Source organism: Mirounga angustirostris, unplaced genomic scaffold (genome assembly GCF_029215605.1).
Source record: "Mirounga angustirostris isolate CCGP_5_RB_7025 unplaced genomic scaffold, mMirAng1.0.hap1 SCAF_8, whole genome shotgun sequence".
Classification (NCBI taxonomy): domain Eukaryota; kingdom Metazoa; phylum Chordata; class Mammalia; order Carnivora; family Phocidae; genus Mirounga; species Mirounga angustirostris.
The window spans coordinates 30,013,833-30,069,909 of record NW_026991716.1 but is presented as its reverse complement, the minus strand read 5'-3'; the positions used below and the strand labels follow the sequence as shown (position 1 = coordinate 30,069,909).

Below are 56,077 nucleotides of genomic sequence, written 5' to 3'. Positions count from 1 at the left end.
CTGGGGGTGAGCTCCAGGCCGCCAGGTCTGTGGGACTTGCCTGGGTGGGAAGGTGCCCCTGAAGTCGGTATTGAAGGTACTAGGGATCAGGGGAAAAATCGAGAAATACCAAGCGTGGGGTGGGGTGCCCTCGGGTCTGTGGGTCACACCAAGAGGCTGACTCCTCTGCCAGCGGGGCAGAGAACTGAGCAAGCCGCAGGAATTTGGGGCGGATCGGGGTGGGGGCGCGAAGGGCAACGGAAACAGGAAGTGAGGGGCAGAGAGGCTGAAGAGGGCGGGTAGAGGGAGCATCAGTTACTCCGGGTGAGGCGAGTCCTCCTCCCCGACCCCGGCACTGCACGGGACGCGGCGCGCAGCCGGGCACCCCTGGACCCTGGACCGGGCTTGGGGCCCAGCCCCGCCCGCGCAACTCGAGGCCGGGGGCCAGCGACCGCTTCACTTGAGGCCCTCACCCCTCTGCTCTCGGCCGCAGCCCGACCAGGAACGGAACTACAGCTCCCGTGCGGCCCTCCCTCCACTCAGCCCGCGGCTCGGCGGGCACCGGCTCGCGCACTCCTGGGAACTGTAGTCCCTGGCCCTCCCCGCCTTCTCTGGGAGGCGGCCGGGATGTCCAGCCTGGAGGTGCTCGCAGCCCTCTCCACGTCCCTCCCTCTTGTGTTTCCAGCTATGGAAACCAGCTTCTTGCAGTGATGAGGAATTATTCTGCTGCCAAACATCACGGTCCCGTTGGCATCTACAAACGTGCCTTACTCTCTCGAGTCACTTTCCTACTTTCCCTTTGATATTGAAACCCTGGATTTCAGGCTGGGCGATTCAGGTTTTAGGGGGCAGGTTTGAGATCTGACTTGACATGCTGCGCAGCTCTTCACTCTGTCTCTTCCAGTTTCACAGATCGTTCCCCACTATTTTCATACATATTTGTTGACTTGGGGTTCAGAAAATTGGAATTCACACACCGTGAATAACCTTTGACATCCCCCCCCATTTCCAAGGCTGATTTCCACATGGTTTCCAGGCTTGTCTCCCCAATCTTTTTGTTTGTTTTGTTTTTCCCCTTCTAGCACACCCCTGATAAACAGACACACAGAACTGCAGGTTTCAAAGAAGAAAAGAAGCAAATTTGTTGTTGTTGGTAGGAGGGCATGAAGGAGAGGGTTCTTCACCTTCCCCAACATCTTGTACAGACGAGAGGTTGGGGGGGGCAATAGAAAAGGCAGTAGATGGGGGCGCATGCCCCGCTCTGTACAATATAGAAGAATCTGATATAGATACTTTGTATAAAAGCCACTTGTCCTCATTTGTGTCCGCTGGCTAGCTGGCTGGGTTGGGGGGGGGGCACTGGGGGACAAAGAAGCTGGGGGTGGTGGACCAGGACACAGAGACACCCCATGGTCCCCATCCTCTGGCTGTCCCCTTGTGGGGTCACTTTGGATCCTTGGTGGGGGCATAGCAGAGCTCCAGTGGCCGGGATACCTTCCAGAACTTCTCATTCACCAGTTCCAGGGTCAGCGAGCCATTCAGTGTCTACAGACGGGGTGGAAGAGAGAGAGGCAGGGTAAGAAAAAAGAAAGTTGGAGAAGGTGGTAAAGGATTTGAATAAGGCTGAAAGTGACCAAGGGAGGAAGAAAGAAAAAAGAGTTAATAAAAGAGATGGGGCAAGGCAAAGCAGGGGCATAGGGAGTGATGGGGGAGGAGACAGAGATGGGAGATGCAGCGGGAGAAAGGAAGGTGGGCCAGTTAGAAGGTCAGGATCCCGGGTTCTGTGTGGCCCCAGGCCACCCTCCCCTCTCACAGCCCTGCCCTCAGAGGCGCTCACCGTGAAAGCTCCGCCCCCAGGGGCGATGTAGATGGTGTACTGCTTTTCGCTGACACCTTCCAGACTGGGCAAGGCAGGCTCCTCAGGGCCGTCACCTCCTCCGGTACCCCCACCCTCCCCACCACCCCCATCAGGTCCCCCGGCATCAGAGGCGCCCCCTCCAGGCCCTCCTGGCTCCCCAGCCTCCTGCTGCTGCCTCCGCTCAAGGGCAATGCGCAGGGCCAAGTACTTGGAAAGATGGTCCACTGTGGCATTCCCAGTTGTCTTCACATACCTGAAGTGGGAAAGAGGGCAGGTTTAGGGCACAGAAAGCCTTAAATGGCCAAGGGAAGTAGGGGACTTTCCAACAGGGCCTCTGGGTTGGGGTTTCTTGCTAGGTTTGGGTGCAGCCCACTTCTGATGGAAGTCTATGTGATCTCTGGTTTCTCAGAGGTCAGGGGAAAGACAGGGCTCTCACCTAGTCTGGCAGTATTCTCCCTTCTCCACGAGCAGGGGGTGGGGCCGGAACACGAGCTCAATTTCTCCACCTGGCTCCGGGGGACTGGGGGCCCCAGGAGGGCTTGGGGGGCCTAGGGTTCCCCCTCCCAAGGTCCCTCCCCGGTCACCAGAGTCTTCAGAACCGGCGCCCCCACCCACCCCACCAGTGCCACCTCCCCCTGTCCCTACACTGCTCCCCCCTGCGCCCCCACCACGGGGTCGCTTGGGAGCAGGGCCTGGGGCAGAGTCAGGGGCGGAGTCTGAGCTCACATCCTCTCCATCCCCCTCTCCCTCCCCAGGCTCTCCTTCCCCCCCACTCATCGTGGTGGTCTGATCTGACCCGGGCATCGGTCGCCTCACACGCTGGGCCCTGTAGAAGCAAGTGGTTGAGGTTAGAAAGCACCAAGGATAAAGGGTTTAGACTTTAAACTTATGAGAGAACAAGAGATCAGGGAAATCTTACTGATGACACCTAATATTTGTTAAATACTAACTACATGCTAAGCACACTGGCTAAGTATTTTGCACTGCTGGCCTCTCATAGTACAAATCCTAGAAGCAGGTGATTATATTCTATTTATGGTTGAGGAAACTGAGGCTTAGAGAGGTTAAATAACTTGTTTGCGATCACAGCCCCTTGCCTCTCTCCTCATGGACTCCAAGAACCAGTAGCATAGGTTTGTAGAAATGCGGAATTTCAGGCCCAACTCCAGACCTACTGAAATAGAATTTGCATTTTTAACAAGACCCTCAGGTAATCTAGATTCCTATTAAAGCCGGAGCAATGCTGGCCTGGGAGGTCATTTAATTCTCAGCGGTGTGAATCCAGAGTTTATGCTCACAAGCACTCCGCTGCTCTAACTTCTAGAAAGTTAGAGGGCGAGCCATTTTCTTCTTAAGAATAGTAGTGCCAAGTGCTAACTAAGAAGTTGCAATTTATGTCCCTGACTTCCGGGCTTCAACAATCAGGCTGTGGTTAGCTATTAGGGTGCTAAGGCTTAGAAGCTGGCAGGCAGCGAAGACGGCACCAGGAGTCTGACCCACGCATCTGTCCCACCAGCCCTGCTACCGCCTCTCTCTAGGCCCGAACCTGTGCATGGCCTGCATGCGCAGCCCCTCCTCAATGCTGGAGCTCAGTGCCTGCTGGTTGTGCAGGCGACTGAGGCGGATGAGCACCCGGTCTTGGTGGGCCTCGTATTCCTCCCGGCTGGGATAGATCTTAGAGATCAGGGCATCAAAGTTGGGGTCTGGCCGCAGAGACCGCTTGGATACCAGCTTCTTGCGGCAGGTAGGGCACTCCTTGTTCCTGGGGTGGGAGAGAGGAGGCCGTGAACAGTCAGTTGCCAGGGTATTGAGGCCCCAACTCTGTACCCTTCACCCCATCTCAAACACATCCCTCCTGTTACCCGCTCCGCAGGGCCGTGACAATACAGTCCGAGCAGAATCGGTGGAGGCACTCCTTGGTGGTCATTGTATTCTTCAGCATGTCCAGGCAGATGGGACACATGAGTTCTGAATGCAGTGACCGAGGGGAAACCGCAATCTCTGTGCCATCCATGATGGCTTCCTGGAGGCATCAGTGAGTGGAAACGTGATAGTGGGTTGGGGGGAAAGGGGTTTTAGAAATAAGTAGTCCATGGAATGGGAATTTTGAGAAATACAGTGAAATAGCAGAATCTGGGTACCCCATGTTGGCCACTTGAGGAAGATGGTAATTCTGAGAGAGAGGAGCTTTGACTTGGAGAGAATGGAAAACAAAAAGGATTAGGGTCCATTAACTAAAAGTAGGAGCTTTGCAACAGGAGGATTTGAGGTTTGGCGAGAGGTCTGGGAGTGGGGGTGGCACAGATTTGGAGTTTGGGGAGGACTTTTTCAAGAGAATTTCTTAAAGTGTGGCCCAGGTTCGACCTATATCAGAATCTCCTAGGGTACTTGCTTAAGCCGCAGATTCTGGGGCCCCATCTCATTATTGTATCAAAATGTTGGGGGGTGGGGGAAGGCCGAGAGGCTCCATTTTTAATAAACTTGGGAGGAGAGTCTCATATGCACTGACTTATGACACTGAGCTGAGGAACAGTGAAGGTAATTGCTGTCTGTTTACTATCTTTCAGATGAAGGCAGTCATACTTGCCCGTCTGTGGCACTAGCTGATGTGAGGATTAAATGAGATAAATGTGAAGTGCTTGGAAAAGATTAAGATGATTCAAAGGTAGGACCAAGGGAGTCTGACATCGGGCAGGGTCCGCAGAACAGGGCAAAAAATGGCAAAGAGGCTGGCGGATGGGGTCATTGGATTGAAAGGTTTGGGGAAAGGGAGTAAGCTGTGAAGGGAGAGTCCCTGTCACCTGCGGGGTCCGGTGGAGCTCATACAGACTCAGTTCCCACGTTTTGCTTGCATTCTGGGCATTCGCCGGCGTCGTCATGGTGACCGAGGACAGACCCCCCACTAGGGTTCCGCAGCGGTGGAGGAGGAGGAGAGGTAGGCTGGGGAGAGGGGGGAGGGGGAAGGGGTGTTAGGGGGGCCGCCCTCGCGCAGACCCCGCCCCTCCGGTGGCTCCCCCCACCCCCCTCCGCCCCGCGCCGCGCTGCCCCTCACCCGGCTCCAGCCGTCCGCGCCCCAGTTGCCGCAGCGCCTCTCGCTGGGCCCGGGCTCCCAGCCCCAGTTCGCTCGGCCCGCAGCCGCTGCTCAGACAGCAGCTCCCGCCGCCGCCGCCGCCATGGCCCGGGCGCTGGGGCCCTACGTCACTTCCGCCTGTCCCTCCACTACACCCCCCCACCCCCGCCAGCGGAGACGTCACCCGCCACTCGGGGCTCGGGTGGGACGCGACGTGGGCGCCCGGGTACCCCGCCCTCGGGACGCGCCCGCTTCGCGTGTAGAACCGGCGTCCCCGGAGTCCCGAGCTACTTGGGGACCCCGGTCTCAGTCCCCGGGCCGGCACCGTCGCGCTGCCAACCTTAGCCACCTTCCCGAGGTCCCCACCCGGGGCCTCCGCTCCGGAGGGCGGGGCCTGGGATCTCTTGGACCCCGGGAGGGGACAGAAGGGTTGGAAAAGGGGCCACCTCCCCCACTCCGCGTCCCCTAGAGGCTCTGGGGAACAGCTGCCCCCCTCCCCACAACTTCTTCTCCGTAACCTCAGCCCGGCATTCCGGGGAGGGGAGGGGGGAAGGTTGCAAAGGATCCTCGGCCGCTTCAGTCCTCCAGTCCTGTGAATGCAACTAAATCCGGATGAGCCCGGGATTCCCCTTACCACCCTGGGGACTTGCTCCACCCTCCGCTTTGGCTCTCCCTAGACCCTCCGACCTGGTCTCCCCTCGAGGTTTGGGGGCGGCGGCTCGGGACGTCCAGACTCAACTCTCGGCCAGAGCCATAGACTCGAGAATTGCGTTTGGACAATCAGGAGCCGCGGCCCGGGGCGGGGGAGGGAGGCGCACGGGAGGAACGGGGGAATGGAGACACCACGCGGAAGCAGGGACACACACACAAGATGGGGCCCCTATAGGGGAGGGGGTGTGCGTGTGTGTGGGGGTGGGGGCACAAGGGGCAGAATGTCTGGAGTGGGAAGCGGGCAGGAGCCTCCTCCAGGACTTCCCAGTAAAGGAAGGGGACGGGGAGGAAAGAGAAGAGGAAGGGGCAGAGCGATCCCCATTGAGGGCAGGGGATGAGATTCAGGGCGGGGGGTGGGGGGTGGGTGGAAAGAGACCATGGTGGGCGTCCTGTCTCCTCCAGCCTGAGCTGGGGTTCCCGGACTTGGGCTGCAGCTGCCAGGGGGTAGCCTGTTTCTGGGACAAGGCAGCAGTGGGTCCCCTTGCCCCCTCCCCCAGTTCCCCCCTACTTCCCTGTCCTCTCCTTCAGTCCGTGGCCAGTCCTTATGTGGGCTCCAGAGTCGATTAGCGTGGACCCCCTCCCCTTCCTCCTCCTCCTCCCAGCCCCCTCCCTTCTGCTCTCCTCCAGCCCCTTTCATCGGCTGGTCCATTCCCCTAATCCTGGCCCCCTCCCCTAGTCCCCCCCCACCCCCCCGACCCCAGGCCGGCTGCAGCTATTGTAAGGTGGAGAGGAAGGGGGGGGGGGACTCAGAGAAGGGAGGGGTGGGGGAAGGCCACCTGTTCCAAGACCCCCTCCCAAGGCCAGACTGGACACCAGGATGGGGCCATGAACAAACCACCCTTGGGGACCATAAGGACCCAGGGAATTGGGGGGGAGGGGATTGGGGCTGCAGGACCAGGGGAAGGGGGTGGGGCAAAGACCCCCTCCCTCTAAAAAGACCCAGAATGTCACGCATACACAGTGACACACACTCTCTCCTCTCATACACGGCGGCGGCGGGGGTTGCCCTGGGAGACCAGGCAGTGAAAGGGAACAATCCTTCGGGAAAGGGAAAGGAGGGGGAGGTGGGGAAGGGTCTGAGGGCTTAGACACAAGAAGAACCGGAGGTGGCAGGGAAGAGGATTTGGAATTTATTAGGGTCACAAGCACCCCTGCCTCCCATATTCAGCATTCCAGAGCCATACACTGCCACCCCTTTTGTAGCCTGGGAACTCAGAGTCCTCATCAGCAGGAGGCCGGGTGGAGTGGTGGGGGAGTGAGCAGAGTCCAGGGTCCGTGAGGCAGTTACATGAAAAGACCTCCTGGGAGGGGCAGAAACATTTGGATAGATGCATAGGTGGAGACAAATGGGCTGGGGGGCACCCACTTCGGTCCCTCGCCTATGGGAACTTCTGCTCTTCCCTCAGTGGCTCCAGACTCCCTTCACTTGCTTTCTCTTATCATCTGGGTTCCACTTCTCTGCCCTCTCCCTCCCCATGATGGCCTCATACCAGTGACTTCCACTGAGGCCCCTGTGATGTATCCACTGTCTTCAGATGCCAAGAATGCAACCACATCTGCCACATCTATGGGAATGGCGGGGAGAAGGCAGAATCCTACTCACTCTCATGGACCCAAAGTCATCACCTCCCACCAGAACCCCTCCCCACCAACACACACACTCCAACCACCAATCCTAGTGAAATCCTCTCAGATACGACAAACATTGGGATCTCTTCCTTCAGGCCCCCTCCCTAGGGCCTCCTCCTCATTCAGTGCTCACCCTCAGGATCCCCCATATGTCCCATTGGGATCATTCCAATCACCTGTAAGAAAATATAAGTGGGTGAAAGTTTCTTTTATGGATTTTTTTTTTTTTTTTTGTAGGTTGAGTCTGTGACCCTTTTGTCTTCATTCCTTGTACACTTACTGAATATCTACTATTTGCCAGGCCCTGTGCCCAGATTCTCTCTGAAGCCCAGAGAGATTGGGTATCTGAACGATTCTGCCCTCTGCCCTCTACCCACAGCCTCCTACCTTGTCCAGCACTTTCTGTGGCACTTTCTGTGTCATGGGTGTTGTAATGAACCCTGGGAGGACAGAGTTACAGCGGATCCCATGTCTGTGGAAGGGAATGTGGCTGCTGACTCTGGAGAGGACTGAGCACTGACCTGCCCCCCAGACCTCCCGCATGCCTCAGCAAATCCCTCTGTACTCCCAGGGGTGTCTGACCAACCGTCCAAGCTCCCGAGCTGCCGTCTGGGTCAGCCCAATCACTCCAGCCTTGGATGCTGCATAGTTTGTCTGTCCCATGTTCCCCACCTATAGGTGGGTCAGAGATTTGGGATGAGTCAGGAGTCCCAAGGAGGGGCTCTCTGATCTATGCCCAACTAGCTGGCTGACCTCATCCCAACTCAGTCTGACCTTTCCTATGATGCTACTGATGTTGATGATGGACCCACGGCAACCACTGGACACCAGGGCTTGGGCTGCAGCCTGAGTGACTAGAAAGATGCCCTAGTGAGGAAAGAGCAACAAGGCAGAAAGGATCAGCTGGGGTGACAGTCTTCTTCCAGCTCCCTCCCCCAGGCTGGAGGAACCAGAAGTCACAGGTTCAGGGGTCACCACCTTGAGATTGACAGCTATGACTTTGTCCCAGTCATCCTCAGACATGCGGAGCAGAACCTCATCCCTGGTGATCCCCGCACAAGACACAACGACAGATGGCGGGCGAGAAAAGCAGGCCTATGGAAGTGGGCGGTTACACACCAAAACCCAAGTAGAGCCCGGGCAATGGAGGCAATGTCGGCTCTTTAAAGAGGGCGAGGTCCTGTCGCGTTCACCTGTACTTGTTCCAGCAGGCGCCTGACCGACCCGGACTCAGACACGTTAGCCTGGAAGGCGGCGTGGGCCCCGCCGGGCGCCACCTCCTCGCTCCCCTGCCCGCCCAGCAGCCACACCGTCTTGCATGCCGCTGCCTTGTCCAGGTCGCAAGCGGCCACGGTGGCCCCCTCTCTGGCTAGGCGCACACTGACGGCCCGGCCGATGCCGCCACCCGCGCCTGAGGTGGGAGAGAACACGCAGGAGGGGGGAAAAGGGGAGTGGGCAGGGGTCAGAGGTCAACAGGGCGCAAAGTTAGTAAAATTTGGACCGGGGGCCAGAGGTCACAGCGCCTGTAGACGCCGAAAGCGCGCCCCCGACAACACTCCGGCACCCCAACCCGCCTGGGGAGGGCATCCCCTCAACCTGTGACCAGGGCCAGCGCGGAGCGGAGCCTGAGCTGAGACGCCATGTCCGGCCGCGGGTGGGCGGGCACCCAGCACTGAGCCAATCCCAGCGCAGAGGGGGCGTGGCAAGAGCAAAGCCGCGCCAATCTAAGCCAGGCCAGCGTTGGGCCATCTGCGGCCACCAGCGCAGGCTGACCTCCCACTGTGGGGGCGTGGCCAGTCACCACCACTTGGGGGCCTGGGGAGTGGGGAGATGAGGGGCCCCCATTCCTCCAGAAAAAGACAAAGACCGCGTGTGGGGCGGAAGATCCGAGGACTTTATTTCCGGTCACCACCCCTACCCCTCGATTCAAACAGTGATATAAAAAGAATAGAAAAAAAATCAGGCCAGGAGATTAGCAACCCACCTCCTCCCTCAATCACTCCCAAATCAGGACACACGATTGATGTTTAATTGACGTACATCCCCAGCTCTTCCTGCTACCCCCCCCCCCCCCCACCGCGTCCAGGGCTCTGGTCTTCCCTGAAGCTTCCACCAACAGGTGGGAAGGGGAGGCAGACCTTGGAAGAAACCTGTGTGTGGTAGCTTGGTCCTCTGAAAACAGGTTGGGTACGGTACACGGCATAGGCTGTCATCAACCCCTCTCTTTTCCAGCCTTCTTCATGGCCCCGTTTAGCCCCCAAACCCAACAACATGGTCAGCACATGACTAACACTATGGTCCCTCTGACTTCTCACTCTCACTTCTGCAGCTCCTGTAAGACTGCAAAGTCTTGATGGCCCTAATGCCAAAGTCACCACTTCCCTAGGATACAACTTCCTTTGGCAGATGTCTCTGGCCAGGGCCCCCAACCTCCACAGATCCCTGACCTGGAGGACTTAAGAGGCTAGAGGTTTGGGGCTGGGGTGGGGGCGGTTTACCCCACCTCTCACTCGAGGTGGGCTATCAGCACCATCATGACAACTCCCCCCAGCAGCCCCAGCACCTCCAGAAGTGACTGCAATGGTGATGCCTCCCTCAACAGCTCAGGCAACACGGACACCGTTGCTACGTAGATAAAGCCACCTGCAGTGAATGGCAGAATCCAGCCAGGACCTGTACCACCTGCAACTTCACTGCCCACTGCCCCTCCTTCAGTTAGGAGGGCACAGGCTGTGCCTGCCAGTGCCCCTATTGCTGTCAGTAGTTGTAGACGCATCGCCTGGTGGGCAGAAAAGACAGAAAGGTACTCAGCAACATCTAAAGATGATCAGCTGTTAGGCACGTCTGGTGGGGTATAGGTATATATGGGCAGAGTGCATGTCTTTGGGAACTAAAGACTAAGTCAAAAAGAGGAGGATCTAGAATAGACACTGTCTGGAAAATCTTAAAATATCAAAGAGGTCCTTCCTACAGGCCTCTGATTGAGTAGGTCAGGGTGAAAGACCCTCATAAACCATTCAGATGGTTTGTGGACCATAGTTGAAGAAATACTCAGCCACAGGACAAAGAAACAGAATTTCTTCCCCCTCATTTCTGGAGAACTTGTTGTTCGTAACATTACAGCCTGTTTGGAACTAATGAGAGGTGATCATGGGTTTTGGGTGGGTGAACAGGAGGTAAAGAGTTTGAGGCAATCATGTCTGATGCACAGCATCACCAACCTGCTTTTTGCTGCACCCAGACTGAACCAGGATGGCAAAGTCCCCGACTTCATGGGGTACTTCGTGTAGCAGGACGGTCATTGTGGTCAGGATTCCTAGCCCCCAACCTCCTCTAAATGAAGCACCAATGGCCAGACCATCTGTGAAGTTGTGTGCCAGGTCAGCAGCCAGATTCAGGTACCCTGATACACGTAGGTCTTGTACAAGTGGAAAGGAAGACAAAATGATTATCACCCCTAATTCCAGCCCTGGTCAGCCCTTATCACATCTCTCCCCAGAGATCACTTCACACCCAGCCCCTTCATGTTTCTCAGACACCTGCCATTACCCACAGTGCACATTCCATGTGAAATATGATAACCCTTGCCCATGTTTATCAATAACTCTGGCCCTCACCTGAACCTGTTTTTTCTTCTCCAGAATTCTGAGATCTCACTGGCCCATCTTTGAGCCCTGTGCTTCCTCCTCTCCTCTTCCGAGACCCACCTGCTTCCTTTTCTTCCTCCTCTGAGCTCTGTTTCTCCTTTGAAGTATGCTCTGAGAGAAGAAGTTAGTAAAAGCGGAGAACAGAGATCTCCAAAAATGTCCTCAAAAGAGAAGTCCCCTTCCACCTAAGAGCCATAGGATGAAGGGATTCTGAGGCAGGCAAGGTGCTTCTTAAGGAAAGTTGTTCCTGGACTTACCCTGTTTTCCATGCCCATGACTTCCCTGTGTGTGACCATGAGTTTGTCCATGTCCATGACTGTGTCCATGTCCGCCTTTCACATGTCTCACAAATTTCTCCACCACAAGAAAGGCAACAATTCCACTGAGGACCCAGAGTCCCACAGACAGAATGGGGCCCTGGCCTGGAAATAGAGACATTGAGACATTGAGGGAGATGTGGATTTGAGACTCCTTTTCCCCAAGTACAGGAGGAGAATAGGGAGAGAAAGACCTTCCCCAACATCCCAACACATCTCCATCCATTCCCTCTTTACCACTGTGAGAGTGTCCATGCCCAGGCTGCTCCAGTGGGTGGTGAGAATGAGGTTCTAGAGAAAGGGAGAGAAAAGGTCAAATGAGAAACTACCCTGCCCAAGTGGCATGCATTTGGGGAGATACTGGAAAGTCAGGGATGACAAAGGGGAAAAGAACCCTTTTGCCCAAAGAATAAAATATATTAAGATTTGCAGTAGTGGCCAAAGATCACTTACCCAGGGCGTGAGGGATGAGGTGCAGAAAGGCATCTCCCAAGAGCCCACCCGAAGCAAAACTGAGCAAGATCTGGAGCAGAGAGCGGTGCCGGGGGGAGTTTGATTCCACAGGGATAAGGAAGAGGACAAAAAATGGAGCTGCAGAGATCAGAACGGTGGCCCCCAGTGCCTGGTGAGGAGAGAGTCAGGGGTCAAGTGGTGCGGGGTTTCCCAAAAATCCAGAACCGGCCCCTCTCTCCCCCATCCCTTGGGGACTCACATAAGCCCAGAGAGTGACAGTGTCCAGGTCCTGCTTGATGCCTGGAGCCCCAGACTCCCCATAGCCTCCATGGCTGTGCTCATGGTCATGTCCATGTCCTCTGTGGTAGAGGCTCTCATGTGATTGGCCATGGCTATGGCCATGGTGCAAATCCTCATGTGAATGTCCATGTTCGTGACCGTGGGTATGCCCGTGCCAGATGCTCTCGTGAGTGTGGCCATGGCCAGGAGCATGACTGTGTCCATGGTGGAAATCCTCATGTGAGCGCCTGTGGCTGTGGCCATGGAAGTCCTCGTGCAAGTCCTCGTGCAGGTCGCCATCACCCCCGTGTCCGGCCACTAGCAGCCCCAAGGCCGCCCAGGTCAGCAGTCCCACGGCCACCCAGTGGGGGGCCCCCAGGCCTCTGGCCATCGCGCTGACCAGAGGGACAGAGACAGTGACTCCACTTGACCCTCAACTCTACACCTATGAGGGGTCAGCTTTACTCCGTTCGTGCCCTCCGTCCACTTCTATGGGCCGCTACCCCATTCCGCTGTCCGCACCCACATTGTTCCCAAGACTCGGTCCCTTTATCTCAAACCCCCTCCCGGATATAGGGCCCCCGGGACACCGCTCTAGGCTTTGATCCTCCACTTTACGGACTCTCTGGGCCCTCGTCTCTATGATCCACTAAGTAGTGGAAAGGGCCTGGAAAGGACGGTAGGGTAAAGCAGGGAATTCTCACCGGCTTCGGGATCCTCTCCTTTCCCGGTTTGCTCGGACGTGGCAGTCCCGCCTCTGGCTCCCGCGAGAGCAGGAAGTTCCGTTCCAGCTCGGTCCCGATACCTTTACCAATATGGTGGCACTCTGGTGGCGGCCCAGACGCCGTACTCTGGCGCGCATGCGCGGGTGTGGAGGTTATTTGAGGGGAGGCTGGGCGAGGCCGGCTAACAGGGCCGAGGAGACCGCCTCCTCCGTTTCCAACTAGACGAGGGGGCGGGAACTAGCGCGGAGACTTCCCGTCTATACCAAGATGGCTGCCATATCGGCGCTGTCATTTTGGTACAGAGCAGAGCGAGGCGCTTAATTCGACCCGGTTCAGGCCAGAGTCTTTTTCTCTGGGGCTTCCTCGTGCTCAGCTAGCCCCCTGGTCAATATTTGGAAATCCCTGATACCTCTTCGGTATCCTTGCACTCAGCCAAGACTCATGTCTTGGGCTGCTCGCCCGCCCTTCCTCCCCCAGCGGCATGCCGCAGGGCAGTGTGGGCCGGTGGGGGTGCGAAAAGAAATGCATTGTGGGGTCGCCTCCCGGTGGCGGCGGCGACGGCCCTGGCTGGATCCCGCAGCGGCGGCGGCAGCGGCAGCAGCCGGAGAACAACAAACCCCGGAGCCGGAGCCGGGGGAGGCTGGACGGGACGGGATGGGCGACAGCGGGCGGGGTGAGTGTCCTAGCGGACGGACGGGCGAACCAGTGACCGCGTTATCTGCGACCCCTCCCCCGCGTCCCCTGGCGCTCTTTCCCTGGCGCTCCCGCCCCCTTGTTTGTAAACATGCGTCCCCTCCCTCCCTAGGGCCTTAGCGCCCTCCCCCCCCGGGGCGGGGCGGGGAGGGGGAGCTTCCGCCCTCCTAGCTTTGGCTGTTTGAGGCCCTACAATCTGGAGGTCCCGGGCGTGGGACACGAGTCCTCAAGTTTGGGGACTCTGGACGTTTGAAGGCAGATCCTGCTTCCTAGGAGGGGTTCTCTTCCGCCTCTTTTGCTTGTACAGTCGGGCTACAAGCTGGGAATGGAGGGGCCGTCAGTTGCACCCCACGTGCTGCCCCACCCACATAAGACATGACTGGCTTGGGGTGACTAAATGCATTGCTTGGAATTCTCCCTCGCCTGAACTAGCCTGTCTCTTGTCAACCCCCTCCTCTCACCACAATTAGGAGTTAAGCCCTTGTTTGACAACGGGGTGTTTCTGGACATGAGGATGAGTGGGGTGGGTTGGGGTGGGGTGCGGTGGGGGATTAGAGAGAGAATTAAAGTCTCCAGTTGGATGATCTATGACTCATTTTCTCTTTTTTGTCTTTCTGTCTGTGTGTCTCTGTGCCTGTATGTACCCCTCCCTCAGACTCCCGAAGCCCAGACAGTTCCTCCCCGAATCCCCTTCCCCAGGGGGCCCCTCCCCCTTCTCCTCCTGGGCTACCCCTACCCCCGTCAGCAGCCTCATCCCTTGGAGGTTCCGGGGCCCCACCCCCACCCCCGATGCCACCCCCCCCACTGGGCTCCCCTTTCCCGGTCATCAGCTCTTCCATGGGGTCCCCTGGTCTGCCCCCTCCAGCTCCCCCAGGATTCTCCGGGCCTGTCAGCAGTCCCCAGGTGAGAGGTCATGGCTCACTGACTGCCTCTCCACTTTCATTCCCTTGTTTTCCTTGTGACCCCAGATCCTTGTGTGAACTTCCCCATGGTCCACTGACCTTCCAGTCCTCTAATCCTGGCAGGCCTGTGGTCCTTGTGAGACCCTTTGCCCTTCCTGAGGTGACTGATCTTTCAGTGCATGCTTCCTCCCCACCCTATAAAAGAACCCTGAATATTCTGATGTCCCTTTCATCTATCTGTTATTTTTGCCCTTTTTGTCCCATCTGCCATCCTGAAATACATGCCCTTCAGGGCCCCTGTATTGCACAATTTCAGGGAGAACTGTATGTCTGATCTCTTTGCGGTTGTGCTCCAGGGGTGGCCCTTCACAGACTGCAGTGTAAATAATGTCCCCTGTAATGTGCAATGCAGGGCCCTGCCTAGGTGGTAGGGGATGATTTCCATGACCTCTGAGAGATTCTCCTTCCCAATGAGTCTCCCTGTGACTTCCCTATTTCCCCCATCCCAGATTAACTCAACAGTGTCGCTCCCTGGGGGTGGGTCTGGCCCCCCTGAAGATGTGAAGCCACCAGTCTTAGGGGTCCGGGGCCTGCACTGTCCACCCCCTCCAGGTGGCCCTGGGGCTGGCAAAAGGCTTTGTGCCATCTGCGGGGACCGAAGCTCAGGTATGGGGCTCAGAGGATCACCAGAGAGGAAGAAAGAGAGTGTCTGATATTTACCAACACCTGTGGGATTCCCAGGGGCTCACAGGGTTACATTGGAGCAAGTGGGTGGGGGGACGCCTGGTGATAGGTAAGGGACCTGGAGCTCAGATATGGGATGGGGGATGGTCAGAGGAAAGCGGTATAGGGTTTTTGAACAGTGAGGAGTGTGGGACTGGATCATCCCTTGTGTCCGGGTTCCCCATCTCTGGATTTGGCAGTGGATTTAAGCTAAGTTTGCTGGGGGGAAGCTGGCAAGAGACATAATGGCAAGGGACCTCCGTGCAGCCTTGTTGCTCTTCCCCTCGCCTTCTAGGCAAACACTATGGGGTTTACAGCTGTGAGGGCTGCAAAGGCTTCTTCAAGCGCACCATCCGTAAGGACCTGACCTACTCGTGCCGGGACAACAAGGACTGCACCGTGGACAAGCGCCAGCGCAACCGCTGTCAGTACTGCCGCTACCAGAAGTGCCTGGCCACCGGCATGAAGAGGGAGGGTAAGGGCCCGCCAGCCAGGCTTCCCTGGGCTGCCCTGCGGGAGAGGAGGGAGGAGGTGGAGGAAGACTGCAGGACAGGCCAAACGGTGCCTCTAGGGAGGACGGCACTGTTCTCTCTCCTCCTCCAGAGGGCGGTATTCGATTCCTCTCTCCCGTCAGCCGCTCTTGTCCCTGGTATGCTGCTTCGTTCTCTAGTTTCTTTCTTAATGGGGCTGCTTCTCTGTGGCCTGCCCCTAGGACCTGTCCTCCCGTCCCTAGTGCTAGGGTAGGCTAAGCTTTCCTTACCCACGAGGGCCTTCTCTGTCTCCCCTTCAGTTACCTGAATAGTCCCTCCTCTTTGACCCAGTGGTTGCTTATCTGTGGTCCGTCCTCCAAAGTCTGGGACTCTACTCATTTAGAAAGTTACAGACTTTACTGAAGACCTCAGGGATGCCTTCCCTTTTCTTTATCTTCTTAAGTCTGATTCTGGAATTCTCAGACTCTTTGGAGTGTCTTAGTCAAATCCCTCATTTTAGCGAAGATGAGCCTGAGGCCTGGTTTTCCCAAGGTCATGTAACAAAGGAGGGGCAGGGCTGGGATCAGAATCCATCCTTGAAGACTCAGGCCAGTGATCCTTTCACTGCTCTTTGTTGAATCAGAAGAGCATCAGATTTGCAGTCAGGCACCCTTGGATTTAGATGGATGACTTGCCGTGTATTACGTGAACTTGGGCAAGCTATCTAACTTCTCCAAGCCCTGCATTCTTCATCTTTTATAACAGAGAGAAGAGCTCACAAGATTCTTACAGTAATTGAGGGAACATTAAAATGTGTTTTCACATTTCTTAGCATGTAGTTGGTCCTCAGTTTAAACGTTAGCTTTCTCCGTCATCCTTTACCCTCCCTTCCCCTCCTCCTTCTTGGTTTATTTATCTGCCCTTTTGTAACCGCTGCTTCCAGACTGCCCCTAGTCCACCATTGCTGGGGACTTCCCCAATTCCTATAAATATCTCCTAAGGGCCATGAGAACCCTGATAAGACCCTAAGGACATTCCAGAACCCCTCACGGCTGACTGTTGACTTTCCCCTTTTTCTTTTCCTCCTCTTCCCACCCCCAGCGGTACAGGAGGAGCGTCAGCGGGGGAAGGACAAGGACGGGGATGGGGAGGGGGCTGGGGGAGCCCCCGAGGAGATGCCTGTGGACAGGATCCTGGAGGCGGAGCTTGCTGTGGAGCAGAAGAGTGACCAGGGCGTTGAGGGTCCTGGGGGAACCGGGGGTAGCGGCAGCAGCGTGAGTGATGGGGTCAATCCAGTCTCTTTCCTGATGGGGGGCGGAGGGAGTCTAGGTTGGTTCTATTTCCCTCTCCTCTCCCTTTCCCTCCCAACCCCCACCCCACCCCCAAACACTGCCTGGGACTGGAAGTGCTGCCAAACAAGGTCTCTCAAACATCTGAGGTGGGTGTGATCGTTTTCTCTGTCCCCATCCCAGAACAACCCAGTGGCAGAACCACAGGCAAGTCCTAAATACGTAATTGTTTTCATGAATGCCTGAGGAGAAGCCTGACTTACAAGTATTGGTTCAGATGGTTTTGAAGGGAGACTCCTTTAAGGAGGTGGTATCAGAAACATCTTACAAGGGGGGGCTTCCACTGTACCTCCAGACCTTCCATAACTCTTACCCCCCATCCCCTGCAGCCAAATGACCCCGTGACTAACATCTGTCAGGCAGCTGACAAACAGCTATTCACGCTTGTTGAGTGGGCGAAGAGGATCCCACACTTTTCCTCCTTGCCTCTGGATGACCAGGTCATATTGCTACGGGCAGGTCAGTGACCTTGGATCCCCTTGAGCTCTTGATACATGACCCCTACTCGACCTTCTGACCTTCAGTGACCCCAGTGCTTACTTACATACCAAGGGGGCCAAGTTCATTGACCTCACCGCTTCTTCTTCTCTTCCCCGGATACGCTTTGAATCCCATGGTCTGCTCTCTGGCTCCTGACCCTTGCTGCCCCCAACCCAGGCTGGAATGAGCTCCTCATTGCTTCCTTCTCCCACCGATCCATTGATGTCCGAGATGGCATCCTCCTCGCCACAGGTCTTCATGTGCACCGCAACTCAGCCCATTCGGCAGGCGTGGGAGCCATCTTTGATCGGTCAGTGGCCCTCGGCTGGGCTGGCCTGTAGGTAGAGGGGGTGGGGCTATAGGCTGGTCCGTGTCCAAGGCTGGCTGAGCTGTGACCTTTGAGTGACCTGCAGGTCCCTCTCCAGGGTGCTGACAGAGCTAGTGTCCAAAATGCGTGACATGAGGATGGACAAGACAGAGCTTGGCTGCCTGAGGGCAATCATTCTGTTCAATCCAGGTAAGAGGAGGATCACCCCTGTCTCTCAAGACCAAGGCAACCTTGGAGCCTCCTCTTCTCCAGAGACTCCTAAGTTACCCAGCTATCCCCCTCAACCCGGAATTCTCCCAGCTGACCAAGAAAAGCCCACATCCACTGATACATTCCCCTTTGATCCCATTCCATAACTTGCCCTGCTTCCTTTGCCAGGCGTCTGGTAAAGGGCCAGTAGGTGGGGCCCAGAAGGGACATTGTGTGGGCCACATCTCCACATTTCTGACTTGATTTGTCTTCCTTCTTCTTCCTCCTCTTTTCCCTACCATCTCAGATGCCAAGGGCCTCTCCAACCCTAGTGAGGTGGAGGTTCTGCGGGAGAAAGTGTACGCTTCACTGGAGACCTATTGCAAGCAGAAGTACCCTGAGCAGCAGGGACGGTGAGAAGGAGCTGTGGGGGTGAGGGGTTGTGGGGTGCCATGAGGGTGTGTTCAGGGCCCATGTGGTTCCATCTGTCTTCTCCCACCTCTACCTCAGGTTTGCCAAGCTGCTGCTACGTCTTCCTGCCCTCAGATCCATCGGCCTTAAGTGTCTAGAGCATCTGTTTTTCTTCAAGCTCATTGGAGACACCCCCATTGACACCTTCCTCATGGAGATGCTTGAGGCTCCCCACCAGCTGGCCTGAGCCCAGACCCAAACATGGTGCTCCTCCTCACACCTGAGGAGTACACATCTGAGGGAGACTCCAGCCTTGGGGCATGGTGGGGAGGGGCCATGCCCTAGAATCTTGATGGGGTGAGGAGTACAGGGCAGAGCTGAGACCTCCAAGGGGATCCATAAACCCTCCAGGGGCTTTCCGTGACATCCCAAGTCAGAGGGGACCCCAGATCCTTGTGAGGGCTGGACCTCTCCCTTCAGTGGCCTTGAGTCTCTGAATTTATCTGGGTCTGCCATGATTTGGGGTGATTTCTCACCCCCTGCCTGGAACGATCTCTCCTTCCCCCAGCACAAAGCACTGGCCTTGTTCACAGGACCTTGCTTCCTTCTCATCTTGCCTCACTTAGCTACCCATGCAAAAAGAGAGAATGGGAACTCGCCCAGAGATGGATATTGGGGGGCAGGCCCCCCAAACTGACGGACATGGGAGTAGCACTCTGACAGGCCTTCCTTGAGGCCTTGACAGTAGCCCGGCAGGTGGGGGCTACTCTGGAAGAGGGAGGGGCCCTGTCACTGTTTCCAGTCCAGAGTCCCTCTCACACCTCACCTCCTGCTGCAGTCAGACTGAAAAATAAAAAGGTGGTGGTGGTGGTTAGGGGGTGAGTGGAGATGTAGGAACCCATCTGCTATTTTTAATTTCCTCTGAGGATAGAGACTTGCAGTTAGACTCAAAGAAGTACTGTACTTTCCCGGGTTGACTAAGAAATGCCAGCGGTGGAGGTGGTGTTTGGGAAAGGCTGGGCCCTGAGATGGTCTGTCCCTGGGGCCCTTCAAGCACTGGCCTTCCCAACCCCCTCCCCATCTCTTCTTGTCTAACTAGGGGAAGGCGCCTGGGATGTGATGGCGGGGAGGGGCAGGGGATGGTTTGGTGAGTAGTCCTCTCAGGCCCTTCCTTTCACAGCCTTCCCCCAGACCTGGTCACACACAGTGTAACCTGGGGGACACAGGACCCTGGCCTGAGAATTGAGGGGGGATGGTCAAGCCTGCAGAGATGGGGTGCTGGGGCTGCATGATTTTTGCCCTGCAGCTCTTCTCTCTGGGATTCCTTTCCCTTCTCTTTCACTCACACATAAAATAGCTTTCAAATTAAAATCGCTGTTTTCTGGACTGCAGTGACTGTATTGGGGGGCAGCACTGCGTCGGCCACCGGCGCGTGCGGGGGGGTGGGTATCCGGTCGGGAGCTCCGGACGCGCTCCCTTGACGCCGCCGCCGAGGTTCCCTGGGGCCCGAGAGGCGGGCACAGGGTGGGGGACACAAGGCGCGCTTTGTCGGGGAGGGGGGGAGAGGGTGTGCCAGGCTGGGGGCGGGGCCGGCCGGAGGAGGAAGAGGGGGGCGGCTGATTCTCAAAGGCGCCTTGTTCGCTTGCGCCCTCCTCGCGCCAGCGGGCGGCGGCGCCTCGACTCGCCCCTGTCTTCTCCGGCTGCGCCGCGGGCTCCAGGCAGACCCGGCGCCGTGCCCGTCCGTGGGGACGCACTGGGTGCTGAGCGCGGCGGCCTCTTCAGGCGTTGCCCGCCCGGAGGCGGTCTCTCGTCCCTGAGTGACCCTGTTTCCCCGCATTCTTCCAACTAGCTTCGACGGCCCCCTCATCTCTCCGATGGCTCCCGGGCTCCCTGACCTCGTCCCCCTCGTTTTCATCTCCTTGGACCTGATTATGCTGTGTGTGTCGGGCTGTCCAGTCTCTGGCTCTCTCCGCCCCCCACTCCGGGTCCCTCTGCCTCCCTTCTAACCACCTGTCCCCGGCCCCTTGCAGCCGTCGGGTAGCAGGTCCCCAGTCGCTATCTATAGCCTAGTCTATAAATACCCCCTCCCCAGGCCGGCTCTGTAATTACACTGGGCGGGGCGAGGGGAAGTAATTATGGAGACCTGATAGGGGGGAGGTAGAGACCCCCCGCCAGGCCCGCCTCTCCCCTCCCACCGTGCCCTAAGTCCCGCCCAGGACTGCTGAAAAGGAGTCTCTGGGCCCCCAGGTGGGAGGGAGTTGAGGTGGGGGCTCTGAGTGGACCTCTGGGTCCTAGAAAAGGAAGGGGCAAGGGAAGAGATATCGGGGTTCCCGAAAAGGTAATCTTGGGTACAGGCCACTCAGTCTCTGCAAGGAGCAGGGGAAAGCAGTCTGAGGGTCAGCGAAGGAGGGCTCCTGCCCCCCCACTCCCAACCAGGTGGAGATCGAGGGTGGGTTTCCCCTCGGTGGCTGTGGGCGGGCGGCTGGAGGAGGGGGCTGGGCCGGGGGCGGGGTGGGGGCTGTGGGCCGCCGGGGTGGCCGGGGACACACAGGAGCGGCGGCCACCGAGGAAGGAGCAGCGCCAGAGCCCCGACGGCGCCCGGCTGCATGGAGCTGGGCCGCTGAGAGCTGTCGCTACCCGACAGCCTCTGACCTCCGCGGGACCCCAGCGTCCGAGGCTCAAAGCCTGCTCATTCTCTCCCGTCAGCCTTGGGGCGTTCTGCTCCTCTGGCCGCCCATAGATCCCTGGGACCCGGCGTTCGGGTCGCCAGCCATGGAGCGGTGCAGCCGCTGCCATCGCCTCCTCCTGCTGGTACCGCTGGTGCTGGGGTTGAGCGCGGTCCCCGCCAGGGCAGGTAAGAGGAGTCCCGACACCTGCGTCCTCGGAGTCAGGCTGCAGCTCTCATAACCCCCCCCCCCCCCCCCCCCCCCCGCTGATGCCTGGGGCAGAGCTTCCAAATCCAAGAAGGGCTGGAGGGCAGGTCACCTAGGTCCCTGGGAACCAAGGTAGGGATGTCTTTGCCTCCTTGAAGTGACTGGGAGAGGGCAGGGAAGGCTGAAAGGTGGAGGCTCACCTTAAAGAAGGGACTGGATGCTGGGGTACTCCAGGGAGAGCCAAAGGTGGCCGGGGCTGGTGTAGTCCAGCAGATGGTGGGGTGGGGAGGTAGATGCCAGTGTTGATGGGTGAGGATTGTGTGTGTATCTTCTGGGCTTTCTATCTCTATGTCTGGGGTGAGAGGGGAGCATCTGTGGGTCAGCGCAGAGCCTAGTAAGTAGAGAAAGGAGGGACGCCTGGATTATTTGTCCCACTGGCTTCCCGGACAGGATCCCCTTCCCCCTCCCTGTGCCCTCGATGCTGCCACGCGGCTGGCTCTGGGGAGCACCGGGGCTGGCTGCCAACAGGACGGCCGCTGGACAGGCTGGGATCAGGTGTCTGAGGCGGGAGCCAACTCTTTGCATTCCTGCCCCACCCCTCCCCCTCTGGCCAGCAGGGCTCCCCTGGGACCCTGGTGTCCACAACCCCAATCATTTCCTTCTTTTTCCCAGGATCCAGAAGTCCTGGCACCTAGGAAAGGGATTTGATGCCGGACAGGAGGGGGCTGGGTGTACCTGGGTCCTGGGCAGTCCTGGGGGCAAGCCTCCCACTCCTGGCAACACTGAAGGCTGATTTGCATGTAACTCCACTATTCATTTCTTCTCCGTCCTGGAGAGAAAATGGTCAGAATAGCAGCATAAAGGATTTAGATTAGATTACAGAAAGAAGAACTTCCAAGATTCGAGGAGCATGAGGCTGAGGGACAGGAAATGGACGTGTGTGATGTCTGTGGACTCTTGGAGCCTTTCTTAGGGAAGAAAGGAATCCTCTAGCATGGAGGCTGAGATGACTGTCCTTATTTTGGGTTTGAGTGGCTAGAGATGGGACTCTATAGGGAAATGGGTTAGTGTGGAATTCATAAGAGTAAAAAAATGCGGCATTTGGGGGCCAAAGGTAGAGTGGTGGGGCTGATGGGGCTACCAGTGAGGAGCCTGTGGGGCAGACTGAGGTCGGAGTCAGTGGGCACATATGTGGCCTGAGGTGGGCAGATGGGTGGGCAGACCTCTGGGTAGGTCGTCTATAGGATAGAACTATACTCCTGTGGTGTTTGGAGAAGGGCGGGGGCCTCTGAGGTCTCCTTGGCCTGGGGTCTCTGTGAGTCTCTGTGTCTCTGTCTCACTCACTCTTCCTCTCTCAAAGCGGCCCTTGTGTGTTGGTGTTTGCGGAGCTGCCACACTCAGGGGCCAGGCTAGGGAGGGGGGTGGGTGGTGAAGGGGAGGGCGAGGCCGTGGTTTCCCGGCTCCTGGACTCAAAGGGCCTTTTTTCTGCCTGTCCGCCCCACCTCACCCACCCCACCCAGCTCTACTCTCCTGATCGCTCTGGCCCCTGCCCTGCCCTATGCTTCTCTAAAAGTTTTGCTGGACTTTCTTTGGGATTTTTCCAATCTGGACCTGATGGCGTGAGGAGTGTGTTTACCAGGGAGCAAGTGAAGGAAAGGTGACCTTTGTCTTCCAGGGAGTTTGAGCCTGAGGAAGCTGAATTCTAGGTGGTTGGGGGGATGGCCTGGGTCTCAAATCTTTGGATCCAAGAGGTGGGGGTAGTGGGGCAGGGTTGAAGTTCCAGGTGTGGGGAACTTGCCCGGGTTTTGGGCAAGGACTCTGATGGGATCCACAGATGTATGGCTCAGGGCCCTGGACCAGCTCCGGGTCCTCGTGGCAGCTTCTGCCCCCACCCCCCCACCCCCAGTCCATCTCCCAAGCCAGGGGTACAGGCTCCTGGGGTGGCTCTTTCTGCTATCTCCTTCCTCAGCATGGTCAGAGTTGTCCCCACCTCCCCAAATGCGGGCACTGAAGCAGTTTGGAGCCCCATCCCCTAAGATTTGCCTCTCTGCTCCCTCCCAAGTGGCCCCCCCTGCACCTCCTGTGCCCAGGATGATCGATTGCCCAGATGTTGTTTGTGCTGGAGATAGGGGAAAGAGGCCAGAGACCCAGAGACCCAGAGATATGGAAAGGGAGTGAGAGAGGGAGAAAGACAGGGGAGAGAAAAGCATAGAAAGAGCATGAGGGAGGTGGAGGAAGACAGAAGAGACAGGGAGACAGAAAGATCAACAGATCCAGAGACAAGAAGAGTGAGAGAGACAGAGAAGGGGAGATGGTGGAGAGTAGAGAGAAATCCACAGGTTGAAAGACAGAGATGGGGAGAGACTGAGCAAGACACACTGGGAGGGAGATGGGCAGGGGTCATGTGGAGCTGAACACAGGGCCAGTGCTGCCCTCTTCCAGGTGACTCTGGTTTCCTATCCATTCAGGGCCCATTCAGGGGAAAGTAAGGGAGAGGTGACCTTTGCCTTCAGGGAGCTTGAGCTCCAGGAAGCTGAGTTCTGGACTCCAAATACCCCCATATCTTGGCGCTCCTGAAGGTGTGTGCCTTCTCCTGATCCTCATGGACTCTCCCAGGTGCACGCCCTGTGGATGTGCTCCGGGCCCTGAGGTTCCCCTCCCTTCCTGATGGCGTCCAGAGGGCAAGAGGCATCTGTCTGGCTGATGTGGCCTACCGAGTATCCCGACCAGCCCAGCTCAGTGCACCCACCCACCAGCTCTTCCCAGGTATGGGTGACATGCTGGAGTAGCGAGAGCTGGGGGAGGGCCTGGAGTGGGGTCTAGAATCAGACACCAGAAGGGAAAGGTTTTATGGCTCTTTTTGCCTCTCATTCCACCTGGTTGTGTCTCTCTCGGGTACCAGGAGGTTTTCCCAAAGATTTCTCATTGCTGACTGCTGTCCGGACCCACCCTGGCCTCCAGGCTCCCCTCCTGACTCTCTACAGTGCCCAGGGTGTCCAACAGCTGGGCCTGGAGCTTGGCCGACCCTTCCGCTTCCTGTATGAGGACCAGACTGGACGGCCTCGACCCCCGGCTCAGCCAGTCTTCCGAGGCCTCAGCCTAGCAGATGGCAAGTAAGTCAGTTTGCTCCTCTGGTCTGCCTGGACTGGCCTTTCAGGAGCTCCCCTCTGGCCACTGGCCCCAGAACCCCCAATCCCTGAACTAGGAAGCCTTTTGGCCACACCTCACCTACCTACTGCCCAAACTTCAGACGCTTCTGGCCCAGAGTTTAGGCTTTAGAGTTTAAATCTTACATGTAGTACTAGCCTGTGCCTTGGGCAAGTTAACTTTTTTAAGCCTCAGTTTCTATGGCTATAACATAGGGATGATACTATTATCATTAGCTCCAACCTTTCCATCATCTGCTCTCCAGCCCTGTGGACTCCCCCCACACCCTCAGTCAGTCAATTGAACCACTCCCCCCATGACCAGGTGGCACCGTGTGGCTGTGGCTGTGAAGGGCCAGTCTATCACCCTCATAGTTGACTGCAAGAAGCGAGTCACCCGGCCTCTCCCCCGAAGTGCTCGTCCACTGTTGGACACCCACGGAGTGATTATCTTTGGTGCCCGTATCCTGGATGAAGAAGTGTTTGAGGTAACCAGAACATAGAACAGAGTGGTTTCTGGTCCCACATCTTGTGCCTATTCTCCTTCTGGCCCCAGTACTCCATCTTCTTATAGCCTAGCCCTTCATTTGAGCTCTCATGAATCTCTATTTCCATTTCCTATCCTCAGGGCTAATTTTCTCTGTAGGACAATTAGGTGCCCACTTATATGGCAGGACAGCTGTCTTTATCAGTCTTCATGAGTCTGCCTGTCCATTCATCCCTTCAACCAATCTCTCTATCTGCACCCACTCATTCATAGACCCATCTAATACCCATCCATCCATTTATGCACTCACTCACCAATCAAGCATTCAGGTTTGTACCCACTCTCTTGCCCATCTTCCTCTGCCCGGCCACTTTCTTCTTCACTCATCCATCAATCTATCATCTTTAACCCATCCATTTATTCACTCATTCATCCACCCACCCAGCCCATCTACCCATGCATGCGAGGATGCATGTATTCATCCATCCCCTCATTCACCCACCCATCTCCTCACCCACCCACTTTCCATCCAACCATTCACTCATTCATTCACATATTCACTTCCATCCATCTATCTACCAATCTGTTTCCTCTACTCCATACCTCCATTTATCTACCCACCAATCCTCCCATTCATTCATTCACCATCCACCAACTCTCCCATTCAGTCAGTCATGCATTTGAGCCCCCATTCATTCACCCACTGACCCATCCATCCATCCATCCATCCATCTTTCTATTCATCCACCTGTCCATCCATCCACCCACCCAGCCAGTCAATATTCTCTGAATACCTGCTGTCCCAGTGTCAAGGGGAACACAGAAGAATAATAGAAGGTCTCTATTATTCTCAGGAGCTCCCAGTTCCTCTTTTAAGATGAGACAATAACCCCAAACTATAATACAAGGCAAGATATGCTAAGCACCATGTGTGGGCACAAATAAATGCCATTGGAATTCAAAAGTGGCTTCCCTCTCCCCCATTTCTAGAGGTCCTGAGAATTCTCATCATCACTGCCATTGGAAGGTCAAAGCAACTAAGGCTGGGCCACTGTTTCCAGAAGCCTTTGTGGAAAGGTCCATGCATTACCACAGTGTTGGATTAAGAGTTGGAATGTTTGAATTCTAGTCCCGAGTCTACCATTGCAAGTGACCTTGGGCTAGTCATTGCCTCTTTGAGCTTTCCTGAATGGAATATTTGAACAATAGGCATTGTCCTACTGATTTTTCCAGTTGTGGTGAAGGTCCAGTGGAATTATGGATGGGAAGGTCCTTTGAAAATGAAAAGGGCTGTGTACATGGGAGGGCTGATAATGATCTTCTCCCATTATGTCCTTTTACCTAGGACTGGCTCTTACCCTGTGTCCCAGACTTGACCCTCTGTCTCTCTCTGAAACCCTCTCTGCCTCCCTCCATTGATGTTCGTTCCCCATGTCTTTGCAGGGTGATATCCAGGAGCTTGTCATTGTCCCAGGGGTGCAAGCTGCTTACGAATCCTGTGAACAGAAGGAGCTGGAGTGTGAAGGAGTATGGAGGGAGAGACCTCAGAAACAACAGTCTCAGAGGGCCCAGAGATCTCCAAAGCAGCAGCCATCAAGACTTCATAGGCCACAAAACCAGGAACCTCAGCGACAGGTGAGGGAGCTGGGCGAACCCCAAACCACAGCACGCTCCAGGGAGGGAAGGTACCCAGACACCTCCCCAGGGGAATTTCCCCAATGTTCCAGAGCTCCCCATCCTATTTTGGGCTCCTGTTCCCCCCTTCACTGGAGCCACTCCAACCACACCTCCCTCTCCCAACCCTCACTCCCTCCTCCCAGTCCTCATTCATCAACCTTTTTATTTTCAATTAAAAATAAAAAGAGTCATTATGAAAGACTTCATGACTGGGAGCTGTGTCCCCTGCTTGCATCTCCTTTCCTCTGCCAGTCTTTCTGGAACTGTGTCCTTGGTCTTCCCATCCCTTCCTTGAATTAAGAGATTGGGGGGCAGTGTGTGTGGGGGGGATAAGATGCAGGGACAGAGGATGGGAGAGCAGAGTAGGGGAGAGACAGAACCAGAGAGACAAAAGTTGAAATGGTAAGACCTAGGAGGAGAAATGGGGAGAGCAGGAGATAGAGAAAGTCCCAGAAGAGTGCTGGGTCCATGCAATTCTGTGTTGGGGCCCAGTCTCTGGCCCCCTGCATGTGGAGGTGCAGAAAAAAGGGCTGGGTGGGGGGGGGGTGGGGAGGGAGGGACAGGGGACTCTGGGTTGGGTGGGGTCCAGATGGTTAGGGTGACAGATATGATCTGGGGTCAGTGGTCTGAAGGTTAGAGGGTCAATCTCTTAATCATGTCTGCTTCTGTTCCACATGTGGGACCCACGCCCTCACCTCTCCCCATCTCTCTCCTGACCCCCAACCTCTCCTTTCATCCCCAACTCCTACCCCTTTTCCAAATTCCCACACCATCCCCTTCTCTCTCTCTCCTCACCCTTATACCCCTACCTCTTCCTACTATTCCCACTGCCCATTCCCGAACCTCAGCCCACTGAGTCTTTCTACTATGACTACGAGACCCACTATTATGATGTGAGGACTGCAGGGACGACCCCTAATTATCAGGTAAACTTGAGGGACCCCTTCATTTCTTCCCCTCCTCCCACCACTCCTTGTAAACATCTCCTATGGCACCTTCCTCCCCTCTTAACATGTGGGGAGAGACATCATATATTTAGATTACGGGAGTGTCCTCACTGCCCCCTCCCATGTCTCTCTGCTACAGAGGCCACCGAGCCCCAACCACAGGGCTCCCCCTCCCCCCAGGGGGCGTCGGACCCCTCCCAGAAAGCCTACCCCACCTGCCAAGAGGTCAGCAGCCCGGCAGGCGCCCCCCTCACCAGGCCGGAGGCCCTCTCGAATTGGAGGTTCCGGCCCAGCACGGGGCCTGCCTCCCCACTTCCGACGCCCAGCTCGGCAGGCAGCTCCCCCCACTGCCCGGGCCCCCCCCAGGACCAGAGGAAGCGGTTACCGGCAGGTAGAGCCGGGGCATCCAGATCTGTGCCCCCAAACCTCTATGACCTTGGAGATTTACTCTCCCCAAACTGTACCCCCTCCAAAGGGGCTGCAAGATCTGAGATTACCCCCACCCCCCCAGTACAAACAGACAGTGCCCACAGTGGGGGACAAGGTGCTGCTTTGCCTCCCCTCCCGCTAACCTCTCTCCTTCCTTTCCGCCCCATGTTACTCTTCTCCCCGTTCTCCTTGGGGTTAGGACCCCTCCCCAGGTGAAGAGGAAGGAATCCTGGAATCAAGCCCCTTGCCACCCCCTGAGGAGGTAACTCCATCCCCCACCCTCACGCTAGCTGGGGGCAGTGGGCATCTGTGACCCACTCCCCTGCCCCATGTCATCTCAGTGAATTAGCTCTTTCTCTGGCTGGAGGGCTCCTTGTCATATCCAACTGTGGTCTTCCAGTCACTCCAGACCTGTCGACCTGCTTGTCTTTTTAAGTACAGCCATTTTTCTTCAGTGTCTATGTCTCCTTCCATTATTCTTTGATTCTGGAACAACTTCTTCTCCATGTTGGTGTCAAAAGGTTTTCATCATATTTCTGTTCCCCGGAGTTTTCTGTCCATGTTGTCACTTTTTCTGTTCTCTGTTTTTCCATCCATTTCTTTGATTATTCTCTGGACTCCTTTGTCTACCATTATCTCCACAGACTGTCTACTCTGTGTCCAGCCCTCCGGCCACCCTTCGTCCTTCTTGTAATTCATCATTTCTTCCCACTAGTCCCATTTTTGGGGCATCCCTCCTCATTTGCGGCCTTTGATGGCCCTCCCCTTTCTGTACAACCACTTCCCTCGCTCTTCTTGGGAGAAAAACTCCAGTCCCAGTTATCCTCAGATTCCTTTGGGCCAGAAGTTGCCACACTGTCGGGTCCAAGGAAAACCTCCTCTCAGCCCTAATGCCCCCATCTACCCCTCTCCCTCCCCATCCCTGGGAAGGAGCAGACAGATCTCCAGGTCCCCTCCACAGCCGACAGGTTCCTGACAGAGGAATATGGGGAGGGTGGCACAGACCCCCCATCAGGGCCCTACGATTACACCTATGGCTATGGGGACGATTATCGTGAGGAGACGGAGCTTGGCCCTGCCCTGTCTGCGGAGACAGCCCCCTCGGGAGCCGTAAGTGAAAGGAGCTCCTCTTCCATTCTTGACCTCCAGTGGGAGCTGTAAGAATTGCTTCCTGTTGTTTCTGATTATTGTCTATTGGCTGCAAGCTACTTCCCATTGATGATTTGCCTTTTTCTGTTCACATAAGATGTATATGTTGCTTGAAAGGATGACTTTCTGCTTTCCCTTGCCAAATATCTTGCCCTGTGACACCTCATGGATCTTTCTGCCCAGGGCAAATGGGATTTTTTTTTTTTTTCTTTTTTAATCCTCTGGCCACTTCCTGTCTTTCTTGGCCGCTTTCTGTCTCAATCAAGCTGTATTTCATAAAGCTTTTGGCCAATAATCCCCTACTTTTTGTCCATTGTCAGTTTTGTCTCCATCATTTCTTCTTGGTAAAAACAATTTCTTATCCATGTTGCTGCCAAATGATCTAACTTCCTATGTCATGTTTTCTAACTTACAGGTCACCCCCTGTCTGTCCTTTCCTGTCTTCCTTGGCCATGGCATCCATCTTGGTGACTGTGACAATTTGTACTGAAAGGGACTTATTTATGTTTTGGCTCTAGTTTTTCATGCTGTCTTGTAACAATTTCCTTTGCTAATAAGCCACTTCCTGTGTGTCTCAGGTCATCCAAATCATAAAGTCTCCATTGTGGGCCTAGATATTTATCATGGCTACTTCCTGTGTGTATTGGCCTTGATGTTCATGTTTTCTGGAAGAATTGCCTTTCGTTGTCATAATCCCCTTTCCAGGAGTCACTTTTTGTCTGTTTTGTGAACTTCTTCTTTCTCTTGGTCGTGGTAGCCATGTTGTTGTTGAAGGTCCACTTCCTGGATCTTCTTTTCTTGGCTACTTCCTGTCTGTCCAACCATTTCCTGTTTGTCCAGTTCATTTCTAGCCATCTTGGCCATGTTTAATTTTTCTTGGCCCTGGCATCATTCTTGCTTCCAAGTGTTTGTCCCTTTGAAATGTCTCCCTTAATTGTTTCCCATGTCTTCAACCACTCCCTCTCAGTTGGGAAATTTCCTATCTACTCCATTCATCTTTTGCTTGCCTTGCAATTAGAGCTGCCTCCTCTACCCTGCTGCCTCGTCCCAGAATTTCCTTCTCTAATATTGCCACCCTTGACCCTGCGCTGCCTTTCCCTTTTGCTGCTTTCTGGAAATTTGGGGTTGATCTGGGATATGGGAGAGTTTGGAAATTCATCACTGCTGTTTGGTCAGGATGGAGGTGGAGGGGTGCATTCTGAAGATTTTTGTTGGGAGAGTTGGGGCCTGGTGGGGAATGATTTCCATTCTTCCCATCCTAATCTTGGTTCTGGCCTTAGTGTTGGGGGTGGGCATCTGAGAAGTGTGGAAAAGAAGGAACTGGTGGGCTTGGAGTATAAATGAGGGCCAGAGGAAGGGTGTAGTGTCCTTGCTGGGAGAGGAACTGGGGGTCTGCTCTGGGGCTTGAGCAATAGCCCAAGAGCTGTATTTTTCCAAACACCAGTTATGAGGTCTGACTTTGGGATATCAGTGGGGACTGCCCTCCAATTCTACTTAGAGTATGGATGTTTAACCTCTGGAGAGTTTTTAACTTGTGAACCCCTTGCAATTCTAAGAAAAATTCTGTGCACAAGGGTATATACTTTTTCTTTCCTGGAAAAGACTTTTTGGATTATATCAGATTCTCATATGGATCCATGCCCTCCCTTCAAACCCCAATAAAAATCAATCCACAACCTTAGAGAGATGCTTATTTGGTGGATTGCAGTAAGGGTGAGGTAGTTGATAGTTTCTTAAAGTTCTAAGAATTCCTGGAGTCAGAGAGCGTTTGGGGAATAGGGTAGGGTCCTCCAGAAGAGGGTTTGGGAAGGTTGGGGGGGGGTTGGAATTCCAGGAAAGGTGTGAAGAGGTCGTTAGGGAGATGAGGAAGTTTGTTTGCTAAGATGGGGCTGGGAATTGGGAGGTGGAGAGCCATGAGGTCTCCTTGGAAGGCCTGGGAGGTCTGCGAAGAGGGAGTCTTAGAGGAGGGCTGGGAGGTTTTACAGTTCGGGTTGGGGAGGTCTCCAGAGAATCTGAGAGTGAAAGAAGGTGGGAGTTGGGATGGGGGCAGTCCTGGTGTCCTGGCTGCTCACAGGCCCCACTGGGGGTTACATGTGTGTCTCCTTCAGGCTGCCCGTGGACCCCGGGGGCTGAAGGGAGAGAAGGGGGAGCCTGCGGTGCTGGAACCTGTAAGTCACTGTTGGTCACTGAGCTGGAGGCAGGGGAAAGAAGAAAAGGAGGTGGGGGTGCTAGCCCTGTAGCCTCTGACTTTTAACCTTTGGCTCTACAGGGTATGCTAGTGGAGGGGCCTCCTGGCCCAGAAGGCCCTGCGGTAAGTGTAGCTGTGACCCATTAGCCTCCATTCTTTTCTCAGAGACCCTTCTTACAAACTCATCTATGCCTTGTCCACATATGCCCAGGCCTCCTTCTCAGAACTCTGGAGAATCCTTCCAAAGCTTCCCAGATCCTCAAATCTCTTTTGTAGAGACCACCCCTCAGCCACATACCCCTCTTCTATCTGAATGCCCACACCTGACCCACTCCTTTCTTGTTCTTCAGGGGTTGATTGGTCCCCCTGGCATCCAGGGCAACCCAGGCCCAGTTGGAGACCCTGGCGAGAGGGTAAGGGAGTAGCGTGTGTGGGGGGAGGGGGGCGGGGATGGACTGCAGAGGAGCCTCTGGTACCCAACAGGGGCACCAAGCTCAGTAATTCCTCATTAACTGGCTGACTAATGAACAAGGGGCTGGTGTGGTCCCCAGCACCCAGAAAGGAGGACAGGCTCTGGTTGGGGAGCAGAGTAATCTGTTGTCTCACCCTCATTTTTCTGTATGGGGGTGGGAGGGTTCAAGAAAGGTGTAGAGAAGTCTATATTTATTCTGTAGAGGGCTTCACAATGATGCCAGGACCCTAACATTCCCTAACTGTCACCTATCCTCATTTTCTCCCTATTCCAGGGTCCCCCTGGCCGAGCAGGGCTCCCTGGATCGGATGGGGCCCCTGGCCCTCCTGGCACATCTCTCATGCTCCCAGTGAGTTGTCTTCTGGGCTTTGGAATGGGAAGGGCAGGGGAATTGTATTCTGTCACCAAGAACCAGAAGACCAGGAAAGCTAAGGAGGAGTCTCTAAAGACCACCAACACAAAGAGATTGATCTTTGAGGTGGATGGACTAGGGACTCATTAGATGACCTAGAACCAAACATGAATCATCTAGAACTGGGCAGAAAATCCCACATTTCAGGGGCTCTAGAACCAAAGGAAAGTTTTTCTGGAGGAAGAAGCCAGAGAGTGGGGGAGGGAGACAGGAGTAGAGTTTCTGAAAACCTCTACATGATTATCTGAAAACCTTCCATGGGAGACACTGGACGAGAGCATGGGGTGGGGGGTGTCCCTGAACCTGGGAGATGGGGCAGAAGTGCTGGATGAAGCTTTTGGCTGGGAGGGTCACATGGGTTTCCTGGGAGAGAATCTGGACCTTTCTTTTTCTCTGCCCCTCAGTTCCGGTTTGGCAGTGGTGGGGGTGACAAGGGCCCTGTGGTGGCAGCCCAAGAGGCTCAGGCCCAGGCAATTCTGCAGCAGGCACGTGTAAGTAAGGCTGGAGGGGATGTTGGTGAAGGGAGGGGTATGGAGGGCAAGTGAAGACTTCAGGAGGGGTTGGAAGGGTAGGTTGGAGTAAATGTGGGGCAGGGTAAGGTCTGGGTTGGTTTGGGGCTGAGAGGGAGGTTAGGGAGAATACAAGGCAGTAGAATGAGGATTAGGAGTGGAAAGGTGAATTTGGAACGTGTACTGGGGTTGGGAGTTCTCCTGCTGCTTCTTCCTCAGCTCTGCTATGTCCCCTGCCCCCCTAGCTGGCGCTCCGGGGACCCCCTGGCCCCATGGGATACACAGGCCGCCCTGGACCCTTGGTGAGTGTGTTGGATATTGGGGTAGGGAGTTCTTTATTTGTGTGTCGGGGTACGGATAGTTCTGGAAAGGGACCAAGTTGAAAGTTATTTTGCTACTTTGGGGGAGGGCTTTGAAGTCATTGTTGGGTGTGTCCTTCAACATAGCCACTCTCTCTTCTCTGTCACAGGGACAACCTGGGAGCCCTGGCCTGAAGGGAGAATTGGGAGACCTAGGACCTCAGGTGACAAGCCCCACCCATCTGATCCCCCATCCAGTGCCTCCCTTTCCAACTATGCCCTTTAACTCTGCCCCTGAGTCTCTCTCACCAGGGCCCCAGAGGACCTCAAGGCCTCACAGGCCCTCCTGGCAAGGCTGGGCGAAGGGTGAGTGGGTGTGTGGTGGGTGTGGATGGGAGACAGGACCCAGAGTGTGGGGGACTGTGCCTCTGTTTGCTCTGACACTTCCTTTGCACCCCCAGGGCCGAGCGGGTGCTGATGGAGCCCGAGGGATGCCTGGAGAACCTGGAGTGAAGGTGACAAGCATGGGTCCTTCTCTGATGCCTATGACTTCTAGCCCCATCTAAGCTCATTGTTTTCTGGGCATGACCAAGTTCCCAGGGTTTCCCCATGAAGTGGCACCTCCCCACTCAGGACACAGTAGGGAGGGATGGGGTGGAAAAAGAGCTAGGACCTCACTCGGGCTGCCGCTCTTCCTCTAGGGTGACCGAGGTTTTGATGGACTCCCAGGGCTACCTGGGGAGAAGGGACACCGGGTGAGTATATTGGGGGTAATGCATTGTGATGAGGGGGTAGACCTTCTGTGGAGGGGTGGGGAGGTAGGGAGCTCAAGGCAAGGGAAGGAAGCTGAGGGTCCCTGCAGGAGCTCAATGGGTGAAACCGGTTGGTTAATTGAAGAGGGTCAGTTTCTGCCTGTGCTGGGGGCTCTGAGGCCCCTCTTATCTGTTCCCCCATTTTCCAGGGTGATACTGGTGCCCAGGGCCTTCCTGGCCCCCCTGGTGAGGATGGAGAGCGGGTAAGTATTGTGGCCAGGGCAGGGGCTCAGTATGGGAGAGGCGTGGAGGATGAGGCTGATTCACCATGTCCTCCTCCTCCAGGGAGATGATGGGGAGATTGGGCCTCGAGGACTGCCTGGAGAGTCGGTGAGTGTCCAGGGGGTCAAGGGTGGGGCTCTGAGGATGCCAAGGGAGGGATATGGACACAAAAGGGACATATTATCTCTTGCCCATGCATGTCATATCTTCCCCTCACCTGATTGCAGGGACCTCGAGGTCTCCTTGGCCCCAAAGGCCCACCTGGTATTCCTGGACCCCCGGTATGTGACTATCCCTGACTTCTGACCTTGACCTCACCCCCTGACCTTTCCAACTCTCCACCTTTCCTAGCTGCCTCTCCTCCCCTACATTTAGTTCTCCCTCCCTGGCCTCCCATCGCTCTGCTCCAGCTTTTAATCCTAGGTGCCCTTGCAAGGTTCTATGGTACAGTGCACCAAAGGCTCTGAGCATAACTTAAAAAAAAAAAAAAATCTTCAAAGAAACAAAACAAAAGCCCACAAACCCACAGACCCATAGACCCACGCCCTGTGGATCTGGGCCGGCTATGTTTACTTAGGTTTGGGATGGACTGGAGGTCTGACCAATGTGAGGTTGCCCCGTCCCACCCTCTGGAGTGGCTGGGCCTCCCAGAAACCACAGGTCCTTCCAGGGCCCAGGCCCCACCTTCTAGCCTACTCACACCCCTCTCATGTTTCAGGGAGTCCGAGGCATGGATGGTCCCCATGGTCCCAAAGGGAGCTTGGTGAGTAATGGGCATGGAGAACCTTAGCCAAGGTCCTGTTTCCTTGGTGACCATTTTGACCCCCTGCCTGCTTCTGGTTCTTGTGCCCCTGCTGTCCCAGCTAGGACTCAGCTCTCTGCCCCAAGTTTGTTCTGTCACCATCTTCTTTTGACCTCTGCCTGATTGCCTGTTTCTAGGGACCCCAGGGAGAGCCAGGACCTCCTGGACAACAGGGCACTCCTGGAACCCAGGTGAGTTGTCCTGTCCAACCCCTCCCCATCTTTAACAACTTCCTCTGGGCTTCCACAGTGGGTCACACCCTGGATAGAAATTAAGGGTCTCCAGCTCCACTGCTCATGCTCTAAATGGGGATGCTGGCTACAGGAGAAAGCAGCCCACCTCTGTGGGGCCCCTGTGACTTCTTTCTCTCTCTGTGTAGGGTCTCCCCGGGCCCCAGGGTGCCATTGGGCCTCATGGAGAGAAGGTAAGTGACTGATTGGGGGATAGGGGATGAGCTGGGAGGGGGGGTTGAAGAGAGAGCCTTAAATGTGTGGCTAGGACTTCAGTCATAGTCTGATCTGGTCCCTCTTGTGGCCCTGTGCCTCCTCGTCTTCCTGCAGGGTCCTCGAGGGAAACCAGGGCTCCCTGGCATGCCTGGCTCAGATGGACCGCCGGTGAGTGGGTATCCACCTCTTAATCCAAATTCCACTTGACCCTCCACCCCAAGTGAATGACCTTCAAGTGCCTTTGGTGACTATCCACACAGTGTATCCCTGACACTGGGAGGTCACTGGTGGTGCCTGCCCCTGGTCAGTTGGCTTCATTAGGGTCATAAGGGGGAGAGGGGTTAAAGAAGTGAAGGGAGGGATGCAGGGAAGGTGACAGTGGCCAGTGGTCACATTCTCCTTCCCCTACCCCAGGGTCACCCAGGAAAGGAAGGTCCTCCTGGAACTAAAGGAAACCAGGTGAGATCTTCCATACCTGCTTTCACCCCTGAGGGAGTTTCCACCCAGTCTCGGGCCCCAAAGTCCTTGGAATTTCCTTGTCTTATCATTCACGTGGCTCTGTATTCTCGGTCCCATGCCCTGTATCCCTATTCAGACTCCAATGTTGTCTCTACCGTTTCTTCCACCCCCTGAGGCCTCCACAGTCACACCCTGAGACCCCTTTTTAGATACCTTTCTTTCTTCTTCCAGGGTCCATCTGGACCTCAGGGTCCTCTAGGATACCCGGGACCTCGAGGTGTCAAGGTAATGGACAACCAGGCTGGGAGATAAAGGACTGTGGTCGGGGGAGCCAGCTGGGGTCTCAGGAGCTTGATCCTTCCAATCTAACCTCTGTCTCCGATCTCTCTGTCTCTGTCTCCCTTCTAATTCTAGGGTGTGGATGGAATTCGTGGTCTGAAGGGTCATAAGGGTGAAAAGGTGAGAGATGTGCCCCCAGCTTCCTAGCACCTCCATCCTGTCCCACACCACCCCTTCTGCCCAGCTCTTCCCCACTTCCTTCCCTCAAGCCTGCCCTGCACTGCTCTCCAGCTCTGAAATCCACCCTTCCACCCACGTTTTCTGAAATGCTCCATCTTACCTCCTAGCCCCCCATCGTCTCTGATGACCTCTCATCCCCATCTTTCTCAGGGCGAGGATGGCTTTCCTGGGTTCAAAGGGGACATGGGCGTGAAAGGTGACAGGGTGAGTAGAAACCCACACACTGGCCCTCCAACCCTAAGTCCTGATGTTCCTCCATGTTGGAGCCCCCAATCACCAGCCTATTTCCTGAAACCCCAGACTCCCCATCTCCAGTGCTCTTCTCCCTTGGAGTCTGACCCAGCAGGATGACAGCTTGCACAGTCTGCATCCCATCAGCCTGATAGTCACAATGCTCTCCCTGTCCCTGTGGGGCTCCCTGTCCTGCAGTAGCTTCTGGGACCCTACTCTGCTTCACCGGGGTCCACCTCTCCTTTTGGGGCCCAGGCCACACCATCAGTCCCTGACACTCCCCTCTTCAACCGTCTTACCCAGGGAGAGGTTGGAGTTCCTGGTTCCAGGGGAGAAGACGGTCCCGAGGGGCCGAAGGGACGCACTGGACCCACTGGAGACCCTGGCCCCCCTGGGCTCATGGGTGAAAAGGTGACAGGGGACGGGAGGGTATGAGGGCCTGGGCCCTGGGATCAGGATGGGCTTGGGGGTGCCAACAGCTGGAGTCAATGAGTCATTTGAAGACCTCTATACATTAATTATGCTCCTCTCTGTAGAAGGCACCCCCTGGCCACTGACAGTTGGGGGTGGGGGGGGGGATATATAAGAAGTGAAGGAAAAGTCCCTGTCGTGAGAATTTACGTGGCATAGAGGTGGGGACAAGGCATGAGGCTGGCATAAGGAATGTAGGTATAAGGCAGAGTGAAAATGTGTTCAGACTCAGAGCAGCAGGAATTGCAAGAAGGGAGAGTCAAAGAGGAGGTGAGCGCAGACCTGCAGAGCTAACTCTCAGTAAGCCCTCAACGGGGGCCAACACTGCGCCTGCTTGTCCTAAGCCTCCTGTTGCAGAGAGCGTTCACTGAGGCACCAGGAGGTGAAGAGGCTTGTTAGTAACACAGCCAGTGAGGGGCATGGCATGGGTTTGAGCCCAGGCAGGCTGCAGAATCCCTGCTCCTAACCTCGGCTTCACTGCTGTCTGGGCAAGGCGGGCCCTGAAGCATCAGGAGGAAGGGGGGGTGCCAGGGGGCTTGGGGTGGTGCAGACATGGGTGGGGGGCGGAGGTGGTCCTGAGTGTGGTGTGTGCGAACCTGCAAGGGGACTGGTCTTGGTGGCGTAGGAGTGTGTGCTGGGAAAGGAGAGCTGAGGTTGACCGGTAGGAGGGGCTAGATCACGATCCTGAGGAACTTGAAGGAGCTGCGGATTTAAAGACACAGAGGAGGCAAGATCCCAGCACCAGAGTTGGGGAAAATCCACTCTCAGGAAGGAGAGATGACAAAGGCCAGGCAGCCTGTGGAGTAGGAGATGAGGGGTCAGGGGCTGGAGATTTGCTGGGGAGGCTTGCTGGGTGGGGGCTGGCTCCCGTCTCTGGGGCTTGGGGTCTCCAGGGATGGTGTGGTGTCTGACCCATCTTGCTCCTAACTGCTCCTGTCTCTCCACAGGGCAAGCTGGGTGTTCCTGGTCTGCCTGGCTACCCTGGACGCCAGGGTCCCAAGGTGATATGGTGCCCCATTTGTGACCCCTCCTCCTCTTCCCTTCTCTGACCCCCGATTCCAGGAAGCACAGACTGACAGAGCAGTGGGGGACCCTAGAACAAATTTAGCCTAGCCGCATTCTACAGATGGGGGAACCGAAGGCCCGGCAGCAGCGGGGGTTTGTCCAAGGTCACCAAGTTATTGGAAGAGCACAGGCCTCCCACCCTACTGCCTCCATCACCTCTCTTGACCCCTGCTGGCTCTTCTAGGCCCTCCCCTTTCCTGACGTCTCAATTTTCTCCCTCTCCATCCTCCCCAGGGGTCCCTGGGATTTCCTGGTTTTCCTGGTGCCAGTGGAGAGAAGGGAGCCCGGGTAAGCTGGGGCAAGGGAGAGGGTGCGGAGGGCAGGCCTGTGGGTGGAATCATGCCCTGGTTGATGTGTTGTTTCTGCTTCCTTCCCATCAGGGCCTGTCGGGGAAGTCAGGGCCTCGGGGAGAGCGGGGCCCCACGGTGAGTGCAAGGGGCAGACATGTGGCTCAAGATCCAAGGAGGTCCAATTGGGTTTTTCTGACAACTCCTCTCCCCTCTCTCTAGGGTCCCCGGGGTCAGCGGGGACCCCGAGGTGCCACTGGGAAGTCTGGCGCTAAGGTTAGTGGTCTTGGCAGGGTTCCATCTGCCGTCTGCCCCTTAGCCCAGCTCCCTGTTGACTCCTCTGACCTCCAGCAGAGCTAGAAGGCAGTGCCTCTTGCCCTCTGACTCTCTTTCCCCCCAACAGGGAACATCAGGTGGTGATGGCCCCCATGGGCCCCCCGGAGAAAGGGTGAGTACAGCTTGAGTCTCCTGTTCCCCAGTGCTCCCCAGGATCCTTAGTGGAGCCCTCGCTCTTTCACCCTGGTGGGGGGGTGAGGTGGGGGGAGCTGCACCCCGTGACCATTCTCCTGATTCAATCCGGCTCTTTCTCTAGGGTCTCCCTGGACCTCAAGGCCCCAATGGATTTCCTGGCCCCAAAGGACCTCCGGTAAGCTAACCTCTGACCTCTGACCCGCTTGGGTTCTGTGAATCCTTCTTCTCCAACCTCCTTCCAACCCAGAGTTCACCTGACACCTGAATCCCTTCTAGGGTCCCCCTGGGAAGGACGGGCTGCCAGGACACCCAGGCCAGAGAGGAGAAGTGGTAAGTAATGCCCCGGGCCCCCTCAGACCTTCCAGAGCTGTCTGGAAGGCCCACCAGGGAGGTTCTGCTGGCAGAGTGATCATCCTGGTGCTGCTCAGACCCATGGCCAAGGGCTCCGTGGTGACTCTGCCCTTCCCCCAGGAACCTGGGATCCATCCCACAGTGTCCATGCCTGACATACTTTGACCACTCTCTCCCCTCTTCCTTTTTCAGGGTTTCCAAGGGAAGACTGGCCCCCCTGGCCCTCCAGGGGTGGTGGGACCTCAGGTATGTCTGCTCCCTGGGGAGAGTGGGCCCCAGACCCTGGAGTCAGTTTGTCTGCCCCTCTTCTCCCTTGTCCCAATCACATGCCCCAGCCCCTGCTTTGCCTGACCTGGACGCCAGGGCTGGGATTTGGAGCAGGATCCCAACTGGGCCAGTTCTCATCTCGTGTCCCAACGGGGCAGCTCCCCAGTGGGGACGCAGGGTGGTGCAGTTATCCCAAACTGGGGAATTACAGTGGCCGAGGAGAGCCCCAGGAATTCCCCAGTAGCTTTGGGGCGGGGATAAAGCGGGTCCAGAGGGGTCATTTTAGGGTGGCAGGGTGGCCTCTTTGGGCAGGGAAGGGGGCAGACGGTCTGAACTTGGAGTCTTTCTGTCTCTTTCTCAGGGAGCAGCAGGAGAAACCGGGCCCATGGGGGAGAGAGGTCACCCCGGCCCCCCAGGTCCCCCGGGAGAGCAGGGACTGACTGGAACAGCTGGAAAAGAAGGAACGAAGGTCAGTAAAGGGCCAGGCAGAGGGGAACTTGGGAGACCAGGGTTGGGGTGCTGAAGGGAACAGATAATTTGGGAATTGAGAAAGGCCAGAGACCTCTCTGTCCAATATGGGAGCATGGCTGTGGCTCATGACCTTTTGTTTCATCTTAGGGTGACCCTGGTCCCCCAGGGGCTCCAGGGAAGGATGGACCTGCTGGTCTGAGGGGCTTCCCAGGGGAGAGAGGCCTCCCCGGCACTGCCGTGAGTGTGATCCCGGTCTCCCAACAAGTCACGGGGCATCCTGGCGTCGCTCAGCATCACCCCCCCTCCCATTCCTCCGAATCTGTCTCCTCTCCCCTCCCCTCATCCTTCCCTGCATGTCTCTTGGACCCTCATTCTTGTAATGTCCCCCCTGCCCGTCTCACGTCTGTTGCTCCAAATCTCTGGTTCCTAGGGTGGATCCGGTTTGAAGGGAAACGAAGGTCCGGCCGGTCCCCCTGGCCCTGCAGTGAGTCTGGGGGTCCTGGGGGGCAGGAGGGAGGAACCAGGAAAGAGTGGGTGAGGAGGGATGAAGAGTGGCATCTGGATCTAGGCAAGGCTGGGTACTGGGCAGAGGGGGTCTAGGATCAGCCATAGTGTATTCAATTTTGGGCTCTTCTCCTGAGAACCAGGGTCAGAGCTCCTCTGGTGTGGGTGGACTATGGTGTCCTCCTTGGGGGTCTGACTCCATTTCCTGTCTCAGGGCTCCCCTGGGGAGCGAGGTGCCGCAGGATCTGGGGGACCCATTGGCCCCCCGGGGCGCCCAGGCCCACAGGGTCCCCCTGGAGCCGCAGGAGAGAAAGGTGTCCCGGTGAGTGTGGGGTCCCTGGGGAGAGACACTGGGGAAGGGTCTGAGCTGTGAGCTGCTGGGCTATGGAGGGTTTCCTGTTAGGGTGTTTGAGGGTGAGGGTCATTTTCAGGTCATGACTCCTTTCTTCTTTTCCTACAGGGTGAGAAGGGCCCCGTTGGTCCAACTGGCCGAGATGGGGTACAGGGTCCTGTGGGTCTCCCTGGTCCTGCTGGACCCCCGGGTGTGGCAGGAGAGGATGGAGACAAGGTGTGGAACCTACAGACCCTGGGCCCAATCTTTCCAGATGAGATCGCTGATCTGGGCATGCCTCCCACCCCTATCCCTGTCTTATCCTCCCTGCCCCACCCAGGGCCTTTCTCTAAGATCTCATCTGCCTTGTCCCCGCAGGGTGAGGTGGGAGACCCCGGACAGAAGGGCACTAAAGGGAATAAAGGTGAACATGTAAGTGACCATGACTTTTGACTTCTGACTTCTGGCCTTTATTAGCCTTGTTTCTACCTGGTTTCTGTCCCTGTCTTGGTGTCTCTGACTCTCCTTTTTACCCCAGGGCCCTCCTGGACCCCCTGGACCCCTTGGTCCTGTGGGGCAACCTGGAGCAGCGGTAAGTGACTGATGTCCCGTCTGCCCCCTCCCTGCCCACCCCCCAGGGGCGCTGGCAACTTCCAGTCTGCCCTCAGTTCCCCTTTGCCCTTGGGGTTGAGCTTGGGAGTGGGGGCTCTGGGCCTGGCGCCCAGCTCGGTGTGAGGTTTGTGAATAGAGAACTCCTGACCCATGACCATCTGTGTCCTCGTCCCTGCCCTCCCTCCACCTCAGGGAGCAGATGGGGAGCCCGGAGTTCGGGGACCCCAGGGACACTTTGGAGTCAAAGGTGATGAAGGAACGAGAGGATTCAATGGGCCCCCAGGTCCCATTGGCCTACAGGTGGGTTGGGGGGTAGAGGCAGGGGCTGAGAGGTGGGGTCAGGATGGGTCTGATGACCATCCCCTGCTGCTGAGGACTGGGGAGGTGGGGCAGAGGACTGGGGGGCATGAGAGATCGGAGGGAAGGGCACTGGAGGCTCCGTCTACCTGGAGCTGTGCTCTGGTGCGTTGGTCATCTGAGTCTGTGCCGTGTACCCCTGCACAGGGTTTGCCAGGCCCCTCGGGTGAGAAAGGAGAAACAGGAGATGTGGGCCCTATGGTGAGTGAGACCCCACTGACAGCGTGTGACCCTCTGGCCCTAACCCCACCTACTAGTCTCCCCCTATCCAGCTCCCGCAGCATCCCCTGCTCCCTGCATACTGCTTCCTGGCGGGGCTGCCCCCCTCCCCTGCTACCCCGCCCCCCACGATGTCTGCCTCACCCAACCCTCAGCCATTCCTGTGTGCTTAATGCTCTTTCTTTCTCTTCCCGTCCCCATCTCTGCTGTATCTCTTTTCCCCAGGGACCACCTGGCCCCCCAGGACCTAGAGGCCCAGCTGGACCCAATGGAGCTGATGTGAGTCCTCTCAGCCTCTGTCCCTTCAGATCACTCTGGCCAGTTCTGCCTCCCTTTCCCCAGACTACAAACTCTAGTCTCATCTCAGCTGCTATGAAAAGTCAACGGCCCTGGAAGGCCTCCCATTGTCTCACTGCTGTGACCTCAGGGTGCTCATTCAGGCTCTACCTCCTCCCTTAAGCAATGATTCCTACTTCTGTTCCTCTTCCAGGGTCCGCAAGGTCCCCCGGGAGGTGTTGGGAACCTGGGTCCCCCTGGAGAGAAGGTAACTGGGAAGGGGGTGAATGAATGGACTTGTCCCGGACAGGGGGTATCAAGGTTGGACTTCTGCCAGTTTTGATTGGGGGTGGGACAAAAGGGAATGAGATGTGGGGAATATCAAGATTTTTTGGGGAAAGGAGGTTTTTGACCTGAGTTTCCTTGCAGGGGGAGCCAGGAGAGTCAGGAGCTCCAGGGGTCCAGGGCGAGCCAGGTGTCAAAGTGAGTGAAATCTCTGAGGCCTTGCTCCCTAATCCCCATCACCCTCCTCAACACCAGCTCCCGGTTGCTGTGACCTCCCGGAGCTGGAGCGTCTCCAAAGCCCAGGAGCCTGTTCTCCTAATCCTCTGTGAGGCTGGACCCCTGGGTCTGAGTGAGCCCCATGCTCTTTCTTTGAAGGGAAGCAGGACCAGAGGACTCCCTATGGGCTTGACTTTCTGTGTGCATCCCCCTGTCACTGAGGGGGTGGAGGGGAGGCTGAAGGTATCTTGGAAGCAGGGGCTACGTCCTTGATCTTCAAGACCCCTTTGGGACCATCTGTACCCTCTACTCATCCTTCAGGGCCCACGCGGGGAGCGTGGGGAGAAAGGAGAGTCGGGGCAGCCAGGAGAGGCAGGACCACCAGGGCCTAAAGGCCCCGCCGGTGATGATGGCCCCAAAGGGAACCCTGTGAGTTTGGGGGGAGGGGCTGGGAAGAGGGCCTTGTGAATGAGAGACCTGGGAATGTGGGTGTGTGTGAGTGGGAGGGTCTTGCAGTAGGGGGAACCCAAGAATGGGGGACCATTTGGGTGGAAGACTCTGGGAATGAGGTCTCCTGGGAGGGATGTTTGGGATCTGAAATCCAGAGAGAGAAAGTGAGAGATGCCTTCTAATTAATTCCCTGAAAGCATCAGAAAGCATGAAGTGCATGAGGTGGGGAAGACAGAGTGCGGGAGACTATCTCCCCAGGGTGTGCAGGTGGGTAAGGCCTGCAGAAAGGGAGAATGTGACATGTGCCCTGGGGCTCTGTGTTGGCTCTGGAGGCTTAGGGGGTTGTGACCTTGACCCTGTTCTCCACATTAGGGTCCTGTTGGTTTTCCTGGTGATCCTGGCCCTCCTGGAGAAGGTGGCCCTCGGGTGAGTCTTCCCTAGGGAGAAGAAGAGGGAGAGAGGGTGGGCTCCTGTACAGGGCCTTCATGCGGCTGATGGGCTTGAGTGGGGGAAGCTGGGGGTATGGCAGGGCAGGCAGAGGGATGAGAGGATTGGCAGTTTTGCGGCTGATGCCAGCCAGGTTGGGGCAACCCCTGACCTTGCTTCATCCCTGCAGGGCCAGGATGGTGTGAAGGGTGACCGAGGAGAGGATGGCGAGCCAGGACAGTCTGTGAGTGACCAGTGACCCCTCCCTCCACCACCGAGCCCAAGCCTTCAGGACCATTACCCCCTTTTTATACCCTGCTCCTGAAGGGTCCATTGGCTGGAGGCTAAACACTCACCCACCCCTATTCCTCCCTCCATAGGGATCCCCTGGTCCCACTGGGGAGAATGGACCTCCTGGACCACTTGGAAAGCGGGTAAGTGAGGTGGACATCTGGGACCTTGAGGGGCAGTCCTTGGGCAAGGTAGATGGAGGATGGGGCAGTGGCAGATGGGATGGTCAGGGGGGTGCCTGGGGATGGGGTGCATGTGCGTGAACATTGTATTTGTAAGTGTGCCGTGTATAAGTGAGTATGTCTGTTCCTGGGTATGTTCTTGCTGGGGGCGGGGTGGGGGTAGTACTCATCAACTGATCAGAATGCACCCTGGAGGAAGGGGCTAGCTTTCCTGGAGGGCCCCTGCTAGGCTAAGGATTAACCCTCTAGTTGCTGGGGTAGAAGGTGGCGCACTAGATGGTGTGTGGGCAAGTGACTCTTTGCTGAATACACAGAGCTCCTCAGTATTTTAACAACTGGTACAGCTGTACCAGCTCATCTGTCAATCAGCTCCTGTGACTCTGATGGTGCGTGCACAAGTGTGTGTGTGTGTGTGTGTGTGTGTGTGTGCAGGGGGAAAGTAGCTGAGCCTGGAGACTCACTACCTCATTGACTTTTCCTTCCTGTCTCCATCTGCAGGGTCCTGCTGGCTTGCCTGGTCCTGAGGGGCGGCAAGGAGAGAAGGGAGCCAAGGTGAGGGCGAGGCTATCCTGGATGCTGGAATATTCCCTCCATCTCCTGGCACCTCTGGTTCCTCAGATTCCTCTCTCCAGATGTCTACCCCATGCTGAGCCTCTTGTCTCGAGGGAGGTTCCCTGTACTTATTCCTGTTCCTGCTCCAGGAGCTCCTGGGGTTTGGCGCCTCCTCTCTGCCTCATCCTGTCCACCTTGGACCCCCCTACCCCCACCCGTACCCCTTTCCTTTGCCCTTTAAGACTCATTCCTTGTACACGTTTCAGGGGGATCCTGGTGCTGTGGGTGCCCCAGGGAAGACAGGTCCCATGGGTCCAGCAGGCCCAGCAGGGAAACCTGGTCCTGATGGTCTAAGGGGACTCCCAGGCTCAGTGGTGAGTCATGGAGCAGAGAGGCTTGGCTGGGGGTAGGAGGGGTCCGGGGCCTTTGGAGGGGTGCCTGTGTGGGGACAGTTCTCCTGATCTCTGTGGTCCCCTTGAATCTGCAGGGTCAGCAAGGCCGTCCTGGGGCCACAGGCCAGGCGGGGCCTCCAGGTCCTGTGGTGAGTGACTCTGGATTAGGTGGGGTGGGTGGGGGTGAGGATGGTGGTGCCCTTGGGCAGTGGGCATCCAGCTGAAGCCCTGGAGGAAGTGGAAAATGGCAGTGGGGAGAGCTTGTTCCCACCTTTCCATGGAGAGAGTGACTTCCTGTCTCCTCACAGGGGCCCCCGGGGCTTCCTGGCCTTCGAGGTGATGTTGGAGCCAAGGGCGAGAAGGTGAGTGACAGACATGCGGCCAGGTATCTCCCCTCAACTTCACCCCGGAAGCCTATGGGGACCCTGAGTGCCTACCACTGTGCTCAGGCCTCCAGCACCGAGGGGGTTCTTACTCAGCATCTTACACAGCATCTTTGGGGGTCCTTACTCAGTGAGGATTGTTCACAGGCCCTGCTCTGTCCTCAGGCTCTGTGCCCAAGTCTCTCTTGTCTTCTGGGCTCTGACCCCTGTGGGCTTTTTCTTCTGCACCCACGTGTCTCATCTCTGCCTCCCCCGACCACCTGTCCGTTCTCCAGGGTCACCCAGGTCTCATCGGACTGATCGGGCCCCCTGGGGAGCAGGGAGAGAAGGGTGATCGGGGACTTCCTGGCCCTCAGGGCTCTGCTGGACAGAAGGGAGAGACGGTGAGGACATGGTCTTGGAAGGTCTGGGTGGATGAGTGTGGGGATTTGTGTTGGGGGTGGAAGGGAGGAGGTGAAGACTCAGCTGGGGGGTAAGGGAGGGGGTGTGGAGGAGGACCCAGTTGAACCATGCCCCTCTCCTTCCTAGGGTATCCCGGGAGCATCTGGTCCTATTGGTCCTGGAGGGCCTCCTGGCCTCCCTGTGAGTACCCCATCTGTTCCTCACTAAATCCCCTCAACCCCACTACTCCCCGCTCCATAATCCCCCAATGGCTTCCATGGCAACCACCAGCCTAAGCAGAATAGGCCCCAGTGTCCTCCATATGTCCTCACACCCGCAGTGTTCCCCCCGATCCTTCCAGGGCCCCCCGAATATCCCCGTGGTCCCTCACGCCTGCCCCTCCCTCCTGCTGTAAAGCCAGGGTCCTGTGGACTCATGATTTAGCCTCTCCATTCCTCCACGTCCCAACCGTCCCCTGTGGTGACCGTCTCTCTCTTGTTCCTCATTTCACAGGGACCTGCTGGCCCCAAAGGAGCCAAAGGAGCCACAGTGAGTGACCCCCAGGCAGCTGTGAGCTCTGCCCCCTTCCCCCAGCTGGACTTGACGCTTTCTCTCCAGGGCAAACATGCTCCCTCCAGTGGAGCTCCTCATTCCCAGCCCAGAGACTGACTTGATCCTTCTGGGGCCTTGATTGCATGCGTGACCCCTTGACTCCTCCATGACCTCATTTACTCCTTTGGCAGGGCCCAGCTGGACCCAAGGGAGAGAAGGGCGTCCAGGGTCCTCCAGGATACCCGGTGAGTTACATGTCAGGGCCTGCTTCTCTGCCTCGGCCTCTCTATCTCCTTGTTTCTCAGCTTCCCCCTCCTATCAATCTTGTCTCTCACCTTCTCCATCCATCCCTCCAACCAGGGCCCCCCGGGCGAGGTGATCCAGCCCCTGCCCATCCAGATGCCCAAGAAGACTCGGCGCTCGGTGGACGGAAGCCGCCTTATGCAGGAGGATGAGGCCATACCGACTGGGGGGGCTCCGGGCAGTGCTGGGGGGCTGGAGGAGATCTTTGGCTCTCTTGACTCCCTGCGGGAGGAGATTGAGCAGCTGAGGCAGCCGACAGGGAGCCAGGACAGCCCCGCTCGCACCTGCCAGGACCTGAAGCTCTGCCACCCGGAGCTGCCTGACGGTCAGTGCCCGCTTCAGGAAACAGCGTAACAACAATGAAAAGCAGAATGGATGCCAGGACTCCTTGGGGAAGGTGTGGGGTAGGGGTGAGGGCCCAGGGGCTTGGAGCAGCAGCTCTTTACCAACTAGGTCAGAAGGCTTTCAACATTTAACAACTGATCTGCTCCTACCAGCGCGTGCCGGCTCACAATCAGCCCGCTGTCTACAGGGAGTGACAAACATGCGCACGTGTACACACGTGTTTGCATTTACAGACGGGCATGCGTGCGAATCTACGACCACATATCATACCGACGTGAGGGAGTCAGTGCTCCTGCCTCCTCCGTCGGGAGCCTGGGGGTACTGCTGCAGGGAGGGGTGCCACAGGCGGGCAGGGGTGTAAGGTGATGATGGAGTGCGAAGTAGGGTGGGCAGCGTTGTGGGGTTCTGGGGGACAGTGGGACCTGGAGACTGAGGTCATGGTGGGGAAGGGGGTGGGGAGGGTGGGGGGGTTAGAGCAGCGGGGTGGGGAGTGGGAAGGGGAGCAAGGAGCGTCTTGGGTCCCACCTGTGGGGGCCCTGACCCTTCCCTCTCCCTCACCCAACAGGAGAGTACTGGGTCGACCCCAACCAGGGCTGTGCTCGGGATGCCTTCCGGGTTTTCTGCAACTTTACAGCGGGGGGGGAAACATGTGTGACCCCCAGGGATGACGTCACGCAAGTGAGAGCTGGCCCCTGACTTCCTCCCCTGCCTCACTCACAGCCCCAGTGGCTTCTGGGATTCTGGGACAGGCACCCTGGCCCTACAGAACCTGCTGCCCCTTCTTTCCTTGACTCTTCACTTCTCACCACCAGCCCGCCGCTGCTCACTTTGTCTCCTTCCCTTGACAACCCAAGACAAAGCTTGCCTTTTGTTTACCCTCAGTCAGTCCCCGGCTCCCGCTTTGGCCCCTCATTCTCCCCCAGCCCTTTCTGCCCGCCCCCGTTCCCTGCCCGTGACCCTGCCCGTGACACTGGCCCTGGGTCCCCGCTTCCGTAGACGCTCCGCAAGCCCTGCTCTGTCTGCCCCTCACTCGCTGGCCTCTCTCCTGCCAGTTCTCTTACGTGGACTCAGAAGGCTCCCCGGTCGGTGTGGTCCAGCTCACCTTCCTGCGGCTGCTCAGCGTCTCAGCCCACCAAGATGTCTCGTACCCCTGCTCTGGGGTGGCCCAAGATGGTCCCCTGAAGCTCCGGGGGGCCAATGAGGATGAGCTGAGCCTGGAGACCAGCCCCTATGTCAAGGAATTCAGAGACGACTGTCAGGTGGGAAGCAGGAAGAGCTGGGCGGGGGGGTGCATCCTGGAGTCAGGCTGCTGGAAGACCCTTTGGGCAGAGGCACCCAGGAAGAGCAGGAGCAGTCCCACTTCTTTGTGTCAGATACAGCCGAGGGAGCGCTGGCAGGGGCGAGGAGGGTGGGGCTCACCTCTGGGCACACACCAGCATCACCCGGAGTGAGCCACGCCGGCTCGTGCACATGTTCACACGGGTTGTGCGACAGAGGCATGCAGGGGTGCAGATCACCCCCCAGCCTGTGAAGGCACAGGAGCGCACAGACACCCACAGTCTGTACATACACCCCCAGCGTTGCCTGGCCAGGGTCACCCAGGCATACACATGGGGAATCAGGTCAGATAGTGTCACAGTTACACCACAGACACCTGTTTACACATCCCTGTGGGGTGACCCAGACTCGCACAACCACCACAGTGGATAATCTCAAAGACAAGCCCAAAGCCGCAGGGACTGGCTTGTGAGCCCATGTGCGTGTGGGTGTACACACGTGCACACGTACACGCATATCCAATCTTCCTAGCTTTCCCAGGCCTGACTCTGGGAGAAATTTGAGGAAGGAAGTCTAGCAAGTCTGACCACGTGACAAGGATTGGGTGCTCAGAGGAGAGGCGAGCCCGGCCGAGGCTGGGGCATCCGTGGGGCGTGCGCGTGCCTCCACCACGCTCACTGCTCCCTCTCCCCCTTCTCCCCCCAAGACACAGCAAGGCCGGATGGTGCTGGAGGTGCGGACACCTGTGGTGGAGCAGCTCCCAGTGCTGGACGCCTCCTTCTCAGACCTGGGGGCCCCCCCTCGGCGGGGAGGGCTGCTGCTGGGGCCCGCCTGCTTCATGGGCTAGGACCTTCTCTGTCTGACCCTGTCCGCTGAAACCAGGCCCACCTGGAATCCCACAGCATCAGCTCTGTGCCATCTCCTGAGAGGGCTCCTCACCATCTAGGGGGCTCTGGGCCAGGGCGCCGAGAGCCCCCAGTCAGGGGCAGACCAGGGGAGGGGTGAAGCGCACGTGTCGGGCGCCCCAGGGGAGGGGTGGCATCTGGGGCTCTTGGCCCTCCCACCTGGAGCCTGTGACCTGTTAGACAGCCGGGACCCTTATTTAAAACTCACCTCCCAATCACCCCCAAACAAGTGGAAGAGAAGAGAAAGGACACTGTGTATTTTGTATTTAAAAGTAATTATATTAATTATTTAAAGAGTGGAGAACAAAAGAACAAAAAAAGATAAAGAGAGAAATGCCAACAAAAATCAGCAGACTTCAGAGACAGGGCTCCCCAGGGGTGAGCCCCGGCACCCTCCTCCTTGCCTCAGGGCTTTCCTCAGTGACTGTGGGGGGACGTTTTCAGGCCAAACCCCACCTCCCTCACAGCCCGCCTGCAGCACCCACTGTGAATGTTGGAATATATGGTCTCCTTTGCCTCAGGGTCTGACTCTCTCTGCCCAGGGTGGGGCTTTCTCCGCTCCACCTCCCGGGTGTTTGGCTCCCTGACCCACACACTGGCTGTCTCTCACTTGGTCTGGGGCTTGCAGGACCTGCCTGTGACTTGGGGAGCAGGTCGCACCCCCCAGGGGGAACTGGAAGGGTGAGGGGTGAGAGCAGGACCTGTATTCAGTACTGTTGAAATACGGAAATTCATCCTTATGAGCTTGTCAATCCCATGGCTCTGAGCCCCTGAGTATCCCACTGCCATCCTGGCCACCCTGGTCCCACCCCTGAGCACCCCCACACCTTCCCTGATCCTGCTATGGAAGAGTTAATGTGTGGCATCTGGATGGAAGGGACTCCCAGGACCTTGTCTAGCCCTATGACCAGTGTCCGTTCTGACTGATGGTTAAATAATGTGATCACCTCCTCCCGGGGCACACATGTGTGGTGCTTGTGTTGTTATTTCAACCCCGGACCAACCTGTACCCCTCTTTGCCAGCTGAGGCTTTACCAGAAATGGAAGGCTTAATCCCTTTCCCCAGGGGGCCTGTCCTTTTGTGGTATCAGGGCCCAGAAAAAGTTCATAAAACCTGGCTGACAAGTCCAGACTCACCAACTGATCTCCCAGTGACATCAGGTGGAGCGCCAGGGCTCTGTCTGACACGGATGCTGGATTGTTTCTGGGTGAGGGTGTGCCTGTCTTCCTTGTGTCCAGGTCAAACATGGCCTTCCTGCACCCCGGGCCCCATCTTTAGGGACCTCGGGGCTGGAAGGGGGCCTTACATGGTCTAGTCCAAACTCTTGGCAAATGAGGAGACTGAGACCCATATCCAAGACAATGTTTCTTGCCCCTGTGCCTCTGGTCACCTCATCCTTCCCCTTCAGGTGTGCCGTGGTCCTGGCAGCAGGTGTGGTCGAAGGCCACCCACACCTGCGCATATTACCGGCTATGCCCTTCCAGGCTTCTCTCTGTGTCAAGTGCACAGTCCTTGGCCCGTCGTGTGCTGATCTGCCCCCACGTACTCCTTCCTCAGCGGCCCCTCTCAGGGCTTGTTCAGTAGCTCTGTGCCCTCTGAGTCTGGGTAGGGCCCTTCTGTTCAGGGCAGCCGCTCAGCCAGGCATCCCTAGCTGGCTTCCCCGCCTCTCCTGGGGTTTCCGATCCTTACACAGCGTTTCCTGGCTCCCTCCCCTCCCGCCAGTAGAATAAAACTTACTCCGGGGCCTCTTCCCAATCCTCGCTGGAGCTCGCTTGGGCCCATGTGTGCTTGCCGGCGGCCTCAACCCGCGCCCCCAGGTGGGCCCGGGAGGGACCCCGAGTCCCAGGAGGCCGCACCCCGCCCCTCCTGCTGGATCCCCGACCGCACAGCCTTGATCGTCCCCGTCCTGAGGAGAGAACTCCTTTCTCTGAAACCCTAGAGTGGTGGAGCAAGCTCACTGTCGATCCAAGGAAGCTCTCTTATGGGGTCTAGAAGCCCAGCCTGGCATCGACTGTGGGCAGGAAAACCGTTTGCAGGTGAAAACAACAACAAAAACAACCCCCCCAAAACAAACAAAAAAACCTTCTCCACGCATCTCCGCCTCTGCTGCCCCCTGGTGCCGGAGCCAAGACCTCGGCCCGCCAAAGGGCCGGTGGAGTAAAACGTCCCTAACACGCTGCCCCTTCCTTTGTCACCCACGGAACTCCCACTTTCCCAACCCAAGAGGAGGCTGAATGGAGGGGAAGCCCCCTGATCTCGTCTTTTCGGGGTCAGGCGGTGGATGGGTTTTTGGGATCACTGACACCCTCGGTCTCAGTCTCCAAGTCCCAAAGGCTTCGCGCAACCCCCTCCCTTTCCTCCTGGGCCTCAGCTCAAGGGAAGATCAGATCTAAATAGATCCTTGCCCACACCCATTCCCAGCCAGGCTGGGCCAGAGCTGGGCTTTTCCGGGCTCTCTCTGCAATTGGAGCCAAACCCACAGAGGTTGCCCTCAGAGCACAAAGGGGAGTGTCCCCAAAGGTCCCTTTTGGTCAGATGCTCTGAGCTCAGAGGGCTTTTCATCATGAAGCAATGCCATACATTCACTCAGATAACATTTATACATGGCAGTTGGGTCCCAGGCCAATCCACAAAAGCCTATTTAGCTAGAAGGCCAACCAACCCCAGACAACAGTTTTACGAGCGATTCTGTGCCAAGTTGCAGCGGAGAATGTCAGAACCACAGCCGTCTCCTTGCAGCGGGACTTTTGCCTCCCGTGGGACAAACGAGAGCCTGGCTCTAAGGACAGATGGGAGGATCTGAAGGGCAGAGGTGGGAGTTTTGGGATGGCGCTGGGTGTGGGTAGCGCAGGGGCATGTGGGTGCTGGTAGCAGCTCCAAGGGCTGTGGGCGGTGGAGGCTTCTGGATGGGGCGGGGAGTCTGTAAAGAGGAGAGAGGCAGAGACTTTGGGGAGCTACTTTGGGTTTGATTGGGTCAGAACACAAACTTGCGGGAAGGGCTGGGTTCTGAAACTCCTGACTGCCTCTCAAACAAGTTTAACTTGAACCCAGTAAGGAGGAGGGAGTCACTGATGATGTTTGGAAAGATAAGTGATATGACAGATGTGTGCATTAGCAAGACCCCACCCAGGTTGGATGAGGCTGTGAAGGGCCTGGACACAGGCCCACAGCCAAACTACCTCAGGGAGGTAGTGAGATTTTGCGCGAAGGCTGTGGGGATGGGTGCTCTAGCCCTTCACACTCTTGGAGCTGCTTCTTAGCCTCGCGCTGAGATTTTTGGCATCGTAACTTATGGTCAAAAAACAGCTTGTAAAATTCGGACCGCTTGGATTTCTGTACCTGGGAGCACTACATATCCCAGAAGGCCTCAAGATCCTTGGCTGTGTTGCATGTTGGGATTTGTAGTTTCTGTATGGATCAGGGTAGGTCGGGGTAGAGACCGACAGGGAAGGGAGTGGGTCAAGATGAGGCTGTAGTTGCCTCAGAAAAAAGTGCCTGTGCAGTAGGCGGTGGTGACCCAGTTTTGTGGGTATGTAGCCCCTATTCCTTCAAGTTTGGTGTGGTCAGCAGAGAGTGTTAGGGCCATATCCTAACAGGCCATGGTAACGTTTCCCAACTCAAACCTGTGCAGGTGAGCAGAAATCACCCCTGGGTGCTTGCCATCGGCTTCCTTTTACTTTTTTATTTTTCTCACCTTCAGGGTAGTTTCATGGGAACCGGCACTACCGGCTGACTGCCTTCTCAGTTGGGAAGACCTGTCCCACTGGTCCCTGAACGAGGACCAGGGACATCTATAAGGGCACCTCCTTTAGGGTTACCCTCAAGCAGCCAAGATGGTAGAATAAGCCGCAGTGAGAGCCAGCCCACCACACTGCCTTCCCTCAGGTAACAGGGGCATGACAATCCACTGGTTAATTTGCTCTGCCTTCTCTTTCTAGTAGTAACATCTTTTTAAAAGACTTTATTTTTTTATTTGAGAAAGAGAGAGAGTGCAAGAGAGCACGAGAGAGAGAGAGAGAGAGAGAGAGAGAGTGAGCCAGCACGAGCAGGAGGGAAGGGGCAGAGGGAGACGGAGAAGCAGATTCCCTGATGAGCCAGGAGCCCTACGCAGGGCTCGATCCCAGGACCCTGGGATCATGACCTGAGCCGAAGGCAGACGCCCAACTGACTAAGCCACCCAGGCGCCCCTCTATTAGTTACATCTTACTTCCAGGTGGAAGGCCTTTTGAATAGGTACGTGGTTTTCTAAAGCATAACAGATAAAAGCGACACTGGATACTATGGCAGCTGGTGTAAAGGTCACGTTCCAGGTCTTGCCACTTCACCTCTACAGGGCTGGGTGGTGGTGACGCATTCCTGTGTTATGTTCATGTCTCCCCTCGGTCTGGGCCGTATTGATGGGTCACACAGTGGGCCAGTTCTTCCCACTAACTCAGGTACACCTATGCTATTAGTGCTGGTAGAGATTTCTTCTAACTCTGCAACTTTCCACCACCTGCATTTTTAACACCTTAATATTTTCCCTACCTTTCAGAATTGAAAATCTATAGAAATAAACAAATAAAAATTAAAAACTAGGAAACGTGTTTCAGAGATATTCAGGTTAGGGAGAAGACGGGAAATAGCACCCCATTTGATTGGAGCCCTGGTGGCAGAGGACATCAGACAAAAAAGTCTGCTGTGGCAGCTGGTCTAGGCCGGGTAGGGTTGAGCAGACTCAGGGCGGAGGAGGGTACTGACCGATGCTAGCTGGCAGATCTCTCTGCATTGCTAACCAAGGCTTCTCCTGCATGTAACTTGCCAGTGGTGTTTTGCTTCTGGTGGGGCTACTTTTTTACTATGAGCATCAGTTTTCTCCTATGCAAAATGGGAGAGCACTTGCTCTATCAAGGAATAATCCTCCTGTTAGTGACAACCTTTGCACTGGAAAGAGAAGGGAGGGGAACTGGCCACACTGCCCTGGTTAAATCTCCTTGCCTTGATCACTGCTGACACACTGGGTCTGGGGCACACTGCTCCCCTTTCAACTTCTGATCTTAGTGCTGTCAAGACTCTGTACGTCTAAAGTTTCTTTTCTTTTCTATTCTTTCTTTATTCAATTTTTTAAAAAGAGGTTTTATTTATTTATTTTTGCAAGAGAGAGCATGAGTGGGGTAGGGGGAGAGGGGCAGAGGGAGAAGCAGACTTCTCACTGAGGAGAGAGCGCGATGTGGGGACTTGATCCCAGGACCCTGGGATCACGACCTGAGCCGAAGGCAGACGCTTAAATGACTGAGCCACCCAGGCGCCCATCTATTCTTTTTTTAAATTTATTTTAAATAGGTTCCACACCCCATGTGGGGCTTGAACTCGTGACCCTGAGGTCAAGAGTCACATGCTCTACAGACTGAGCCAGCCAGGCGCCCCTAAAGTTTCTTTTTGTTACAAACATAAAATCTGACTCAGAACAGCTTAAGCCCCAAAGGAAACTTATGATAAAAATGTCAGGGTACTCAGGATTTGAAGGAAGGGTTGACTTCATAGGGAAGAGCAAGGACAGTTATGAGACCTCACGGGTTCATAGACTTTGTCCCTGAGTGTGGCCACAAACACTGCTCCATCAGTCCACTTTCAACCTCTGTGTGTCTGGGCTCTGTGGTTCAGGTTCCTGGAGCTCCAGTCCTGGTGAGCTGTCCCCCTGAGAACCAACTTTCTACGTCTGGTGGCCCAGTGTGACGACAGATAATTTATATGAAGCCCTAGGGGGGTGTAAGGGAGGTGTTGGGGGCACTCTTCCCGCATAAGGTGGGATAATGGAGAAGACACCCCAAGAGGTGCTTGCTATCTTTGCCTCTATGCAGACCCCGTTCTGTAAGTTTGATCAGCATGATCCAACCAGCCCGTCATGACCATATTGGCACTCCCTGACTCACCCTCTCCCCAAGGGCCAACCAAAGTCACTTTCAGCGGTTGTAGCCACGATGTCATGAGCTATCTAATCCCAGAGTCCAGCATCTCTGTTGTTTGTATTTTGCTGCTTTTCTCTTCAGCACATAAACATCCATGACCATGATACCCAGGGCTGCATTATGACTTCTACAAGCCCTACGCACATTTGCCTTTCTGGACCTTTTCCTCAAAAAAAATTCAGAACTGTATTTTATGACTGTGTTGTTATACAGATAAATATATTCATATTATATATTTATATATTAAGATATTTTCTTCAATCTAAGAGTTCATTTTCTATTTTAAAAAGAAATGTAAACATTTTCATGAACCCCCAAAAGGACTGTGGACCCTACGCCCTGTGTCTATTGTGCCAAATGGATAAGTGGACTCTCACTGTGTCTTCATTGAAGATTTTATGCTTTGTTAATAAAAAAAGATCCCTCTTCCTGTTTACTGAATTTTATCTTGATCAGGATATTTTGTCTAATGTTAAAAAACCCTGCTTTTTCTCATTTGCTTTATCTGGTTTCTATGGGATGCCTATCATCTATTTTTAGAACTTTCTTTAATGGAGAATTTCAAATACACGAACTAGAGAGAATGGTAAAATGAATCTTCTGCTATCCATCAGCCATGAGTTGATAAAAATTTTCAACTCATAGCCAATCTTGTTTCATTTCTACCTCACCGACTCCTTCCTCCTCATCTGGATTTTTTTAAAAAATTTTATTTTATTATGTTATGTTAGTCACCATACATTACATCATTAGTTTTTGATGTAGTGTTCCATGATTCATTGTTGGCATATAACACCCAGTGCTCCATGCAGAACGTGCCCTCCTTAATACCCATCACCAGGCTAACCCATCCCTCCACCTCCTCCCCTCTAGAACCCTCAGTTTGTTTCTCAGAGTCCATCGTCTCTCATGGTTCGTCTCCCCCTCCAATTCCCCCCCTTCATTTTTCCTTCCTACTATCTTCTTTTTTTTTTTTTTTTTTAACACATAATATATTATTTGTTTCAGAGGTACAGGTCTGTGATTCATCAGTCTTGCACAATTCACAGTGCTCACCATAGCACATACCCTCCCCAATGTCCATCACCCAGCCACCCCATCCTTCCCACCCCCCTCCACTCCAGCAACCCTCAGTTTGTTTCCTGAGATTAAGAGTCTCTTATGGTTTGTCTCCCTCTCTGGTTTCACTTGTTTCATTTTCCCCTCCCTTCCC

General features: G+C 56.0%; 5 protein-coding genes across 14 annotated transcripts; 2 read left to right on the top strand and 3 right to left on the bottom strand.

The window, feature by feature from the left end:
* Positions 1 to 1,096: 1,096 nt before the first annotated feature.
* On the bottom strand, positions 1,097 to 5,685 carry RING1 (ring finger protein 1). 2 transcript variants are annotated; one of them, XM_064597456.1, is made up of 8 exons: positions 5,595 to 5,685; positions 4,890 to 5,497; positions 4,639 to 4,777; positions 3,700 to 3,860; positions 3,384 to 3,599; positions 2,274 to 2,663; positions 1,817 to 2,090; positions 1,097 to 1,524 (listed from the first exon to the last, which is right to left on the bottom strand). In XM_064597456.1, exons 3-8 carry the CDS (start codon positions 4,714 to 4,716, stop codon positions 1,423 to 1,425), a joined length of 1,221 nt encoding a protein of 406 aa, XP_064453526.1. In that variant the 5' UTR covers positions 4,717 to 4,777; positions 4,890 to 5,497; positions 5,595 to 5,685; the 3' UTR covers positions 1,097 to 1,422. The 2 variants fall into 2 exon arrangements, with proteins under 2 accessions (XP_064453526.1, XP_064453528.1); XM_064597458.1 differs by lacking the exon at positions 4,890 to 5,497.
* Positions 5,686 to 6,727: 1,042 nt separating this feature from the next.
* HSD17B8 (hydroxysteroid 17-beta dehydrogenase 8) lies at positions 6,728 to 9,035 on the bottom strand. Of its 2 annotated transcripts, XM_045866679.3 has the most exons (9): positions 8,844 to 9,035; positions 8,441 to 8,658; positions 8,226 to 8,342; positions 8,022 to 8,114; positions 7,834 to 7,919; positions 7,635 to 7,719; positions 7,381 to 7,423; positions 7,109 to 7,183; positions 6,728 to 6,919 (listed from the first exon to the last, which is right to left on the bottom strand). In XM_045866679.3, the coding sequence occupies exons 1-9, from the start codon at positions 8,887 to 8,889 to the stop codon at positions 6,903 to 6,905; spliced, it is 780 nt and encodes a 259-aa protein (XP_045722635.2). In that variant the 5' UTR covers positions 8,890 to 9,035; the 3' UTR covers positions 6,728 to 6,902. The 2 variants fall into 2 exon arrangements, with proteins under 2 accessions (XP_045722635.2, XP_045722636.1); XM_045866680.3 differs by lacking the exon at positions 8,226 to 8,342.
* An 83-nt stretch (positions 9,036 to 9,118) lies between these two features.
* Positions 9,119 to 12,811, bottom strand: SLC39A7 (solute carrier family 39 member 7). 2 transcript variants are annotated; one of them, XM_045866676.3, is made up of 8 exons: positions 12,648 to 12,811; positions 11,924 to 12,338; positions 11,665 to 11,833; positions 11,449 to 11,502; positions 11,152 to 11,316; positions 10,865 to 11,005; positions 10,469 to 10,665; positions 9,119 to 10,026 (listed from the first exon to the last, which is right to left on the bottom strand). In XM_045866676.3, the coding sequence occupies exons 1-8, from the start codon at positions 12,803 to 12,805 to the stop codon at positions 9,754 to 9,756; spliced, it is 1,572 nt and encodes a 523-aa protein (XP_045722632.2). In that variant the 5' UTR covers positions 12,806 to 12,811; the 3' UTR covers positions 9,119 to 9,753. The 2 variants fall into 2 exon arrangements, with proteins under 2 accessions (XP_045722632.2, XP_045722633.2); XM_045866677.2 differs by lacking the exon at positions 10,865 to 11,005.
* A 298-nt stretch (positions 12,812 to 13,109) lies between these two features.
* RXRB (retinoid X receptor beta) lies at positions 13,110 to 19,599 on the top strand. Of its 4 annotated transcripts, none has more exons than XM_045866675.3 (10): positions 13,110 to 13,341; positions 14,017 to 14,264; positions 14,773 to 14,929; positions 15,282 to 15,461; positions 16,558 to 16,730; positions 17,135 to 17,264; positions 17,463 to 17,595; positions 17,711 to 17,802; positions 18,110 to 18,215; positions 18,313 to 19,599. In XM_045866675.3, the coding sequence occupies exons 1-10, from the start codon at positions 13,110 to 13,112 to the stop codon at positions 18,458 to 18,460; spliced, it is 1,599 nt and encodes a 532-aa protein (XP_045722631.1). In that variant the 3' UTR covers positions 18,461 to 19,599. The 4 variants fall into 4 exon arrangements, with proteins under 4 accessions (XP_045722631.1, XP_045722630.1, XP_054361786.1 ...); XM_045866674.3 differs by having other exon boundaries at positions 17,699 to 17,802; XM_054505811.2 differs by lacking the exon at positions 14,017 to 14,264 and having other exon boundaries at positions 13,125 to 13,341; positions 17,699 to 17,802.
* Positions 19,600 to 20,757: 1,158 nt separating this feature from the next.
* On the top strand, positions 20,758 to 55,505 carry COL11A2 (collagen type XI alpha 2 chain). 4 transcript variants are annotated; one of them, XM_045865974.2, is made up of 66 exons: positions 20,759 to 21,067; positions 23,703 to 23,852; positions 23,989 to 24,199; positions 24,558 to 24,720; positions 26,163 to 26,354; positions 27,245 to 27,322; positions 27,972 to 28,034; positions 28,703 to 28,882; positions 31,030 to 31,089; positions 31,191 to 31,232; positions 31,460 to 31,522; positions 31,856 to 31,930; positions 32,398 to 32,484; positions 32,748 to 32,804; positions 32,972 to 33,025; positions 33,114 to 33,167; positions 33,263 to 33,316; positions 33,503 to 33,556; positions 33,763 to 33,816; positions 33,899 to 33,943; positions 34,063 to 34,116; positions 34,554 to 34,598; positions 34,775 to 34,828; positions 35,017 to 35,061; positions 35,198 to 35,251; positions 35,498 to 35,542; positions 35,774 to 35,827; positions 35,957 to 36,001; positions 36,212 to 36,265; positions 36,596 to 36,703; positions 37,711 to 37,764; positions 38,063 to 38,116; positions 38,209 to 38,253; positions 38,338 to 38,391; positions 38,519 to 38,563; positions 38,708 to 38,761; positions 38,863 to 38,916; positions 39,130 to 39,183; positions 39,566 to 39,673; positions 39,823 to 39,912; positions 40,106 to 40,159; positions 40,394 to 40,501; positions 40,640 to 40,747; positions 40,889 to 40,942; positions 41,049 to 41,102; positions 41,315 to 41,422; positions 41,627 to 41,680; positions 41,924 to 41,977; positions 42,189 to 42,242; positions 42,404 to 42,457; positions 42,797 to 42,904; positions 43,298 to 43,351; positions 43,542 to 43,595; positions 43,732 to 43,785; positions 44,323 to 44,376; positions 44,643 to 44,750; positions 44,864 to 44,917; positions 45,077 to 45,130; positions 45,427 to 45,534; positions 45,680 to 45,733; positions 46,046 to 46,081; positions 46,276 to 46,329; positions 46,445 to 46,712; positions 47,298 to 47,410; positions 47,785 to 47,991; positions 48,717 to 55,503. In XM_045865974.2, exons 1-66 carry the CDS (start codon positions 20,986 to 20,988, stop codon positions 48,855 to 48,857), a joined length of 5,211 nt encoding a protein of 1,736 aa, XP_045721930.2. In that variant the 5' UTR covers positions 20,759 to 20,985; the 3' UTR covers positions 48,858 to 55,503. The 4 variants fall into 4 exon arrangements, with proteins under 4 accessions (XP_064453523.1, XP_064453524.1, XP_045721930.2 ...); XM_064597453.1 differs by lacking the exon at positions 44,643 to 44,750 and having other exon boundaries at positions 20,758 to 21,067; positions 48,717 to 55,505; XM_064597452.1 differs by lacking the exon at positions 27,245 to 27,322.
* The last annotated feature ends 572 nt before the right edge of the window (positions 55,506 to 56,077 follow it).

Coding starts and splice junctions, on each gene's coding strand:
- RING1 (XM_064597456.1), bottom strand. CDS start 4,716: ATGACGACGCCGGCGAATGCCCAGAATGCAAGCAAAACGTGGGAACTG. Junction 2,664..3,383: donor CGCATGCAGGCCATGCACAG/GTTCGGGCCTAG, acceptor TTGCTTCTACAG/GGCCCAGCGTGTGAGGCGAC. Junction 2,091..2,273: donor GGAGAATACTGCCAGACTAG/GTGAGAGCCCTG, acceptor TTCCCACTTCAG/GTATGTGAAGACAACTGGGA.
- HSD17B8 (XM_045866679.3), bottom strand. CDS start 8,889: ATGGCGTCTCAGCTCAGGCTCCGCTCCGCGCTGGCCCTGGTCACAG. Junction 8,343..8,440: donor GCCTGCTGGAACAAGTACAG/GTGAACGCGACA, acceptor CCACTTCCATAG/GCCTGCTTTTCTCGCCCGCC. Junction 8,115..8,225: donor TCATAGCTGTCAATCTCAAG/GTGGTGACCCCT, acceptor TTTCCTCACTAG/GGCATCTTTCTAGTCACTCA.
- SLC39A7 (XM_045866676.3), bottom strand. CDS start 12,805: ATGCGCGCCAGAGTACGGCGTCTGGGCCGCCACCAGAGTGCCACCATA. Junction 12,339..12,647: donor AGGAGAGGATCCCGAAGCCG/GTGAGAATTCCC, acceptor CCCTCTGGTCAG/CGCGATGGCCAGAGGCCTGG. Junction 11,503..11,664: donor CCTCATCCCTCACGCCCTGG/GTAAGTGATCTT, acceptor CCCTTTCTCTAG/AACCTCATTCTCACCACCCA.
- RXRB (XM_045866674.3), top strand. CDS start 13,110: ATGTCTTGGGCTGCTCGCCCGCCCTTCCTCCCCCAGCGGCATGCCGCA. Junction 13,342..14,016: donor GATGGGCGACAGCGGGCGGG/GTGAGTGTCCTA, acceptor CCCCTCCCTCAG/ACTCCCGAAGCCCAGACAGT. Junction 14,930..15,281: donor CTGCGGGGACCGAAGCTCAG/GTATGGGGCTCA, acceptor CTCGCCTTCTAG/GCAAACACTATGGGGTTTAC.
- COL11A2 (XM_045865974.2), top strand. CDS start 20,986: ATGGAGCGGTGCAGCCGCTGCCATCGCCTCCTCCTGCTGGTACCGCTG. Junction 40,502..40,639: donor CAGGAGAGAAAGGTGTCCCG/GTGAGTGTGGGG, acceptor CTTTTCCTACAG/GGTGAGAAGGGCCCCGTTGG. Junction 41,978..42,188: donor CTGGACCCAATGGAGCTGAT/GTGAGTCCTCTC, acceptor TTCCTCTTCCAG/GGTCCGCAAGGTCCCCCGGG.